Source organism: Lepidochelys olivacea, assembly GCF_965140295.1.
Source record: "Lepidochelys olivacea isolate rLepOli2 genome assembly, chromosome: 27".
NCBI classification, from domain to species: Eukaryota; Metazoa; Chordata; order Testudines; family Cheloniidae; genus Lepidochelys; species Lepidochelys olivacea.
In genome coordinates this window covers 17,295,193-17,358,716 of record NC_140437.1, presented here as the reverse complement: position 1 = coordinate 17,358,716, position 63,524 = coordinate 17,295,193, and the positions used below count along the sequence as shown (strand labels likewise).

Below are 63,524 nucleotides of genomic sequence, written 5' to 3'. Positions count from 1 at the left end.
GCCTGGCCTGGTGCTGAGCATGGCAGCTCTGCCTGGCCCAGATGCTGGCTGGGTGTGGGAGCAGGCCCACCACTGCTTCCCCTGCTCTGACCGCCCTATCGGTGGCCATGGGGCTGGGTGGAATGAGCATCTGCCTGCTCAGACTGAGTGGGGCCAGGCAGGTAGCCCGGCCTGGCAGCCGGGGCTGAGTGTGGCTCTGTTGGATGCGGGGCAGGGTGGAGGGATTGAAATCCTGCTGCTGAGCACAGCCCTGCAGGCCCTGGAGGAGACCCCCAGCCTGGCTGTGCCACAGGGCCGAGGCCTCGTTTCCTGTCTCATTACTTCCCAGGACCAGGAAAGTGCCAGACACCAGTAGGCTGCCTGGAGCATGAGTGGGAACAGGGGGGGAGCTAGGAGATCCCTGAGCCAAGAGCTTCTAGGGGGCGGCTGGCCAGGCCCTGGGCATGTGCACCCCCTGCTCTCCTCTCCCACCTGCAAGGAGACCCCAAAACTCCCAGCCCTGCTCTCACCACTGACCCTGGGTTTGTTACAGTTGCAGACAGTCAATGCTGCGCAGCCCCAGTCTCCACTGGGCTGGCTTAGGAAGCTGAGAGGCCAGGAGCCGGGCACATTGGAGGTTCCACCCACTGGGGGTTGCTGTAGGCAGGAGCAAGGCCCAGCTGGCACTGTTTCCCCCCAGGGTGAGAGGGGAGGGGAAGTAGCCGGGCAGGAGGGACCTGGCTGGGCTGAGGACTAAGGGAGAGGCAGGTTCTCTTGCTGGGGCTCCTCCTCTTGGCCGGTGCCAACATGCTCACCCTCTCTTGGCAGATCATGCTGGGGCATGTTGATGCCTGGCGTGGGGCTGGCACAACCCTGCCCTCCTCTGAGGCTGCGAGTACAGCGGGGAGATGCCATTGGCCAGACGTGCTATGCCGGGCAGTGCTAGCCAGGAGCTGCTGGAATTTGCACTGAATTTTCACAAGGCAGAGGCTTGGGGAGGGAGTTGCCAGGGCTGTTCCTGCACTGGCCACAGGGGCTCACTATAGAGCCTTGGCCAGGAGCCTGGGGTGCCTGCTCCCCCCCTACCTGCCCCCTGGAAACTGTAGTGGATTTATCAGCTCTGCTTCCCTCCTTGGCTTTGACCATCTCTGGCCTTTCACTGCCACCTCGTGGAGGTTTATGCAGCCCAGGCTCCGCCGTGCAAATGCGTTGCATGCAGCTGGCAGGAACCAGCCTGGGGTGGATTCTGCCCTGCTGGCCTGGCAGGTGCCAGCCTGTTCCGTGCCTGCGGAGGCCGGGTGGTCCAGAGCCGGCACTGGGCATAAGCAGCCTAACAATTGCTCAGGGCCCTGGGATGCTCAAGGGGGCCCCCATTCACCTTTTATTGTGTGTGTGTGGGGGGAGGGGACACAAAATATTCCTGCTTAGGGCCCCCAGTAGGCTAGCGCTGCCTCTGGGGTGGGCCCTGGTGTTACAGGACTTTAGGGCCTGGGGTTCAGTTCCCCTCTGTGCTACTGATGCCCGGTGTGACTATGGGTGATTCCCTTAGCCTCAGTTTCCCAGCTGTAGAGTGGGGATAACAGCCCTGCCCTACCTCCTGGGGGGGCTATGAGCATAAACTCTATAAACAGTGTAAGGTGCTTGGCCCCTATGGGGCTGGGGCCAGATCAGAACCCAAGACGGCCAGGGAGCTGGAGGCGGCTGGTGCTGCGGTCACAGCCCTGGAGAGTGTTTGTGGCATAAGCAGCACCAGGCGCGATTCCCCAAGGGCACCAGCCCCACCCCTGGCCTTACCTGGATCAGCCTCCTCCCGCACAGGTCAGGAGGAGGCACCTTGTGGCTCGCAGCCCCGTTTGCCACAGCTCCTGGCCACTCTGGGACCTTCCCAGCGAGGACCAATGCAGGGCAGTGAAACCCGGAGCCTCCCACATGCTGTCTGATTGCTGCTCTGTCCCCGCTGCTGGGCTTGCACGGGGGATAAGGAGCCAGGCCCCCCGTGCATTACTGAGGCTTGTCGGTAACAAGAGCATGCGTGGCTGGAGCCAGAACGTGCTGCGCCCCCTTAGCATCGCCTGACTGAATCTGGCTCTCCTCCAGGCAACAGGGAGTCTGTGCTAGCGAGTGACCCGGGCGTTCGCCCTGGGGGAGCCTGCCCGTCCCTGGGCACCAAGTGTCTGTAAGCGCTCGGAGCAGGGGCAGTTGGTGTCAGCCTAGCTGGGGCGTGAGCCCTGCTGGTGACAGGCACATGGTGCCTGGGGTGGTTTGCGGAGAGTGGAGGGATCCCAGGTGCTGCTCTGCTGGCTGGATCTTTGGATACTTTTATGAACCCCCCCCCCCCCCAGTCTTCACCACGTGACTCCATTTCAGCATCTGTTCACTGAGGGGCTCGAAGGGAGAAGAGGGTCTTGGGCCAAAGGAACCCGCTCAGCTCCCTCTCTTCCTCTATCCCTTCCCTCAACTCTGAGCTCCCGCCCTCCCCGCCCCAGGGACTCACCTGCCCCACCACCATCTCCTGCGTGGGCACTGCTGCCTGTCACCCCCTGTGTGATATTCTCCCTTCACTGGGTGGCTGCGGTCTCAGCCTGTGCAGACAGCAGAGAGAAGCCAGCCTAGCAAGGGACGGATGGATGGACAGGATCCCACACCTGGCTCCCTGTTCCTTTCAGGATCCAGCTCAGTATTGTCTTCAGCCCCCATTCCCCAAACTACCTCCCGGACCCTGTCTTTACTCCTTTCCCTGCTCCCTCTGCCTGCCCAGCTGGTCTCGGTCCTTTCACCTCACCCCACCCTCCTGGTGCGAGACCCTTCTCCGCCACAGCTCCTATCACCTGCAAACACCTCTCCGCATCTGCTCTTCATGCATCAGCTCTAGGCCAATCCCAGCTGACAGCTGCTCTCATCCCCTCTCTCCTCTCAGCACTGGGAGGGTTTTCGGGGCATGTGGATCCCTGGGGAGGGTTTTCCCTGACCAAGCGAGGCCATAGCTGGGATTCAGCGACGGGACAGGATGCTACACCAGAAGGAAGCAGCCAGGTCTCCCAATCCATGTATCCGAGAGCTCCCAGCTAGTCCCAGTTCAGAGTAGGTGAAACAATAATAAAAACAGCGAGAAGGGAATTAATCAGGGCATGAGCCAAGGACATGCTGTGTGTCTTTGTCATGTCTTTGCACTTGGGCCCTGTCTCAAGCCCCTCCCAGGGACAGCTGCCTGATGGCAGCTGGTTACATTTGATACAAGGAATCCCCAGGGCTGGAGCCCCGCTGGCTGAGCTGGGCTGAGAGCTGAGCGTGTTTTGCACATAAACGGAGACCTCTGTATTAACAGCCCCCGCCCCACACACTGCCCCTGTGGCCAGGCCCTTGCTGCTGGGTTCTGTCCCCAGCTACACAGGGTCAGGCCTTGGCCTGGCGTTGGGGGTCTGCCAAGGTGTGACTGACAGGAGCTCACTTCCCTCTAGGTCTGTGTTGGAGACTCCACCCGTCAGGTGTCTGTCTGGGGGAGGAGAGAGGCTTTCGCCTCCTTCCCCTTTGCTGTTTAAATTGGGTCTAGCTGAGTGTTTTACTTTCTGTAGGAGGAGAGATGAACAAGACTGTGACTTTCAGCTTGGAAAGGAGACGGCTAAGGGGAGATATGACTGAGGTCTATACAGTCATGACTGGTGTGGAGAAAGTACATAAGGAAGTGTTGTTTACTACTTCTCATAACACAAGAACTAGGGGTCACTCTATGAAATTAACAGGCAGCAGGTTTAAAACAAACACAAGGAAGTATTTCTACACACAACACACAGTCAACCCGTGGAACACTTTGCCAGAGGATGTTGTGAAGGCCAAGACTATAGCTGGGTTCAGAAAGAACTAGATAAATTCATGGAGGATCGGTCCATCAATGGCGATTAGCCAGGCTGGGCAGGGATGGTGTCCCTAGCCTCTGTTTGCCAGGAGCTGGGAATGGGCGACAGGGGATGGATCACTTGATGATTCCCTGTTCTGTTCATTCCCTCTGGGGCACCTGACACTGGCCATTGCCAGAAGACAGGACGCTGGGCTAGATGGACCCTTGGTCTGACCCAGTCTGGCTGCGCTTATGTTCTGCTTGCTGTCCCGCAGCGTTCCTGGGAGCTGCTACACACCTGCTGCAGCCTACCCAGAGACAGCTGCTTCCCAGCAATGGGCGAGCTCATTCCCCTGCCTATCTTGGGCTCCAGGATTCCTTATCCGTCTGGGGACTGTCAGTAACCATGGTCATTGGGTGCATCTGACGACGGTTCCCCTTCCAAAGGTGCGATCACATGGTCACAGCACAGCGGTGAGGATGCTGGAGGAGCACCATGCTCCGCGGTCTGTAATGCCCACGCAGGGACAGGATGCGCTGGGGAACGTTGCCGAGGATGGACTGGCACCTGGAGAGTCAGATCTCCGTCTCACCCAGGGCCTCGCTGGCCAGCGGCTTGCTCCGGGTGCCGGCGTGCGAAGGGAGGGCCGCGTGCTCGTGGATCGGGCTGGCTGCGTTTGGCCTTCTCTGGGCGCTGGTAGAAATGATGGCACAGGGGCCGACCTTTTTCCCAAGGGCTCAGCGCCCCCAGCGGGGGCCCAGTTCAGGGGGGCGGGAGGCCGGTTCTCAGGGGAATGTGGCTGTGTCCCGCTGCCGAGCACTGGGCAAACCTGCCCCGTAGGTGCCTAAACGGGGGGCTCCCTGGAAAACGGCCTAGCGTGCAGGGCCACACTGGATCCGGCCCTGCCAGGGCTTTGACGCCCACTTGGCACCGGTGTGAGGCCGGCCGGCGGCATGGGGAATGGGCCACTCTGCACCAAGGGTAGGTTTAGGAGGTTTTTCTCCAGTCCAAAGGGGGATCAAAGTCTTGGTCCGCCGGGGGAGGGATGGCACCGCCCATATCACCCCTGCCAGCTCCCAGCCCTGCTCTTCCTTGTCGCTCCCAGGCTGGGCGGCAAACTCCGGGCCCGTCCTCGGAGGCGCTGGGGCTGTGCGCCAAGGCGCCCTGGGAAATGGAGTCCCGCTTCCTCGCCAAAGAGCCTCCTGGAGCGGCAACTTTGGGGGACCCCTGGACTACAACTCCCAGCAGGCCCTGCGGTCCCCCCCACCTGCTGTAGGAGCGGCTCGGTAACAGATCAAGGGGGGGGGAGGCATGTGTAAGTTTCATTTGCTTCCTTGTTAAATGCAGCTTGGAGCCGCCGGCCGGTCCGCGGCAGGAGACAGAGTGAGTCCGACCCAGCCCCCTGCCCAGCCCCCCGCGAACCCCGCTGCGGCCCCCTGCCGAGCCCCCCCCGCTGCAGCCCCCTGCCCAGCCCCCGGCGAGCCCCGCTGCAGCCCCCTGCCCAGCCCCCCGCGAACCCCGCTGCGGCCCCCTGCCGAGGCCCCCGCTGCAGCCCCCTGCCCAGCCCCCGGCGAGCCCCGCTGCAGCCCCCTGCCCAGCCCCCCGCGAACCCCGCTGCGGCCCCCTGCCGAGCCCCCCGCTGCAGCCCCCTGCCCAGCCCCCGGCGAGCCCCGCTGCAGCCCCCTGCCCAGCCCCCCGCGAACCCCGCTGCGGCCCCCTGCCGAGCCCCCCGCTGCAGCCCCATGTAGAGCGCCCTGCAGAGCCCCCCCGCGAGCCCCGCTGCAGCCCCCTGCCCAGCCCCGCTGCAGCCCCCTGCAGAGCCCCCCCGAGCCCCGCTGCAGCCCCCTGCAGAGCCCCCCCGAGCCCCGCTGCGGGCAGGGCTGGGCTCCGGGCGCGCTGCGTCCGTGGAGACGCGAACCGCAGCGGTGGCGGCTGGGGGGTGGGAGGGACATTGAGCCCCCGGGGGGCTCCCCCAAGGCTCCCGGTTCTGCTCGCCGAGCCCGGCCAGCCCCCCGCGGTCTCCCCGGCTGCCCCGGTCCCGGGTCGGAGAAGCGGGGTCTGGGCTGCCAGGGGACCCCTCGCTGGCCCTGCGATTGTCCGCCCGGGGGGTCCCGCGGCTCTCCGCGGGAGCGGGGTCCCGGCCGGCTCGGGGACGTTGCGCTCCCTGCAGGGACCGGCCGGCGCGGATTAGCCGGCGGGATTTAATGGGTTTCGCGCTTCGCTGGCGCCGGGACACGAGCTGTGCCGGGGATGCGGGTTTGCCCGGGCTCCGCCGGAGCAGCGCCGCGGCGTTCCCGGCTGGGCTCCCCAAAGGCGCCCAAGGGAGTTGGGCGCCCGGGTCCCATTGGCTTGAAACCTCCCGTTGGCTGGCCCAGCGCGGAGGAACAGCAGCCCGGGAGCCATCCTGCAACGTGCCCCAGAGTTGCGGGGGCTGAGATCTGCGGCCTTTTGGGGGCTGCTGATGGGGGGTCTTGGCTGGCCCCCGATTGACTGAGCAGAGCTGGAGTGCGTGGGGGGAAGGGCAGCCCCTGGGCCCTCCAGACAAGACGCTCAGCAGGAGAAGCGGTGGCCCAAGGGGCTGGTGCGATGCTCGGGGGTGCAGACGGGGGAGGAGTGAGCGGATGTGGCCGCTCTGTCCCCCACGGGTGAGGCTATCCCCGATCCTGCGCCCAGTGCTGGGGTTCCCAAGGGCCTGACAAGGTGGAGAAAGGAGCTACAAGGGTTCCAGGGCTGAAGGAAATGCGGGGCAGAGAGACCTGCACAGCCATACACACCCGGCCTGGTGTACGGTGTAAGTACCTTCCTGGGCAGAAAATACCAGATCCAAAGGGCTTTGGAATCCAACATAGGGCCCAGCAGCGGGAAGGTGAAGTCAGAGAAATTAGAAACAAGGCTCATGTTAGAGGGGCCCAGGGTCTGGCAAATACCCTGGGCCCCTCAGGCTCATGTTGTGAGCAGGGCGGATGAGGAACCACTGGAACAAGCTCTCCAGGGCACTGATGGGTTCCCCATCTCCTGGGGTCTGCAGACCCAGACTGGCGACTTTCTGGAAGAGGGGGGCTTTAGCCAGAAACAAGTCACTGGGCTCAGTGCAGGGGGAACTGGCTGAAGTTTGAAGGCCTGGGATGTGCAGGTCAGACTAGCTGATCTAATGGTCCCTCCTGGCCTTATATGCTGTGAATCTATGAAAACCCGACATGCCCCCACACTCGGCTGGGCTGAGATAACTTTGTCCCCTTGTCGATTGCATCTTGGTGTGCAAGGCTGTGATCAGTCCTCAGCGTGTCACGAGCCGTGTCCTACGTGCCTCCCTCATCCCAGGACAGTCAGACTCCTGAGCAGAGGACAAAGAGGAACCAGGAAGGCAGAAGTTGCCAATCAGCTATTCTGAGGCCACTAGAAGAGCGGGTGGCAAGGTCTGGGTTTCCCTGTTGAAAAATAGTTTTGTTGCAATGGTGCAACAAAAATGGTGCAAAAAAATTTTTTTTGGGGGGGGATCAGAAATTAAACAAAATGAAAGTTTTCGCTTAGTCTCATTAATATTTTTGTTCTGTTTCTGTTCCTGATGTTCAGATATTTGCCCCCCCCATACTTTTTTTTACTGGGAAAAGGTGAAGAGTTGGTGAGGAAGGGGCTTTTCTCCTGCCCCTAGAATCTGAAATTGGAACCAAACCAAAAATCGCCCGGCGAGATGAAACTTTGTTTTGTTTAGATTTTGGGGGGGTTCAAACCCAGAGAATTTAGTTGAAGCATTTTTAATAAAAAAAATGGGTTTGAATGTTTTTGGCAGGAGACACTGTTGATTTGTGTGGCCCGCTCTCACGGTCAGGCAGGGAGCGGCGTATGGCCGGGGTGGGTCTGAGACTTGGTTTTGAAGCCCCGCGGCTTCCTGGTACCACAAGTGCCCATTCTCATCCTGCCTGGGCATTGAGATCCCTGAGGCTTTGCCTCAGCGTCTCCGCTCAAATTTGCAGTGACCCAGGGCGAAACCTGGACAGCTGAGCACTTGGCTTATCCATCCGTGCTCCAGACCACAGTGTACAGGGTGCGGGTTGGGTTATATCTACCCATGTGCCACTCTGCGCAGGCATCTGGCTTAGAGTGCCAGTGAAAGGTGAGTCACGGGGGGCGTGTGGGCCTGACCCCCAGCTCAGGTGGGTCAGAGGAGCAGGAGGGATGGGACATGATGTCCAGTGGGGGACTCGGGGAGTGTGGCGAGAAACCACTGCTGGGAAAAGCTTGGGGTCTGGGCTTCTCTGCCCGCGGGCACAGCCCTGCTGTGGCTAGTGAGCGTTAGCCGTTACTGTGGTGGTGGTGCCCAGGCACACAGCAGGGATGCAGACACCAGGCCTGCCCTGCCCACTGCGGGCTTGACTCATCCCTGCCCATGCAAATGCCCTGGCTCTGGCTGGTTTGGCTTCACCCACTTTACAGCCCCATAAGCCACTGCAGGAAGTACATTGCCAGGCGGGTTCCAAATATCCCCTTTGGCCTGGTGCCTCCCAGCTGTGCTGGGGGAAGATGGGAGGCGATGGCTGGGCCTGCCCTGAGTGACGTTCTGTACGTGGCCCAGCCATCACCTCGGCTTCTCCCCACGGGGCAGGTGGCGATGCCTGGAGTTGAGTGTGTAGCTTGCCCTGGGCCTGAGATTCCCCCGGTGAGCCGTGTGCGCTGGTGTCCATGCCAAGGCTCTGGATGGGTGTCTAGTAATGGCCCGTTTCCCATGCCCTGGAAGGAGGAGCAATGGGGCTGCCTGGCTTCAAACAGCAGCCCCAGGCCCAGTGTCCCCCATGGGGCTCAAGTGGGAGCATCTCCGCTCCCACCCTCCTAGCTGAGCTGGGCCGGATGAGGCTCCCCAGGGACCCCTCCTGCCGGTGCTGCCCCTTCACCAGCTAGAGGGGTCCCTGGGGTGCCCTGTGAGCCTCTTCCTGGCATCTGGGGGGCTCTTCTGGCCCCTGCGTCCAGGAGCGGCACCAATCTGCAGCTGTCCTGGCCCCATCAGCCCTGCCCTGGGGAGCTGGTGCCTCTCCTTGGCGCGTGGAGCTGGCTGCAGCCTGCCAGGACCTGCCGCTTGCGGCCCCACCCAGGCTCCAGCCACCTGTACAGTCCCCAGGAGTGAGGCAGCGTCTGGCTTGGGGAACGGGCGAGCCGGGGCCTGCCATCTCCTCAGCACGCTCTGCTCCTGTCCGGGCTCCTCTCGGCAATGGCCACTGCTCCTGGCTACCTGTACCCACTGCCGCCCTTCCGTTCTGCTTCCCCCACTCCCAGCGAGCCCAGCCTGTCCCCGGATCTCCTGCCCAGCCCCCTTCTGACACCATCAGATGTGGGCAGCTGCAAGCTGGCTGCCCCCAGCCCGCTCCCAGGGCGAGCCTCAGGCTCCAGCAGCAGCTGCGGGGAATAAATAGTCCAGCAGCCGCAGTCTGAAACAGCAGCCGGCGCCTTCCGAGGGGGCCCAAGCTGTCATGGCCCCTCCTAGCACGGCCATTCCCAGACCAGCAGGGGTGGCTGGGAGGAGCTGGGGTCAGACATGCCCCCAAGGCTCTGTCTGCCTGCTCCATCTTGCCTCCTGCTGGACACGTGCCATCGTTTGGGGCTCCTGGCTTGTGCCCCCCCGCCCCTGGTGGCCCATCTCTAGCCTGGTACGGCCTGGGACTCTCACACCGCTTTACAGGGAGCCTTGCAGCCCCCGCCGGTTGGGCAGCACCATCGCCTGATTTGACAGTCGGCAGGTAGAGGGAATGGGACTTGGCCAAGGTCAGACAGTGAGTCAGTGCTGGCTGGGAGTAGAACCCAGGAGTCCGGGCTCCCAGCCCCCCTACTCTAACCACCAGTCCCCACTCCCCTGCCAGACCCAGGGACAGAACCCTGGAGTCCTGACTCCCAGCCCCCCTGCTCTAACCATTAGACACCACTCCCCCCTCACACCCATGGATAGAACCCGGGAGTCCCCTGCCAGCTGCTGTAACCTCTGACCAAACAGGTATCCCAGTAAAGGGGACCCTCCCCGCAGGCCTCTGCACTCAGCCAGCGTTCACCCTCCTGCCCAGGCCGCTCTGTGGTGTGTTTGTTCTGGGCGTGGTTGGCTCTGAGCCAGGGAGTCACAGGGGCTGGCAAAGACAATGCCCATGTGAGGGCTGCTTGGCTCGGATCGCAGGGGTGCTAGGAAGTCATCTGGAGGAGAGAGAGGGCACGGCTGGAAGTGAATGTGGCACAGAGAGGACTGTACAAGAGACCCAGGTTCAATCCCCAAGGCCGGGCTATCGTGCCTGGGGCCAGCTGGGGCAGGGAGCACCCCGTGATCCTGCAGTACCCCCTGTGGTGGGTCTAGACATGCCCCATGCAGATCTCCGTGGCCCAGACTGCTCTCTGGAGGGGAGGGATGGAAGCACCAGAGCTGCCCTGCTTGGCCCCAGACACCCTGGGAGCCCCTATGGGTTGCACCCTCCGTGCCGAGGTGGCTGAGGGCTCGGGGCTCGATTGGAGCTGCTGTCAGTGCGTCAGAGCAGGGTCCCGTTCTCAGGCTGCGTTAATCTGTCTGCAGGAGCCAGGCCAAGGAGCTGTGAGCGTGCTGACTCACGAACCCGCTCCCCCTCCAGATCTGGCCGACCTGGGAGCCAGGACAGTGCCGCCAGCCGGACCCCGGAGCCGCCGGCCTCTGAACCGCACGGTCTGTCTCCACGGGAAACCAGGGTGGGAAGGCGGCTTCTGGGCTCACCCCTGGGAGAGAGAAAGGCGTGGGGGGAGGGCTGGTAGACGGATGGGTGATGCTCCGTCCCTGCAGCGTCTCCTTTCCCCTGGGGGCCTGAGCCCTGTGCCGCACTGGGATCCCCTGGGGCCTGGGCCAGAGCGTTAGCCCTGCCCTCCAAGTGGGCACTGTCTGAGCCTGCACCCAGCCCGTGTGCTTCAAGGGGGCATCATGCAGCGGCCCCCCTTGGCCCTGTGCCGGGGAAGCAGGAGGCTCCTGCCTAGCTCTGCAGCGGGCATGCGGTGCTTTGTGTGCAGCATCCCGCCAGCTCCTGGCCAACTTCCCCACCAGCCACTGGGCCCCGATGACACCACGGACTGGCTGGAGCAATGGGCCCCCACGGCAGTGGACCCAGCGAGGGCCAGGGGGAGTGGGCGCCCCGGAGGCAGCGAGGCCAAGAGGAGCCCACCATGGGAGGCAGTTTGCCCAGCTGCCAGGCCCAGGGCACTTCCTCCCGCCAAGGCAGTTGTCTCAGCGCCGTCATGATGGAGATGGACGTGCCCCAGAGACCGTCTAGTCCACCCAGGCCCTGGGCAGGGTCATACTCCTGTCCCGTCCCTCGCTGCCCCTCAGCATCGGGAAGTTCTTCCTCAGGAGCCCCGGGGACCCAGCTGGCTCAGGCCCTGACCCAGGGTAGCAACCACAGCCTGGAGCAGGCAGGAGCCGGGAGCCCCCACCCCAGCCAGCTTCCCAGTCCCGCTATTCTGGTGCCTTACCCGTCCCGCCAGCAGACCCCGGCGTAGCCTGGAAGTGTTACCGAGTGGGCTGGGGTCTGACGGGTTGGACAAAGATCTAAGTCAGGGTTTGATGGCAGCAGAAATCGCCGTCCCGAGAACCCCACCCCAGTGTCTCCTTCAGAATCCACTGCCAGGCCCTGGACCCGGAGCCAAGTTCAGGGTATCGGGCCGGCTTCTCAGGGGCCTGGGCAGCTGCTGTGGCCATTGCTGTGCTGAAATGGGGGGGTGCTCAGCATTCTGGGGTTCAGGGGCCCCCTCTGCAGGTTCCTCAGGGGGCGTGCCCGGTCCCAGGGCGCTCGCAGGCCCACAGCAGTGCGTCCGAGAGCAGCCAGGTTGCCAACCCGCCAGGGATGTGCTAGGGTCCCTTGGAAGGGAAGATGAAGCCGTGAGGAGAGCTGACGTCAGGGCAGCTCTGCCGGGAAGAGCCGGCCCGGTTCCCATGGCTCAGTCACAAGGCGCAGGGGAAGTCGCGGGCCGTTTATTACGCGGCAGTCGTGGGCTTGGCAAACGCACCGGCAGCTGGGCCAGGCGGACGTGCTGCAGGAGGAAATGCTTTACATCCCCTGCCACCGCTGGCCGTTCGCTGCTCCTGCCAGCGAACCCCGGTGCTCAGGTGAGGACAGATCGCACAGGCTCGCCCTGGAGGAGTTAGCTCAGTGGTGTCAGCAGGTGCAGGGCCGGGGGGCCAGGGGGGAGGCTAGGAATAGCTCCCGCCCCTCCCCCACTAGCCCCAGCTGTCGGGGATCCCGAAGCAGCTCGACCCCGCAGGGCTCCCAGAGGGATGGGCGCGTCTCCTGGACAGGCCCAGGAATCGCCCCCCACCCCCACCCCCTTTGGCTGGGAGTTTCCCAGGGGGCTCCCCTGTCCCCACCCACTGACCCCGCTCCCAGCCTGGGAAGCCAAGGCACGAGAAGGGAAGCAGATTTTACAGTGGCACGCAGTGGAGTCCTGGAGAATGAAACCCAGGAGTCCGGGTCGCCAAGGTGCCCCCACCCCCACTAGCCCCTGCTCCCCTCCCAGAGCCCAGGAGTCCTGCCTTCCACCCTGCCTTGCTCTAACCACTAGGCTTCTGTGCAGGATTTCTGAATGGGGGCTGGGGAGGGGATGGCCCCACGCTCTGAAATTGGCAGCCCCCCCTTAGCCATCCTGTGCTCCCCTCCCTCCTTGCCGGCTGTCCTTTTGTGCGAGGGGAGCTCCTCCGCTGACAGTCCCTGCTCAGGCCGTGTGGGCGCTGTGAAGGCAGCCGGTTCCGTGTGACTTGGCCCCGATTCCCTGGGCGGGGGGGACCCCAATCCTGACAGGTCCTGCGTGGCCTGCCCCTTGGTGGCCAGAAGTGGGTGAAGCTGCTGCAGAGCCTTGGGCAGGTCCCTGGCCCCGACGTGTGGAGCGGGTGTGGGGCAGCAGTGGGGCAGCAGTGGGGGCAGGCTCAGCCCGCTGCTCTGTGCCAGGGAGGCCTTGAGGGCGGGAGGCTGCGTGGTTTTACTGACCCTCCCGTGGTCCCTTTATGGCAGCAGATGGTGTGTTGGGGGAGCCGCCCTGCCTTGGCCCTGCGTGTCTCCCCGCGTGACCTGGCAGGTGCCCATCCTGAAGTGCCGGGAAAAGTACAGCCGGCTGGACTTTACTCCCGCTAGGGCGGGGCCCGGCTCTTCACAGCCATCCTTCCCCGGGATGCAGGGATAGAATCAGCGTTCCTTCAGGCAGTCGGGACTAGTGGGTAGAGCAAGAGGGAGCCTGGAGTCAGGGCTCCTGGGTTCTGTTCCCAGCTCTGGGAGAGGAGCAGCATCCAGCGGTAAGAACGGGGGTGGGGAAGTCAGGACTTCTGGGTTCTAGTCCCAGTTCTACCACTGACTGGCTGGTGGACTTTGAGAAGGGCATAGCCCCTCCCTGCCTCAGTTTCCCTGTGTGTAAATCAGGGCTCTCCTGGGAGAGGGATGCCTGAGGGCAGCACACGGGGCCTCACAGGGGATCTGGCCCCCTCGGGGCATTTCGCAGCCTGAGTGGGGAAGGCCAGACCGGGCTTGACCCGGACAAATGGAGCTGGTGAGAAACACACACCTGCAGCTGCAAATCCCAGGCTCCTTCCGGTCCCTGAAGAACCAACCCCCCTGCCTTGCCCACCAGAGTGAGACAAGTCCTAGCTCATGCAGCATCCTGGGAAAGGGGTTTGGAGCCTGGCAGCCCCACACCGCTGCCCCTTTGGTCCCAGAGCCCAGCTCAGCCCTGCAGGGCCCTTCCTGTGCCCAGGACGCTCCTGATGTGCAGCTGGGGCGGTGGGAGGAAATTGGGTCCCATTAACGCCTGCGAGGGGCTGGCTCTGCCAGCAGGTTCAGGTGCACCTAGGCTGTGGGGTAGCCCTGGGTGCTGTCTCAGGTCTAGCGCTTTGATGGGGAGGGAACCATTGTTCATCTGGGAAGTCCCTGTGTGCTGGGCTGGGAAACAGCAGGCAGCCCAGGCTGGGATCCCTGGGTTAGCAACAGCCTCCCGCTCCGTATGGACCTGGGTCCTTCAGCACCGCTGGAGCTAAAGGGGCAGCTCCTTTATCTGGGCAGCAGTAGTAGACTGTTACCCTCTATGCTGAACAGCCCATGAGGTGGATACAAGATGTGTTTTACAAACTCCTGCAGTAGGAGCTGGGCTCTGTCCTCCTTACTCCCGTTCGATGCTGGTGTCTCTCCAGATCTATGCTGCTGTAACAGGAGAATCAGGTTCTGTCTCTCAAGACTCTGGGCGGGGATTTATCAGGTTCTGATTAAATGAAGAGTGTGACGAAGTGGGAATGTTCTTAATGTTTCCTTTGAATAGTGTGGGGGTGCCTCAGTTTCCCCTATGCAGTTCTTAAATATCTAGTTGGTGGCGTAAGGGTGCATGATCATTGCAGAGCCCTAGAGGGCAGGTGTGTGCAGGGGTCTGGACACAGAGAGTGGCCAACACCCTGTTTCCTGGCAACTGATGGCCTGGGCCCTTCAAGGGTTGGAGAACAAAGGAATCAGGTGACCTCCTGGCCCGGGACAGGGACAAAGCCCAGAGGAGGGGGGGCTGGAGGGGGTTTCAGTTTGGGGCTGGCTGGGACATGGAGTGAAGTGCAGACGTGGTTGTCTGGCTCACCGCCCCCCAAAATGGACCCGGCTCAGGAGTCCTGTTCTCTGCACCTACAAGCTCTGTGTTAGACCATGTCCCTGTCGTCTAATAAACCTTCTGTTTTACTGGCTGGCTGAGAGTCCCGTCTGACTGCAGAGTTGGGGGCAGGACCCTCTGGCTTCCCCAGGACCCCACCTGGGCGGACTCACTGTGGGAAGCGCACGGAGGGGCAGAGGATGCTGAATGCTCCGAGGTCAGACCCAGGAAGGTGGAAGCCGGGTGAGCTGTGTGTCCTGCAGACAGGCTGCTCCCAGAAAGGAGACTTCTCCAGAGTCCTGCCTGGCTTCATGGGGAGCAGTTCCAGAGCATCGCCCGGGGACTCCGTGACACCTGGTGGTAGGGGTGGGATGTACTGCACCCCATGGATGGCGCTTTCTCAGTAAGTGACTGGGGAGCAGTAAAACGAAGGAGGACTGACGAGGAGCAGGCATGCTGAAGGCTCAGAGAGGAGCGGTTTCGGGGGGCGGTTAACCCCTGGGAGTGTGTGACCAGCAAGAAGGACTGTGCAGTAACAGGGTTCCCCTGGGGATTGCAGTGAGCGGTCCCAGGGGCGGAGGAGTCTGCAGCTCGACCCTGGCAAAGAGGTGGTGACCTTGAGAAGGGCTGGCACACTAGGGGTTCTCCCTGGAAACCGTGGGGAGCTGAGAACACACGGGCCTGTGAGTCCACAACAACTTGGGAAGAGCGGAGTGACGGCCTGTCACCGTCTCCTTAAGAAGCACATTGTAACCCTGTGCAGAAAGAGAGGGTTACACATTGGGAAGTTCACCAAAGCACAGTTAACCGTGCAGCTGGAGGAGGATGACCGCTCTAAGGAACAGATTCCTGACCCCAAATGGGGCTATAGCAGGATCTGGGAGCAGCTGGAATAGTAGCCAGGCATCCCCAAGACTCCTGTCCCCGACCAGACGAGGGTCTTCACAATCGGGTTCCCCATCCGGGGATCGGAGACGGACGGGATTGGAGCTGAGTCCGAGAGAGCAAGAGGACTGTGAGAGACAGCGAGAGCCGGAGAAAGAGCTGCAGAAGCAGCAGCAGCATGAGCTGGCGGTGGGGGAGTGGAGAGGCCTAGGGGACCCCCCAGGGGTGAGTGGGGATCGACCCCGGGGGGCCAGTTCTACAGGGAACTTTGAGACTAAATTGCTGCCCCTGGTTAAGGAGGTGGGGGATGTGGATGCCACCTCACTGCCTTTGAGCAGGCTGGAGATTTGAACCAGGGGGACCTGCGGAAAAGCCCCGGTGTCTAGCTCCGTTGCTGGGTCCCAAGGCCACAGACTCCGTCAGCCAGATGGGTGGGGAGGTGGACAGGCTCCCACTCCTGGTCCCAACCTATATGTCTGTGTGGAGTTTCCTGGGGCCAGGCCCTTGGACCCCCAGTGGGAGCGGAAGGTGACGGTCAATGGGGAGACATTCCTGGGGTGGCGAGATCCTGGGACGGAGAGAACTGTTGTCAGACCCTGGGTGGTGCAGCCTCAGATGCTGAGGGGCTGGGTGAGGGTCCCAGGGACGAACCCCCTCGCCCTGCCTATGGCCCAGATCCCTGTGCAGACCCAGGAGGGGTCAGGCTGGCTGGTCGTTGGGGTTCTCCAGGATACCAGCTGCAAAACCCTGTTGTGGGGTGACTGTGTCTCTTTGGGACAGGATCCAGGCCCTGCTCCGGTAACTGCCAAGGGTTTGAATTTGAATCCAGGGAACCAATCGGCGGAGAGGGAAATGGTCAGTGAAAATGCAGATGACCTGGCTGGCAGCAGGGAGGAGCTGCTGGGCTCAGGCTACCTGCCTGCCTGTAACCAGACCCCTGGGGCTCCCCGCCCCCTTGCAAACCGGAGAGGGGGCTCACGCTGGCTCTGATGCAGTGAGGAAAGCAGGGAGCTCGCTGCCTACCCCCACTGGGACAGCAAGGGCAGCGCTGAGCACAGTGGGAGTTGAGACCCAAGCTGAGTGGGGGGGAGACACAGGCAGGGCAGGGGATCTGTGGGGAGTGGCAAGGTGCTGGGTAAGGAAAGTCTGGATGAACCTAGGCAGCCTTGTGAGCTGATGGCTGTGTCTAGTCAGCAGTGTGGGAAGGCGAGGAGAGTGGAAGATGAGTGTCCCTGGACCTTACCTGTTAGCTGGGTGGAGAACTGTGACAGGGAAGGAAATGTGCCCATGTCTGTCAGGGGTATTGACTTGCCTATGGAGGGAACTACCCTGATCTCCAAGCAGTTGTCTGTGACCAGCCTTGTGTGCTGGGACAAGGGGAAAGAGATCCCAAGCTGTGTGTCTGGGAAAGGAGAAAGTGTGTCTGGCTCCTCTTGGTCTGTGAAGCAGACAGAAGGGGCCTTTCAGGCTGTGATGGTTGTGGGTCGTGCAGTTGTCCCAGAGCTGGTTCTGGATTCAGCTAAAGCCCAGGAAGGGAAGGGTCCTAAGTTTGGGTCTGCTCGGGAGAATGGCCCTGTAACTAGGTTGCATCCCGTTTGTGTCTATGTAAAATCCCAGAGACCAGACAATTCTGGTGCTTGTATTTTGCCTGTTGCTAGGGTGTTGTTGGGAAAGGGTGGAGCAACTCTGTCTAATCAGGGTGAGATCCTAGCCAGGGCACAAGGAGAGCATGAAGGTGATGTGATTGTGTTACCTACTGAGGGTGTGGAAACCTGTAGCAAGGAGGAAAAGATTCCTGAACTTTTGTGTGGCAAAGAGAAGGAGAATGCTTCTGACCTTTTATCTAGGAAGTCTGTGAGTTTGCCTGAAAGGGGATTGTGTAGGAATCCACTGGATGGGCCAGAGGTAATTCTGGATGTAAGGGAGACCCAGAAAGAGTCTGTTGTTGCTCAGGAAAGTGTTCCTCTAGAGCAAGCCCTAGGTAAAGAGGGTAAGAGCAGAATTTCTGTGAGGGGTGAATTGTTGCATAGAAAAGCCCTAGGGAAAGGAATCCTCATGGAGTCTTTGCAAGCAGTTTACTGCAACTGAAGGGTGTGAAAGTGATTTAATCAAGAAAGTTTCAGTTCCTTACAGCCAGGAATTTTCTGTGGTGAATGGATCCGCTGACTTTCCTGTTGAAACATCCAGTGTGGATAGCTTTGAGAAGGTCTCAGATGAAGTGAAAGCTGTTAAGAAAGTTAAACAGTCCTATGACCAAGTGGCTGTGTTTGGCCAGCTTGTTGGGGAGAAGACCCAATCCCAGTTTGACCCCCTGGGGTTTTGGGGTGGCCAAAGGGCACGGACTGCATAAACCTTCCCACATGCGGCCTGCGAGTGCTATCGACCACCCCCGACCTAAGGGAGGGCGTGAAACTGGAAGGGCCTGGTGTAACTCCTACCAAGGAACGGGAGAGATGCTGGGGCATCCATGGGAACGTTGGTGGCTTCGAACTTCCCCAGGTCACTGGCTAAAGTGATCCCGCTCAGTTCGATCTCGAAGGGGGGAGAGATGTGACGAAGTGGGACTGTTCTTAATGGTTCCTCTGAATAGTGTGGGGGTGCCTCAGTTTCCCCTATGCAGTTCTTAAGTCTCTAGGGGGTGGGGTAAGGGTGTATGATCATTGCAGAGCCCTAGAGGGCAGGTGTGTGCAGGGGTCTGGACACAGAGAATGGTGGACACCCTGTTTCCTGGCAACTGATGGCCTGGCCCTTCCCCCCTGCAAGGTGAGAGCTAAAGGGCTGGAGAACAAAGGAATCAGGTGACCTCCTGGCCCGGGAAAGGGACAAAGCCCAGAGGAGCGGGGGCTGGAGAGAGTTTCAGTTGGGGGCTGGCTGGAGACATGGAGTGAAGGGCAGACGGGGTTGTCTGGCTCACTGCCCCCCCAAAATGGACCCAGCTGAGGGGTCCCGTTCTCTGCACCTACAAGCTCTGTGTTAGACCATGTTCCTGTCGTCTAATAAACCTCTGTTTTACTGTCTGGCTGAGAGTCCCGTCTGACTGCGGAGTTGGGGGGCAGGACCCTCTGGCTTCCCCAGGACCCTGCCTGGGTGGACTCGCTGGGGAAAGCGCACGGAGGGGCAGAGGATGCTGAATGCTCCGAGGTCAGACCCAGGAAGGTGGAAGCCGGGTGAGCCGTGTGTCCTGCAGACAGGCTGCTCCCAGAGAGGAGACTCCCCCAGAGTCCTGCCTGGCTTCATGGGGAGCAGTTCCAGAGCATCGTCCGGGGACTCCGTGACAAAGAGACTTTAATGCAAATTGAAATTTGCCCCCCATCCCCCTGACTGCTCCCCTCCCAACACCCCTCTTGAATGGGGTTTGTGTTTGGAGTCAGATATTCTCAGCTCCAGCAACCCAGCCCCAGCTGGCTCCAGGCAGCAGGATCCCAATGACACCCCCCCCCCCCCCGCCCCTTCCCAGAGTTAAATAATAACCCAGGGCAGCAGGCAAAGCACGTCCTGCCTGAGCCCTGGGCCCTGCGTTCCTGGCTCCGTTGCTAGGATCTGGGCTGAGGTAGTTTAACGATTTGAATAACCGTGAGGGTTAATTTAACCCCTTCGGGGCCTCCTAGGCAGCTGTGTGGCTGCACATGGCCTCCCTAGATCCTGTCAAGCGAGGAGACGGGCTTCCAGATGAGACCTTAGGTGTGGTGTGAGTCCAGGACCTGTTATCCTGGCTCTGCCACAAGTCCTGGCCCCAGGTCATACCTCAGTTTCCCTGTCTGTATCCCGGGGATAATGAGACGGGTCCATCCCTGGGGGGATGAGTTTGTCGACGGAAAGTGCTGTATAAGCAATAAAAGATCCCGCAGCATCTTGGAGCTGACTTGGCTTCTGCCCCAGCAGCCTTGGCCTAAGTGGCCCCTCCCCGTGCAGTGTTTCTCTGCCTGACTGCTCCACCCCACCCCAGAGGTGGCTGCTTTTCGGTGCTACTGTGTGTATGGAGGTGCAGGAGCTGCGGAGCATCATTGAAAGTGGGGGGTACGGATTTGCCCCCTGAACCTCCTCTTCCCCTCTCAGCCCCCCTCCCGCACCAGCAACCTGACCGTCCCCCAGCCCAGGAGCCCCTACACCCACTCCCCCAAGTGTGAGTGGCAGTGTGACCTGGCACACGGGGTCACAGTGCTGCTCAGGTTTGACCAGGCCAGAAAGTGGTGGGTGAGGATCATGGCCCGGGTGGCCCCCCTGGCTCCGCAGCCCATGTGGGGTGGCAGGGCACTTGGGAGACATCCACCCTCTGGATGTGATGGGGTGAAAAAACACCAAAGGTTATTGTGATGAACAAGAATGGGAACACTCGCACGAGGATGGGAAATGAGAGGTTTCTGCAGAGCTGTGACCCCATATGGGGGGAGAGCGCAGGGCTGGGAGAGCAGGGGCTGTGGGTCGGGAGTGAGGAGCACTGGGGGGGCTGTGGGTCAGGAGTGAGGGGCACTGGGGGGGCTGCGGGTTGGGAGTGAGGGGCACTGGGGGGGCTGCGGGTTGGGAGTGAGGGGCACTGGCAGAGCCAGGAGGGAGCTGTCACGGAGTCCCCGGGCGATGCTCTGGAACTGCTCCCCATAAAGCCAGGCAGGACTCTGGGGAAGTCTCCTTCCTGTGAGCAGCCTGTCTGCAGGACACACAGCTCACCCGGCTTCCCCCTTCCTTGGTCTGACCTCGGAGCATTCAGCATCCTCTGCCCCTCCGTGCATTTCCCACAGCCAGTCGGCCCAGGCGGGGTCCTGGAGAAGCCAGAGGGTCCTGCCCCCCCAACTCCGCAGTCAGACCTGACTCTCAGCCAGCCAGTAAAACAGAAGGTTTATGAGATGACAGGAACATGGTCTAACTCAGAGCTTGTAAGTGCAGAGAACAGGATCCCTCAGGTGGGTCCATTCTGGGGGGCAGTGAGCCAGACAACCCCGTCTGCCCTTCACTCCGTGTCCCAGCCAGCCCCAAACTGAAACTCTCTCCAGACCCTTCTGCTCTGGGCTTTGTCCCTTTCCCGGGCCAGGAGGTCACCGGATTCCTTTGTTCTCCAACCCTTTAGCTCTCACCTTGCAGGGGGGAAGGGCCTAGGCCATCAGTTGCCAGGAGACAGAGTGTAGGGGTGCCTCAGTTTCCCCTATGCAGTTCTTAAGTCTCTAGGTGGTGGGATAACGGGGTGTAATTGTTGCAAAGCAAAGGGTCAGTGTACATAAATGGCCGACACTCTGTCTTCTGGCAACTAATGGCCTGGGCAAGGGGCTGCGGTTCGGGAGTGAGGGGCACCTGCAGGGCTGGGGGGAGCCCAGGGCTGGGGTAGCAGGGGGCTGCGGGTCGGGAGTGAGGGGCACTGGCGGAGCCGGGGGGAGCCCAGGGCTGGGGTAGCAGAGGGCTGCGGGTCGGGAGTGAGGGGCACCGGCGGAGCTGGGGGGAGCCCAGGGCTGGGGTAGCAGAGGGCTGCGGGTCGGGAGTGAGGGGCACCGGCGGCGCTGGGGGGAGCCCAGGGCTGGGGTAGCAGAGGGCTGCGGGTCGGGAGTGAGGGGCACCGGCAGGGCTGGGGGGCCCAGGGCTGGGCTAGCAGGGGCTGTGGGTCGGGAGTGAGGGGCACCGGCAGAGCCGAGGGGAGCCCAGGGCTGGGGTAGCAGAGGGCTGTGGGTCGGGAGTGAGGGGCACCGGCAGGGCCAGGGGGCCCAGGGCTGGGCTAGCAGGGGGCTGCGGGCTGGGGGTTACCAAGGCGACACGCAGGCTGCACCCTGGTATCTAACCCGGCTCCTCGCTCCGGCTCTTCAAACCACCTGCTCTGCCCCCCTCGCTGAGCCTGCAGCCCCTGGCGCCCTCTGGTGGCCAATCCATCTCCTCACTGCCATTCTACCAGTGCCATGGGGGGCATGGCCCCCCAGCGCCATCTCCCCTCACCTCCAGATGAAACCGTCTCTGATCCCCCCAGACTGATGACGAGGCTGCCCGGGCCGCCCTGTAAGGCCCCCGCCAGCCCCACCCTCAGCCTCTGCCAGATCCCAGTGGGAACCTTGGCCCGGTGCCCAGGCGGGAAAGGCGGCCGTGCCCAGAGGCAGCTCCCAGGGTGTGCAGGAGCCCTGGGCCCTGGCTCTGGAGGGGGGCGTCACTCCTGGGGCATGCCCGGCTCGTGGGTTTCCAGCTGCCTGGCCCAATGCTGCCCGTCTGGGGATGCCAGGGCTGTGGGAGCAACACAGAGACACGTGTGTCCCAAGCTGGTGGCCAGGACGTGGGTTCCACTCCCTGCCCCCCATGGCTCGCCCTAATGCCCAGCGCTTTCTCCCTAGGTGTGGGACGGAGACGGGACCTTGGGACTGGCCCAGTCCCTGTCGCTGCTTCCTGAAGCAGGGGGTGGTGCCACGCTCCCCACATGGCAGCTGGGTGCCCCCCATAAGGCCGGTCAAACTGGACGCCTCGGGCCCACGTGAGACACCCTCAGGCCAAAGCCCACCCGCCCGCCACTCCCACCTCAGCTGGGACTCACCAGCAGCCACCCTGCACCATGCCGGCCAGGGGCCGAAGGGATCGGCTGTGGGCAGATACCACGATGCCACCACCATCACCGGTGGGTACAGCTGGGACCTGGGGTAACCATCCAGGGGTTGGCCTATCGGGGGGCTGAGCGGGGGTGGGTCCAAGGGCTGCAGAGTTCACAGTGGGGACCCCACCCTCCAGGGCACTGAGGGGCCTTCTGCCTGTGGGGGACCCTGTCCGGCGTGCCTCACGGGAAGGACCCGAGCGCCACTGGCCACCCCTGCTGCCATCCCAGGCCCAGCAGCCTGTCAGGGAGATGGGCACCCAGGGGCAGGTGACCCCAGAGCATGCCCTGGGCCTGGCCAGGCTGCTGTCCTGCCTCTCACCCCCACACTTCCCCTTGGAGATTTTCTTCGCTGCCCGGGCTGTGGCCAGCAGGTGGCGGCAGGACCTTTCCCAGAGCGGCAGGGCTGTGACTCGGGAACGTGGGGTCCGGGGAGTCTGGGGCTCAGTCCTGACACGCTCCGCGCCCGGCCTCCAGGGGCCGCTCGTCCTGTGCGCCCACAGCCAAAGAAAGGCAGAAGCCAGATGGACTCAGGGCAGTCGGGCAATTGAGGGGGCACCGGCTCCCATCTGCCTCAGGACGGGGGACTGCCTGGCTCTGGGGGGACCCAGGACCTGTCCCCTGTAGGGGTCGCAGGCTCCCATCTGCCCCAGGACGGGGGACTGCCTGGCTCTGGGGGGCGGGGATGGGGACCCAGGACCTGTCCCCTCTAGGGGTTGCGGGCTCTGATCTCGCCCTGGGCGGGAACTGGAAGTCGTTGTCCTCAGCTGGTCAGAGGCCCCATGTGAACTGAGCCAGCGGGCTGAGAAGAAACACAATGAATCCCCGAATGACAGCGACACTGACGCGGTGGGAACCAGCCCTCGGGGGGGACCCGAGCAAAGAGACAGGAGGTGGAAGGGTCTTGTGGTCCCCGAACACGGACTGTTGCTCTCCGAGCGGGTGCCTGCGCCCTGGGGCCTGACCGGGGCCTCTGGCTGCTGCCGGAATATAAATGGTTAATCACAGTGACCTGGGCCCCTCTGGGTCAACAACTCCCTCTGGGACTTGGGGAAGTCACCTCAACTCTCTGTGCGGCCCCTGCTAGCCCAGCCCTGCCGGTGCCCCTCACTCCCGACCCGCAGCCCCTGCTAGCCCAGCCCCGGGTACCCCCCGCAGCTCCGCCGGTGCCCCTCACTCCCGACCCGCAGCCCCTGCTAGCCCAGCCCTGGGCCCCCCAGCCCTGCCGGTGCCCCTCACTCCCGACCCGCAGCCCCTGCTAGCCCAGCCCCGGGTACCCCCCGCAGCTCCGCCGGTGCCCCTCACTCCCGACCTGCAGCCCCTGCTAGCCCAGCCCTGGGCCCCCCAGCCCTGCCGGTGCCCCTCACTCCCGACCCGCAGCCCCTGCTAGCCCAGCCCCGGGTACCCCCCGCAGCTCCGCCGGTGCCCCTCACTCCTGACCTGCAGCCCCTGCTAGCCCAGCCCTGGGCCCCCCAGCCCTGCCGGTGCCCCTCACTCCCGACCCGCAGCCCCTGCTAGCCCAGCCCCGGGTACCCCCCGCAGCTCCGCCGGTGCCCCTCACTCCCGACCCGCAGCCCCGCCGGTGCCCCTCACTCCCGACCCGCAGCCCCTGCTAGCCCAGCCCCGGGTACCCCCCGCAGCTCCGCAGGTGCCCCTCACTCCCGACCCGCAGCCCCTGCTAGCCCAGCCCTGGGCTCCCCCCAAGCTTTGAGAACCCCCCACCCCACAGATCTGCCTGTGCTTCCCACTCCCACAGCTGCCTGCTATCCCAGTCCTGGGCTCCCTGCGCCCCACAGCCCTGCCAGTGCCTCTGAATTCACCCCATGGCTGTCCCTCCTTCTAGCCCAGTCCTCCCACCCAGCTCCCCTCCCCGCCTCACTGAGCCCCGTTCCTCTCCCCCCAGACCTGTGTAGCTGTGGCAACGTCCCCGAGGTGGAGATCATCAGCCTGCTGGGGGAGCAGCTGCCCCATTACACCCTGCGGGCTGACACCCTCTTCGGGTACGAACACGACGACTGGCTGCGCACGCCCCTGCTGGCCCCCGAGGCGCCCACCCCCCTGACGCCCCAGCAGATTGAGGAGACCCTGAAGTACTTCCGTGAGTGTCGTGGGGCGCCCCTGGGGGCCAGCGAGGGGACGTGGGGGGAGCTGGGTACTGGGGTCCCATTGGGGGTGCAGGGGGAAGGGGCTAGGGGCCCTGAGCCAGGGCAAGGAGCAGGGCTGGGGGGGGCTAGCTGGTGCCCCTTCCTGGGCCAGCCCCCCGCAGGGCTATGGGGCAGCTCCCCCCCCCCCCCCCCTGTGTCCAGGAGACAAGAGCAGAGCGGGAGTTAATTGCAGCTAATTAGGTTGCATGGGTGCAGTGCGGGGATTTCCAGGCTGCAGCCTCCGTCCTCTCTCAGGGACCCCTGCGCTGCCGGATGGGATCAGGGGGCTAGTGAGGGGGGTTTACAGTGAGGGGCTCCTCGGGAGGGGACAGCAAGGACGGTTTGGAGGAGCCTCTGGGGTGCACCCCCAGCTCCCTCTGCCCCCCGTTAGGCAGGGGCTGGTGGCCTTTCCCTCTAGGATCAGGCCTCCCCATGGGACCCAGGCCATTACCAGCTGGTGTCAAATGTGTCTTGCCCCTCATGGGGCGCCTGGCTGCTGTGCGGGCCCCACACCCTGCACCCACTCCAGTGACATTCTGGGCGCAGGTTCAGGGGCCTGGTTCCCCACCCAGTGTCGCTGCCCCATGGGCTGAGCCAGTGGGAGCTGGACCAAGCCGCTAGGTGTGTGCTGTCCCACCCCCGCTGCCCGCAGGGGGACCCCCAGCTCTGCCGCCTTCAGGGGGGTCCTCCAGCTCCGCAGCTCTCTGGGGGACCCCCAGCTCCACTTCCTGCAGGGGGACCCCCCAGCTCTGCCACCTTCAGGGGGGTCCTCCAGCTCCGCAGTCTCTGGGGGACCCCCAGCTCCACTTCCTGCAGGGGGACCCCCCAGCTCTGCCGCCTTCAGGGGGGTCCTCCAGCTCCGCAGTCTCTGGGGGACCCCCAGCTCCACTTCCTGCAGGGGGACCCCCCAGCTCTGCCGCCTTCAGGGGGGTCCTCCAGCTCTGCAGCTCTCTGGGGGACCCCCAGCTCCACTTCCTGCAGGGGGACCCCCCAGCTCTGCTGCCTTCGAGGGGACCCCCAGCTGCTGGAGTCCTGGAGCAGCCCACGCATAGAGGAGCTGGAACCCGGGGACCAGGACGCATGTTCACAGAGCCCCCATTCTGGGGGCGGGGGGGAGACTTGTGCCCTTTGACCCCTTGGGACTGGTGAAGCTGGGGGGGCCAGGAAGGGAAGCACCATGGGGCCAGGTGGCTCCCCCTCTCTGGGGGCTTTGGGGTCAGAGGTTCGGTGTGGGGCACAGACAGGATTAGTTCTGATTCGTTTGTGATTATTGTCCATGTGTTGTGAGAGCAAGAGGGGAGGGGGCAGATTAGAGCAGGGGGGGGGGTCCTGACAGGGAGGGAGTTATGGGGGCAGGGCAGGGACTGTAGATGGGAGAGGGGAGGAGGTCTAGGTGTGGGGTGGGGAGGGCGTATAAATGGGCCACTGAGAATTTAGCCAAATTTGCCCAGTCCCACTGGGCCAGCTCCGGGAAGGGACCTTGGGCAGATGGCAGCAGTCCCTCCCCTCTGGGACACCCCAGACCAAGGGGCATGGCTGCCCGCGTGTCTCTGACTCCCCCACCCCGGTCAGTCCATGTGTGCTGGGCGGGGCATGCTGGCTCCTCTCCTTGATCCCACGTCCTGGCCCATTAAGCTGCCATCGGAAGGAGACCCATGTAATCTGATTGTGGGACCTAAACCGGGGAGCAAATCCCCAGGTGGGGGATTAGGCAGAGGCCGCGTCTCCTGCTCTGCTGCAAGGAGCCTCAGCCCAGCTGCCCCTGGCCATGAACACAAACCCGCTGGGCATTTGGCTGTGGATCCGCCCTGGGGGGCTCCCTGCACCCTGGTGGGGGGAAGGGGTCTGGCTGTTTGGTCTGTGCCCAGCAGGGAGGCTCACTCCTGGAAAAGGGCTTCACAGACACTCACTGAACCTAGCAAGTCCCGTGATGGTCTGATGGTTGGAGCAAAGGAGCTGTGAGCCAGGATGCCTGGGTTCTATTTCTGGCTGGGGGAGGGGAGTTGGGGCTAGGGGTTGCAGGGGTGGGCTAGAAGTCCTAGGTTCCCTTGGTGGCCAAGTCACTTTGCTAGGTTGCCTTGTGCCTCGGTTTCTCTTGGGTTCAGAGCATTAATTCTTGAAGTGGCGGGACTCTGCCAAAGAACAGCTGGGGGCGAAGGGCAGGAATCAATCCAGCATCGTCGCTGGGTGGGTTCCTAGGGCCCGTTTCCCTGAACTGAGAGTCAGGATGAGGGAATGCTGGCAGGGTGGAAGGGTCTGTGTGTCCGGCTCTGGGCTGGGCGCTGACCCATTGTTCATTGTCCCATGGGGATTTGCTTGCGTCTGCCAGTCAGATCTGCCCCATGGGACCCTCCCGTTGTGCTTGCGTCCCCCTGCCCGTGAAGGTTCCCACGTGCACCGGCAAATGCTCGTCCATTATTAAAGCACCAGCATAAATTATTCAAGTCTTCCCCTGCATGGGCCTCCTTGCTACCTTCACCCAACCGTGTTTATGGCAGAGCTGGGAAGGGAGCCAGACCGGTCGCAGCTGCCAGCCAGCCCGGGGACGTAGGGCACCGTGGGCACGGACAGAGAGCAGCCTGGGTCCCTGCATATGGGACTCTCCATGCCGGCTGGAGAAGCCCCTACGGGGCTCACAACTCCCCAGCCATGAGCATTGTGGCGAGCAGACCCCAGATCCCGCCCCAGGAGACAGCACCTCCCTCAGCACCAAGGGGCGTCTCAGAAGGAAGGAAATTCCCACCCAGAAAACTTGGCTCTGCCTGAGCTGGGGCTGGGAGCCGAGGGCTCGTTTGTAGCATCGCTGCTCTGGGACCGGCGCTCGTGAGACGGGCCCGGATTCAAACCCATGCTGCTGAGAGGAACCTGAGTGGTGGGAAATCTGGGACTTGTCTGGGCTGGGTCACAGGACCCCCCCCCCCCCTGCCAGGAAAACACACCCCGCGCATGTACCCCCCACATTCGGGGAAAGATCGGAGCTCCTCCCATTGCCTCTCGGCATGAGCCGGAGGCTGGAACCCTCCCCTGCTACCCTCCTCGTGTGGCCCCTGCTACCCTCAGCCCACCACCCACCATGGACTAGAGAGCCCCCCACCCACCGCCCTTCGTGGGGAGAGACCCCCAGGCTCCAAGTACAGGCTGGAGACTGGCATTTTCCATGTGCACCCTGAATCCACAGGCCCCAGATCCCCCCAGCACCTTCCGCCCTCACAGGCTTCCCCGTCCCTCCTCCTGGCTGCAGGTTTGGGCAGGTGGGGAGCTCCGCTCCCCGTGTGCAGCCAACGCGGCAGGGGGGCTGTGAATCAGCCCCGAGCGCCCCAGTTCATTAGCTGCGCTTGAGGCAGGGAGGGGGGGGCTCCTGTCATGCAGCCCCAGGTGGCGAGGGGGCGAGGGGCAGCAGGACTGTCTGTCCCACAGGGCCACATTCCCTCTTTCAGACACCAGCCATCAGATTTTGCCTTTGTCGCGCCGAACCAACGGCTTGGGGCCCCGCACCTGCACAGGGATCCACCTGCAGGGTCCGGCCCGGGATTCCCCCTCCTCTCCCCTGGGGTCTGGGCGCAGAGAATACTATTGATTAGACACCCCTGAGCACTGGGGAACGATCCAGGGAGCAGGACCCCCCTCCGCCACAGAGCCCCCGGTCCCTCCTATGAGCCAGGAGAGGGGTCAGGTCAGGGTCAGATTTTCAAACAGCTCCGGCCGATCCCTCCATCTGCGGAGCCCTCCCGGCTGGGGACCGTTCGCACCCTGGCCTGGGGGGGCAGCCCCTGTCCCCTCGGCCCGGCTCCCGGCACTGGCCTCCGGGGGCTGGCTCTGCAGCAGGGGCTTCTCCGTCTGCAGGAGGGTGTGGGGCCAGCCCCAGCCTCGCCCGCTGCAGGGGGCGGCTCTGAGCCAGGTGCCCCTGCAGAAGGATGCAGCTGCAGAGCGACGGGCTTCTGTCAGAGCCGATCCATTCTGCAGGGAAGGGGGGGGAGCTCTTACTGACCCCCCAGAGCCACTCCCACAGATGCAGGCTTAACCCCAGCACTGCCCCCTGCCCCCAGGAGCCCTTTATCCCCAGCATGGCCTGCGCCTCTCGAAACAGGGCACCCTCGCTTTCCAAGGAGATGGTCTAGTCTGTGCCACTCTCCTCTGCCCCCCCCCCGCCTGCTTGAATGGGATGTGCCCAGCCAGGTGCAGAGACAAGGGAGACCCTATAAATAGGGGTTGCAGCGGTGGGGCCCCATCACCAGGGGAGGGAGCTGGGCTGGCTGGCTGGACACCCCCCGAGCCGCATCTTCCCTTTGCTCCGGGAGCTGGGGCTTGGCTGCATGTTTCCCCCCGAGCTGTGCGAGGTGGGGGGGCTCTGTGGGCCCCGGGCCATGGAGTTCTGGAGCAGCCCCGCAGCCTACGAGGAGGTGCATGGGAGCGTAGCTCTGGCCGGCCCCCCGGATCTGATCGCTAACGAGCTGGAGGAAGGTGAGCGCTGGGGCGAGGGGTGAGCCGGGGTGTGGGGGGTGCATTGACCCTGTGTGCTCTGGGAAACTGACCTTTAACTGAGTCCTACTGTATATTAACCCCCCCCCCCCCGACACACACACGGCTAATGTTAAATCCCCCAGGCCCTCTCCCTGGGGCTGTGCCATGTGTTCTGCCCCAGCTGGGGTGGCCGCTCCTCTGGCACGGCGGGACCCGCCTGGGCATTGGCGCTGGGGCAGGCTCGCGGTCGTGCTGCGGGGCTGGCTTGTCTGGTGCCTGGTTTTCGCCCGCCGTGGGTTTGCGGTGGCCCTGGAGCGCCGGGCCCCACAGGTATTGTGTGTTCGTGGGGTGGCTGCCCGCTGCCGAGCTAGCTGCCCCCTGAGCCGGCCCTGCCGCGGTTGGCTTCCAGCCCCCGCCCGGGGGGAAGGGCCCGGTGGCTCCGCTGTGCCGTGCCGGAGCCCCTTGGGGCAGGGTGCCCCTGTCGCTCTCCCCTCGGGGGGCGGCTTCCTGGCCCGGAGCAGTCTGTTGCAGAGCGGGTGCTGCAGACGTGGGGTGGGTCTCAGAGCCCCTTGACTGCCCTGGGGGTCTGCCCTCCCCAGGCAGGGGCAGGAGCCCACTCGAGTTCGGTTGTGGCCTTACCTTCTGGTAGGGGAGGGCGGCAAACGGGGTCTGCACGGCCTGGCTGCCGGTTCCCCAAGGGTTTGGGCTGGCGGCATTGCCCCCTGCGTCTGTCCAGGGCTGCTGGCGGCAGTCAGGGGTGGGCGCCGGGTTGTCTGGGGCGAGGGGTGTGTGGCACCGACTTGTGCTAGAGAGTAGCAGGGGCTGCGGGCTCCCCTCCTGCAGAAGGTTTTCCTGGACCCCCTCAGCAGAGCTGGGGGCCCCTTCCCGGGGCTGGCATTGGCAGCCAGATGGAAATGTTGGGGGGATGAGGGAGGCACCCACGTTCCCATTCCAGCCACTCGGCAGGGAGGCTGGCGTCACATGGGGCCCAGTCGCGGCCCTGGTCCCCCCTCTGGCTCACTGCAGGGTGCCCGTTGAGGGGAGACGGGGCCTGCGGCTGGAAGGCCCAGGGGTGCTGAGGGGCTCTGGGGGCCAGAGGCCCAATGTGCTGTCAGGATGGTGCGGCGAATACAGAGCTCTGAGCTGGCGCCCTAGACCCCTGGCTGGGGGGCTTTGGTGGCGTCCCAGTGACCCCGAGAGGGAAGATTCTTTCCCCCAAAAGCGCAGGGCCAGGGGCTCCTTGGGGGTGGGGGCTGGCTGAGAGCTGGAGGAGCAGTGCGGGATTGGGGAGGGCGGGGGGCAGGGCACAGCCAGGGGATGGGGCTCAGTGTCCGTGTCTCTGCATCCCCAAGCCTGACGGTTTTCTCTCCCCAAACAATGGCTGCCAAGCGAATCTACCCCCGGGGCTGGGTTCTGTGGGGCCCCCACTGCTGGGGCAGGCACCCACCCTATGCCTGGCCCGTTCCCGGTCTAATGGGGGGGCGGGGTCTGTATCTCGCCGCGCGGCCTGCAGACCCCAGCAGCCGCCTGGCGCCCGTCACTCACTCACGCCTTAACGAAGCTCACGCTCTAATTATTTCCAATTATGGTCCGGCAGCCTGATGAGGTGCTGGGGAGGTCCCCTGCGGAGACCGAGGGCCTGCTGGGGGAGGGGGCCGACCTCTCGGATCCTGCCCCCGCCCGCCATGCGGACGTGCCAGCCCGCACGCGGGCTGGGTGTCGGGAGCAGGGCGTGGCGCCCGAGGGGGTGGGGGTGCCGGGGGCGCCGGGGCGGGATTAGCCGGGTTGTTGACAAGACAGCAGCTGGGCAGAACGGGACAGACTGTTCCCAGGCCTGGCGGGGCTGGGCATCGCCATGGCAATGCATCGCCAATACGTCACCGCTGACCGGGGCAACGTAATGAGATTTGTGGGATCTCTGAGCTTCTCCTGCTAACCCACTTTACAGGCACCCTGGGCCCCGTGTCAGCCAGGCTTAGTGCTCTGGGTGGGGAGATAGCTTGCTGATCCTCTCACTCTTCCCAGGCAGAGAGTCCCTGCTCCTCAGGTGGGGAAACTGAGGCACACAGCTGGGATGCTTTGTGCCCAGTGCCTGCTTGGCAAGTCAGTGATAACGTTGCAAATGGAACCCAGGCGTCCTGGCTCTCGGTGCCCCTCCTGTAACCCCTAGACCCCACGCCCCTTGGTGGAGCTCCTCCTGCTGTTTCTCTAGCTTGTCCCTGAGGTAGGAGCCCAAAGTGCGCCCTGGCAGGTTTTCCTGGCGCGGTCAGTAAAGTCAGAGCCCCGGCCCCACCGCCAAGGTGCAGGCCCCTTCTGCTTCCCTTCCTCCCTGGGGCGTCTCTCCCCTGCGCTCAGCTGTGTCCAGCCTCCCTGCTGCTGCTTAGGAAGGGCCCGAGGACACGCTGGTGCCGCTTAGTGTCCGCACGGCAGGCAGCTGGCTGTTGCTTAGGCAACCTGCCCACGTCTGCCTGGGCCCGTGGCAGCTTGCAGGGCTGGTGCTTGGCTGGCACCTCTCTGCTCTGCAGCGGCGTGGGGGGTCGCCCCACGCAGGAGGGGAGCTGGGCAGGGGGCTCAGTGCAGCAGGTGCCAGAAAGGGGCAGATCGGCCCTGGCTGGCTCGTGCGGAGACCCAGCAGGGTGTAGCCGAGGGGGTGTCTCATGGGGGGGTTATGCCAGGGGTCGGTCGGTCTGCCTGCCTGTGGGAGTGGGCCGTTCTGTGGTGCAGCAGGATAGGGAGAGGTGGGTCTCTGGGTAGTGGGGGTGGGGAGAGCTGGGGACTGGGAGCCAGGACTCCTGGGTTCAACTCCTGGCCACTGACTCTGTGTTCCCTTGGGCAAGTCCAGTTCCCTGTTCGGTGCCTCAGTTTCTCCATGTGCAGAGCAGGGCCAATCCTGACCCAGCCTCCAGGGAGTGGAGCCTCCCGAACTCCTTGCGAGGGCTGGGAGACCCCCACCACGGCTGACGCTGGAACAGAACGGGGAGGCGCTTGCTGGGGAACGGTCTGTGCCCCATGTGGCTGAGGGGAGGCTATGGAGCCTGCTCCCTGCCTCAGTTACCCTTTGGCCTCTGCTCCAGCCCCTCTGTGAGCCTGGTGCTCCCTCGAGAGCTGAGACCCTCTGGAGGCCAGGCAGTGGGAGCCTTGTGAGCAGCTGGACGCATAGTCCTGCCTGGTGTTCCCGGCTTGTCTGGCAGAGCAGGCCGGGTGACAGCCCATGGGGCTGGCACAGACCCACGAGCATCCCTCTCCAGCTGCAGGGGCCCTCTGGGGTGGGGGAGCTGGGCTGTGGGCTGGGAACTGGCCGTCTGTGTCCATTGCACCCGTCCCACTTGTCCTGAGCGGAGACGGGCAACGGAGTTGAACTTAACCCTGCAGGAGCTGGGCTGGGACCTGCCAAAGCTCATTGCACTAGTGAGCTGAGCCAGGTTGGAACCCGGGTGAAGTCTCCTGGCTGCCCCTGCCCACAGCTCTGGGGGGAAACACGGGCAACTGATCTCCTGGGGGAGGTGGGAGATTGGAAGTGACGTGGCCTGGCGAGCCTGGCTGGTGGAGCCGAGCAGTTTCCAGCTTGGCCCTGTGCTGGGATCTCGCTTCCAATCCTGTCTCCACGGCCTGGATTTTTCCATTCCCTCCGTCCCCACGGAGCTCAGTCGGAGCGGTGTCCCGCAGAGGCACGGGGCTGGGGGTCAGCGTGGCTGATGGGGAAGGGGCTGAGCGCAGTATCTGGATTGTGTGGTCACCAGTGAAGTGTGTGTGGGGGGAGAACATTAAGGGTGGGCTGGGAGGTTCTGTTTAACTTTGGGCTTTGCTGAGGCCTTGGCAGGTGGCTCCTGCCATGACCCCTCTGCTCACTACCTGCCTGTCGGGGACCCATCTCCTTGCCCCCCGGAGTCAGCGGCCCCAGGGTGTGAGGGGTTAGATCTTTGTACAAGGATCTATGTCTGAACCTGACAAGGTGGTTCCCAGTAGCCATGTCTAAAGTGTATTCCCTGCCAAGCTCTTGGCCTTGATGCTGCCTTGTAGCAGTGAGTTCCACAGACAAACAGTGCGTTGCACAAATAACGCGCTCCCTCTCTTCAGTTACAAATGTGCTCTCTGTCTAAGGCACTTGTCTGGGCCCCGTTCCCATGGTGTCTGAGCACAGCGCAATCTTCATTGCATTTATCCTCGCAGCCCCTGCCCTGGCAGGCAGGGCACCGGGCCGTTCTCTCCATTGGACAGATGGGGAACTGAGGCACAGAGAGGTTAAGTGTCTGGACCAAGGTGTCACAGGACTCTGTGGCAGAGCAGGTCCCCCAATCAGTGCTCTAACTACTGCACCACCCTTCCTCCCTGTCAGCTCCACTGAATGCCCCTTGCTTCTAGAGTGCTGTAGGCGAGCACTGGCTTCCCTTTCCTTGTTCCAGCATGCACCCCAGGGATCAACTTCCTGCCTCTCTGGGCACTCCTGCTCCTGCACGTCCTGTCCTACAGCTGTAGTCTGCAGCGGCGGGGCAGCTGATGGCTTGACCCCAGAGGTGGCTGCATTTCAGTGGCAGGTGAAGCCGCCCACCAGGGGAGCTAGGAGGCTCGGCAGTCCTTGGATGAAGAGGGCTGGTGGAGCTGATGTGACGGGGCAGGGAACCAACCCTCTTTATAGATTCATAGATTCATAGATATTTAGGTCAGAAGGGACCATTATGATCATCTAGTCTGACCTCCTGCACAATGCAGGCCACAGAATTTCACCCACCACTCCTAAAAAAGACTTCACACCTATATCTGTGCTATTGAAGTCCTCAAATTGTAGTTTGAAGACCTCAAGGAGCAGAGAATCCTCCAGCAAGTGACCCGTGCCCCATGCTACAGAGGAAGGTGAAAAACCTCCAGGGCCTTCCAATCTGCCCTGGAGGAAAATTCCTTCCCGACCCCAAATATGGCGATCAGCTAAACCCTGAGCATATGGGCAAGATTCATCAGCCAGATACTACAGAAAATTCTTTCCCGGGTAACTTGGATCTTACCCCATCTAAAAATCTTTCTTTCTTGCTCTTGCAGTCCTCTGTTCCGAGCGGGTCGGCAGGATCACAAAGACCTACCATGATCTTGACGCGGTGACCAACCTGCTGGAGGAGGTAGGTGGAGCTGCTTCCCCCTCCTTGCCTGAGGTCTCTGCTCCTCCCCAGAGGTGGTGGCAAACTCACAGTGCCATGCTGTGTCAGAAATGCCACAAGAGGCTCCTGGCTTGGGATAAGAGGGCCCTGGGCATGGGGCAGCAGTTCTGGGAAGGTGGGCTGGCGACTGGTCAAATCTGGGTGGGGAGGGAGGAAGTGTGTAAGGGGGCGAGGGGCCAGTCTGGGGTGGGCGGGGGTGCCTGCCCCAGTTGACAGCAGCCTGTCTCCCCTCCGCAGAAGGAACGGGACCTGGAGCTCGCAGCCCGGATCGGGCAGTCCCTGCTGAAGCAGAACCGGAGCCTGACGGAGCGCAATGAGCTCCTGGAGGACCAGCTGGAGCTGGCCAAGGAGGAGGTAAAGGCCCCCCCATGGGCTCGGGTGGGAAGCCGGGCCCCCATGGCTCTACGTACTGGCCTTTGAGCCAGCTCCCCCTGCGAGCCTGTCCCAGCCCTGCCCCCACATGGGCAAGAGGCGCTCGGTCCCTCGGGCCCATCCCATCTGCAGTGCCCACAGTGAGGGGGCAACTGTCTGTGATGGGGGGGCCCTTGCACTGAGCCCCTCTAAACTCCCCCATGTATTGGTAGCACCCTGGGCTGAAGTCAGGCTGGAGACCTGGCCCAGCTGCTTCCCCCACATGAGTGGGAGCCCTCTGGGGACCCTGCCCAGCCTGCCTCACCCCCGGTTGTGCCCAGTTTCCCCTCTTGTCCCCCCCAGATTGCCCAGCTGCGGCACGAAGTCTCCATGCGGGATGACCTGCTCCATCTCTACACCAACACCGTGGAAGACAGTGAGCCGGCCACAGCCACTGCCACGCCGTGAGTGACCCGGGGGGCTCTGCTCCCATCGCTGGGGGGAGACTCTGCCCTCGGCTGGCTCGGGCCTCGCTTGCTCCACAGAGCCACGTCCTGCCCGGGCCGGAGCTGGGCCCCCAGATTTGGTGACTGAGCGTTAAAGCCTCCGGTCCTGGAGCTGCCCTCAGCTGGGACCTGCTCTCTGAGGGGCAGCTCCTGGGACCAGGGTGGCTCTGCCCCCTTCTCCCCTGAGGTGAGTGCAGGAAGGGCCTTGGGTCCCTTTTCCTCCTGCCTGGTGGATGGGGCCTGGCCCGTCTCCGGGTGGTGCTGGGGGTTTATGGGCCCCTCTCTCTAGGAGGCCCAGGGAAAGCTGCATCCTCCCAGGGGCGGGAGTTTTGGAGGGGTACGGGCTGCCGCCCTGCCCACCGGCGATGCTTGGGAGGGGCTGGGCGGCTGCTCCCTGCCCCAGTGGCAGAGGGTGCCGGGTGCCTGGGCTGCGGCTCTCACGGCCCCTCTGCCCCACAGGCTGCGACGGAACGAGTCCTCGCTGTCCCTGCAGCAGTGCGTCCAGTACGACACCCTGCAGCAGAAACTCAGGGGCCTGGAGGAGGAGAACCAGAAGCTGCGCTTGGAGGTGAGAGCTGGGGGCAGCCCGCTCTGTGCCAGGCTGGGCTGGCGGGGGGGGGCAGCCTGCTCTGTGCCAGGCAGCCAGTGACCTGGCTGGAGGGGGGGATTCTTGGCCTGAGGGATCTCTGTCCTAGCCGCTCTCCCTGCCCGCCCTGGCTGGCCGCTGGGGGCCCCTTTGCTCCTGCCCTGGTGCTGGGGGCGAGCAGGGGGCTGTTCCTGATCGAAAGCCCTGCAGAGTCGGGCCATGTTGTGGAGCCGTCGTGGGGGTGCGGGTGGGGGGTCTGGTCACCCCGTGGCTAATGCTCCTTCTCTCTTTCCCAGGCCACCAGCATCGCCTCGGAAACCTTCCAGTACGAGGACCAGGAGCAGCAGCTGATGCTGGACTGCGTGGAACAGTTCTGTACGTCGGCTCTGGGCTCCTCCCCTCCCGGGCCCTGCCTGGGCCCGGCCTGTGGGGGGGCAGGGGGCTCTGTGGGGAGGGGGCTGCAGTGGCCTCCCTTTGGGTGCCAGTCCCCGCACGGCAGTGAGCTCTCTCCAGTTCAGACACCGGAGACTGTGGGCGCCGGGCACGGGACCCAGGTCTCCATGGGGCACGGGACCCAGGTCTCCATGGGGCACGGGACCCAGGTCTCCATGGGGCACGGGACCCAGGTCTCCATGGGGCACGGGACCCAGGTCTCCATGGGGCACGGGACCCAGGTCTCCATGGGGCACGGGACCCAGGTCTCCATGGGGCACGGGACCCAGGTCTCCATGGGGCACGGGACCCAGGTCTCCATGGGGCACGGGACCCAGGTCTCCATGGGGCACGGGACCCAGGTCTCCATGGGGCACGGGACCCAGGTCTCCATGGGGCACGGGACCCAGGTCTCCATGGGGCACGGCTGGGCTGGGTGGGCGCCCCCCCCCGGGCCTGGCTCCCTGCGTGGGGCTAACCTCCTGCCCCTTCCCCCAGCTGAAGCCAGCCGGCAGGTGGTTTCTCTCTCCGAGGAGCTGGCCCGCAAGACTGAGGACACGGCCCGGCAGCAGGAGGAGATCAGCCAGCTCCTGGCCCAGATCGTGGACCTGCAGCAGAAGTGCCGCATGGTGAGTGCTGGGCCCGGGGAGCGCCCTGCGTCTGGCTGGCGGCCAGGCCTCTCCCTGGAGGGGGGCAGCCCAGCTGGAGCAGCCGGGGAGGTGGGTTGGCGCCGAGGGAGGGGGCGACTGCAGCTCTGACCCGCCGTGTCTCCCCAGTACGGCGTGGAGGTGGAAGAGCTGCAGCAGCATCTGGCCACGACGAAGGAGGCTCAGCAGAAGCTGCGCACTGAGGTGAGCCCCTGGGGGGCGGGGGGGGGGTGCTGGGCCCCCGGCGCTCAGCCGCTGCTGCTCCATCCACTGGCCTGATCCCTGGCACCCACGGGCCCAGACTCGCTCTCTGCCGCGCCGCCCTCAGGGAGTGCAGAGCATGGGACGTGGGTGCAGCTGCCATGCTGAGGGCAGTGGGGTGCCAGGCCCGGCTCCCCGTGCCCTGCCCTGACCCCCGTCCTGTGCCCGGGTAGCTGCAGGACCTGCAGGAGAAATACGCCGAGTGCGAGGGCATGCTGCACGAGGCCCAGGAGGAGATCAAAACCCTGCGCACCCGGAACCTCCCCAACAGCACCCTCAGCCGGTACAGCCTGCTGCCCGTGGTGAGTACGGCCCCGGAGCACCCGGCTGCGGCGCGGGGGGGAGGCTCCCTTCCTGGGCACTGCCACTGTCCCCATGCGTGGGTCCGGCGGTGCTGGGCGTGTTGGAGCTGCGCTCCTGGGTGCTGCCACCCAGGGCGAGCTGGGCATCGTGCCACGTTCGTGAATGGGCTGCCTGGGCCCATTGCACCAGCCCCGGGGGAAGCCGGCATGGCCCTGCCTTGCAGGGAGACGGAGGGATGCGTGAGCTGTGGCATGTTGAGTGCGTCTGTGCTGAGCTCTGGGCACTGGTGCCCATGGGGTGCCTGGCTCCAGGCTGCTGGTGTTTCCCCTCGCTGGCCCCACTGAGACACCACGTGCTTTCTGCCTGCAGGACTCGCTGGCCGCGGAGATCAAAGGGATCATGAGGAAAGGAGCTGACAGCTCACCCTCCTCAGAGTACAAGTGAGTCTCCCCCTTGCTGTGGGGCTGGGGCAGGGGAGCCGGCTGGCTGCCAGGGCGCGGTCTTAGCTACAACTCATGGGACCCAGCGAGCCTGCTGTGTCCGGGGGTGGGGGCCCTGAGTGGACCCATATAATGGATGGGGGTTGAGGGGGTGTCCCCTGGGTGCAGATGAGGGCTGGGGTGGCCAACCCCCCAATGATGCTGTCTGGGGGAGGGGTGGCCGGGCAGGCGGGCCCCCGGGGGAGGGGAGCCCGCTGACGGGTGCTGTCCCCGCCCAGGAGCTACAAGCGGGTCTTCGAGACAGTGAAGGTCGTGAACCAGGCAGTCAAAGCCAAGTCGCGTGCGGAGTCACCCCAGAACCTGCCCGGCTCCAAGCCGTCCTCGGCCCTCCCCTCGGCAGGGTGCAGCCGGGTCAGCACGCCCCGCACCAGCTACTACGGGTCAGACAGCGCCAGCCTGGCACTGGAGAGCCTGGAGAGCGCCCTGTAAGTGCCCCTACCCCACACTCGGTGGCTGGGAAGGCGGGTGCCATGCATTAGTGGGGTACGGTCAGTCGGGGCTTCCACCCTTCCCCCTCCCAAAAGATCTGTGCTGGGGAGGGACACCGGGGGGCTGCAAACAGCCACACTCAGCCCATACCTGATCTCCGCTGGACTCTGCAGAGAGATGCTCTCCTGGGGAGGTTTATGTAGGGTCTCCTTGATGATGATGATCATACTGGTGTGTGAGGTCCAGAGCAGGACCCCCGACGGGGGATTGGAGCAGCGTGGCTGGGAACATGGGTGGGGCCAGCCATGGCCCGGTGGGATGTAGCTGGTGTGTGAGATCAGTGCAGGTGGCCCCCTTGGCTATGGTGCCAGGACCCAACCCAGCAAGGGGCTAATGGAGATGAAGGGTCTATCCCATAGATGACTGTGCCCTAGTCCTCTGAGCCAGCTTCTCACCTCTGTGGGGCACAGCCCTGGCACAGTGCCCCTTGCTCTGGGGTGGTGCTCAGGAGGCATGGTGTGACCCTCCTCAGGGCACACCCAGCTGCAGGGCTGAGCTTCCAGGGCCGTCCTAACTCTATCTCCTGCTTCCCCGTGGCAGAGGCGAGGAGAAGCTGCGAGGCACTCCGGGCACCCCGGGCAGGCACGACCTGGAGGCCGCGCTGCAGCGTCTGTCCGCCCGCCAGGAGAGCCATGCCTCGGAGCGCTCCTTCTTCGAGACGGAGCGCGAGCAGAAGCTGAACCAACTGGCCAGGGACGTGGAGAGCTCCAGTGGGTTCCTCACGCCCAACGACAGCATCCTGTCCACCAGCACCAATTACTCTGGCAGCTCGGAGCACACCGGGGCCTCCGGCTTCTCCCTCAGCTCCCTCTCCTACCTGCCGGACAAGCTGCAGATCGTCAAGCCCCTGGAAGGTGAGTGAGGGGAACAAGCAGGCCTGGGGCATCTCGCACAGAGGGTGGCCCCAGGGCAGGAGGTGAGGAACAGGCCAGGTTTGGGCTCAGGCCCAAGGGGAGCCGCTTGGAGGAGCCGCCTGCGTCAGCCTTGGGAGTTAAGTGTTGTATTAACTGAAATGGACTAACTGGGCCAACGGTGTTGCATAAGCCAGTCACTGGACAGCGTTAAACAGCCATGAATGAGGTCCAGGGCTGGGCATCCGGAGTCCGCAGCCTGCGACGCACACGGGATCTCTTTTGGGGAAAAGGCAATATGCCACATTTATTGGGAAAACAACAATTCACACACCCACACCACACACCCACACCACACACCCACATGTCGATGTTATAGTTACCAGTTTGGATCCATCTAGTGGCCAGCTCGGTTGATCACAGGTAGGGAGGAGCTGGGTTCTGTCTGTCGCAACAAAATGCTTTGGGGAAGTGGCAGGACAAACCCAAAGTTTTATGGCAAGGCACCTCGTGTTTTTTTAGTGATTTTTTTTTTTTTAATTTTTTTTAAATTGGGACTAATGAGTTTTGCATCATTATGCTGTAATTGTTTGAAGAGTACTTGGTTTGGTTTTTTTAATTTTTATTTTTCAAGTTTTTTAGGGAGTTATCCTATGCTGGTTTTGATTACAGATCTTTTGTCCCCATTGATAGGTGCCTGTTTTATTTTTAGAGTCATTAATTTGCTGCCATCTGACATTTCAATAGGGGTGTGTTGCAATCTCCTGGCACCCTTACGCTTGTCCTCCGTTCCTCCCTAGAACATCTGGTCCAATGATGGCCTTCACACTTATCTTCTAACACACACATTCCTCACTCTCTCTCACAACAGAATAGATTTACACAGAACATTTGAACAGGAACATCAAATTGCAATGCAAGAGAAAACAATCACTGCATTCTTTTACTTATTTCAAAATGCTAAACCTACAACAAAGTGGTGACCCTAAAAGGTCTGTTACTGCCTCAAAATCAGCTCAGAGACCGATTCTGGCTGATGCATCTCTACCAATGGCCCATTAGGCCATTTCTTCCTGCTTTCAGAAAGGGGGGCTGGCAGGATATGGTCAAATCTTACATCAATACATTGAATACATGCTACATTCTTCTTTATCCTTCATTCTAAAGTATACAAAATACAAACCTAAAAATCCTCCTACTACAGGAGAAGACAAACCGGTTAAAGCCTCTGACGTGGAAGGGGTCAGTGAGGTGTTCAGTGGAACACGTTTTGTTCTCTCCCTTTAGCTGGGGAGTTCTAGCAGGAAACCCCCCTAGTGTGGCAGGGTCTCGCTGGTTAATGCCTGTCCCGCGAGGGAGGAAGGCAGCAGCCAGGAGCTGGAGCTTTCCTTGTGGCTGCTGTGAAAGTCCAACCCCGTTTCATCCCAGGAGGTGCAGGATTCAGCTGGAGCCGGGAGAGGTGGCGATGTCTCTGCCCAGTCTGCTCAGGGGGTCTCTGCATTAGGATGCAGATGGCCCAGGGTCCCTGGAGAGGGGGGGTGTGTGTGGGGGGGGGGACATGTAGCAGCCGTAATGGTGAAGCTTGCATCAGGAGACCCTCTGCTCTCTTGTCTGTCTTTGAGGCCCCAAAGAGCATTTGGGGCGGGGGGGGAGAACAGCCTGTCCCCTTATTTGTCCCATACTTAGGCCTAATACCCAGCACCCCAATTTTGGGTCCTTAATTTCCAGTTCCACCATCTTGTTTTTACCAAGCCCAGTTTCAACAGTCCTTGAGGTCTGGCCTCAGGCCAGTCTGTCTCCATGCCCTGCCCCCCCGGCCTTTTCCCATCACCATTCAGCCATTCGGTTATTGTGACCCTTTATGAACGGTCACTCCCTCCTCCCAGCTGAGCTCACCATTTGAGTCCATTTTAAGACCCGATTCTCCCACCAGTGTGTCTGCCCCCCCCGCCCCAGGAGCCAGCTGGGGTGATGCTTGGCACTGTGAGTGCTGCTGCCCTCCAGGGGCTGGGCAGAGCCGCATCGCCACTGCTGGGGTCCCCTGCATGGCAAACATGGGACATTCCCCCGCTGCAGCAGGTGGCTTGGCGGGCTAGAGCCCTAGCGATGTCCGTCAGCAGCTCTGGGCACTGGGGCCCCTGGCAGCATGGGACGGAGCGAAGGGCTGGAGATCTGCATGGTTGGGGTCTCTGTCCCCAGGCTCGGTGACTCTCCACCACTGGCAGCAGCTGGCAAAGCCCAACCTGGGCGGGATCCTGGACCCCCGGCCTGGTGTGCTCACCAAAGACTTCCGGCAGCTGGACGTAGACCTGGAGGAGGTCTACAACCTGAATGACCTTGAGGAGGATGACGTGGACCTGAGTGTGTTCCCGGCACTTGCTGCGTCCACGCCTTCCAAAGCCAACGGCTGCTCCAGTGGTGAGCCGGGGCCGGGGGGTGGGTGGGGGTGTGTGTGTGTGTGGGGGGGGGGTTAAGCCTGCCCTGACGGGACCCTGAGCCAGCAGCAGGCAGGTGTCAGCCTGGCCCTGCCTGGCTAGCGGGACTCTCCATGCCCCATGCTGGGGTGCAACAAGGCTGGCGTCCTTTGCTCCAACCCATCCAGGTGCTCCCAGGACCCCTGCCGCCATGTCTCCTTCCCATGTCTGTCTGCATGTCCATCTTGTCTCGGTCATCTGTGTGTGGACGCTCTGTGTCTGGCTTTCTCTCCAGTCTCTTGCTGGGCAGCCCAGGGCCCGAGAGACTTTCTTGCCACCGTCCCTGTGAGGCGCTCCAGCCGCCCAGGGAGCTGCTCTTGTTCAGCCTGGTGTGTACAAAGGGGCCCTTGGTCTGCTGTGCGGAAACATCAGCCTTGGTCCTCAAATCTGCCCCCGGCTGGGGTCCCCCGGGAGCCCTACAGAGCCCACCGGGGTCTCCCTGCGCCCGTTCCCTGCTGACTCACTGGGGGCCTGTGTCGTGCTGTAGCCAGAGCCCTGGGCCCTGGGTTTTGTCTCTGGTGCCCAGGTCGGTCGGTCTGTCCATCCCCCACCCATACATTAATCCCGTGTCTCCTGTCCGTGCCAGTGTTCCGCTCCTCCATTAACAACCTCCCCCAGACTCCATCCACCTTCACCATCACCACCTGCCGCATCCTGCACCCCAGCAAGGAGATCACCATGGTGACGCCCAGGTAAGGCAGCCAGGGCCCTGCCCTCCATCCCCATCGTCTCCCTGTGAGCCAATCATCCCCTCTAACCTGTCTCCTTTTCTCCCCCCGCCCCCCGGGCTGCTTTACTGGCTCCTGGTTCTAGGCAGCGACACTCCTGGGGCAGGCGCCTCTGCAGCCCCTGACGCTCTGAGGGGCTCGGTGCGAACGTAAGAGTCCCCGTATCACGCTGGCAGAGCCGGGCACGGCAGCCCCACAGACACTGAGCGCGGGGGGCGTGTGCTGCAGGAAGGATCCCTCCAGCTGCCTGTCTGGCAGGATCCTGGGGGCTTACAGAGCAGGGAGCAGCTGTTGGGAGGTGACGAGGGGGCTCTCGCCAGCTGGCCCCTGCTCTGGGTCAGGACTACACCGTCCCCCAAGTCTGCCCCCCTGCAGGCTGCGAGGTGTGAGTGGGGTTACCGCTGGACTGCAGAGGCTGGCCCAGGCTGCTCTTCCCTACGTACCCCACTGCATCCCCCACAGCTGTGGGGGGGATTCGTGCCTGGCTTGATTCCCAGCTGCGCTTGGGAACTGGCAAACCCGGGCATCCCTGCCGTGCCGGCTTCTTGCTAAGAATCCCCACTCCCTAATGAACCAGTGGGTGGCTGCTCCTGGTGGGCTGACAAGCCCGGCAGAGCTGGGCCCGGCACTGGAGCAAGAGGGAACGGGCACCTGTTGCCTCCCATCAGATGAAGGGGTTTCTGTGCAGCCCAGATGCTGCTTTAGGAGTCAGATCTCTGCAGAGACCTGGCACTGACTGACATGAATGAGCAATTGGACATCAGGAGCCAGACCCCCCTGAGCTGAGATTCCCAACTTGCCCGGTGCCCTGGCACTGCCATGCTCCATGTGTGTAGGTCGAGCCCCTTCTGCACGTGGAGGGAGCAGCCTGGGTCCAGCCTCTGCCTCTGGGGAGCACCAACTAACCCACTAACCAGTAGCTGCCTGGGACACAGGATGTGCCATTAACCCCCCTCCCTTTTCTCTCTAGGCCTAAAGAGACTAACGTGGCTGCACCAGGCGGGAGGTGCTGCCCTACCCTGGGCAAGGGGGGTCCTAAACTTGCTGTGGGCTCGCAGCACCTTGTGTGACTTGGCTAAGGGGGGGTGTTGGCTGCCACAGGTTAATGGTAAAGGATTCGTTAAGTAAACGAGCTAACTGGACCAGTGCCTGGAAAGAGGAAGCTCCTTGCCCTAGGGCCGAGCCAGGGACTCTCCAAACAGACCCAGTCACTCCGTCAGTTCTCTCCTGGGGCTGCACCGGGGGCAAATCCCTTCAGTGCTGGCAATGGGCTGGCACTGGGTGGAGCTTGGCTGGGTCAAACTGTTCACACTGTGCTGGGCAGGGACCCCGTGGCACCTGGACAGTCAGGGCCCCTGGGGGCTCAAGATGACTCAAGGTCCCAGAGCAAGTCAGGGACAGAGCCAGGAGTAGAACCCAGGAGTCCGGAGCTTGGCCCAAAGCAGAGCTTTGGGGTGGGGGCATGCCAGAGGTCAGGGCACTGGGGGGGAAGCTCAGCCCAGAGTGAGAGCTCCTCTTTCCTAGGCCAGGCCAGGCCGGGCCTGTGGGCTTGCCACCTCCTTGTACTGACCAGCTTTCTCCCCTCTCTCCTCCCCCAGTCTTTATAATACAGTCGTGCCCTCTTGTGGACCCTTTGAGAGGCTGAGTGCCACTGGCCCCCTGCCCCAGGCTCCGGATCCTGGCCCCAGGCCGCTGGCTGCACCGCTCAGGCTCGTCACTCTGTTGCTGGAGCACGGCATCTCCGCCTCGGTGCGAGCGAGCAACGCCCTGGCTGCGCTCCGGGCGCCGGAGCCCCCCTCCTGGCTTTCCCCCTTGAGGGAGCAGTGGGACAGCCTGGGGGGAAGGTCTCTGGGCAGCTCAGGCTTGGCTCAGCCTTTCCCTAGGGCTGCCGGGCTGGAGGACAGCGGGGCCCCTGGGCCTAGCGGATCCCAGAATAAGAGCAACATCTTCAGCTGGAACCTGGTGGAGAAGCTGAAGAGACTCAGGCTGGACAACGTGGTGGCCAGAGGAGAGGCCTCCTTCCGCGGTGCAGAAGAGGCCAGGCAGCCCGCTGGGACACCGGCCGCCACCACCACACGGCCGTGAGCTGGTTCTTGGGACTCTGCTGCTAAGGGGAGCCCGTGAGCCTCCTGGTTGGGACATGACCCCTGCAGAGCAACGTGGGCCTCCCCATCACCCCCTCCCCAGAGCCCTTTCCAGCCAGGAGCCAGCTGTGGGGGGGAGATGATCCCTCCAGGTCTTGGCTGCTGGCAGGAGCTGGACTCTGCAGAGGGATCTGCTCTGTTGTCTCTTAACTTATTTCCAGGCACTTAGTGGGTCCCCTGGGTAGGGGCCCCCCACAGGTGATGCGGGTGGGGTGACCGTTTTCTGAGTGGCAGTGACGACCAGTGCATCAGTGGCTGCCGTTTAATAGGCATCTTGGCTCTCTGCCACTGACCTGGGCATAGGGGACGTGTCCCCAGGGTGGCTCAGGCTGCCCCATGACAAGCCCCCCGTCCCTCCCTCGCCCAGGTGCAGCAGGTCTCCCGTGTGCCCCATGCCAAGGGGGTGAGGCCAGGGACACTCTGCTGAGCTGGAGCTTAGCTTTGGGCTGGGAGGTTGGCTCTGGTCTCTTCAGAGCAGGTGCATGGCTGGGGGAGCACTGAGTGCACATGGGGGCTGGGGGACTCCTGGGGGGCTGCGGGGCAGCTTGTGCTGCCTGTCAATCTTGCAATGATCCACTGTCCTGTCCTTCTCCAGACACCCCCCCTCCCCCCAGGATGGCAGCATCTCTGCCTCCGCTGCTCCGGGGGCGTCGTGTCAGGATCACAAAACTAGGTCTGGAAGCTCGGGGGCCGAGGGGCAGCAGCTCTGGGGAGGGAAGCTGGCACAACCCCTGCTCCTAGGGGCTCTAGCTCCCTCCCTGAGCCCTGAACGTGTCTTCAGCCGCGGCAGGCGGGCACAGCTGGGCGTGGGGGGTGTCTGCCCCTGGAACCGCGGGCAGGGAAGGGGCTCAGGTCTATGGTTTACATGTAGGTGGTGGGGGTGGCTCCCACCGCTGCCTGGTCTCCCCCCTACACCCACATTCACTCTTAGCCGAGCGCAGCGGTGGGGAAGGCCAGGTCCCGTGGCTGTCAATGGGGTTGGGGGGGCTTAGGATCTCGATGAGGAACAGGCAATATTGTTCCAGCCAGGGAGGGGGCAGTGACTCTTATGGACAGGCCAGGCCCTCCTCTCCCAACAGCCTGAGGCCTAGGCCCTGGGGGCAGAGGAAATCTGCTGTCCTGAAGGGGCCGGGGTCAATGCAGGATGTTCTGGGCTGTCCTATGGGCCCTGCTGTACTGTTAATATTGTACAATAGCAAATGCCCAGCCCTGCTGAAGCAATTCTGGCCCGAGTCCCTGGAACTGGGCTGTACTCGACCCCAGCGGCGCATGGCCCCGGGCCGACCTGTCTTTTTAAAATACTGAGATTTTTCAACAGCTATTTTGTCTTGTATCAATAAACTAAGCTAGGGCGTGAAGGCCCCGCCCCTTCCCAGCAGGGGGCGGGGCCTGCATGCTGCTGGGGGTGTGGCTATTCCATGCACAGCTGCTGCTGCAAGTCCTGCTGTTTTCGATAAGTCTCTGCACTACCTGGAGTTTGTGCCCCTTCCCCCCCCGACTCCCCAGCTGTGTCGTTCTGGTGAAATAAACGTGATGTAATCAGAACCGGCTCTGGCCTGGTGTTCGTGGCGCCATCTGAGCGGGACGGGGGCTTGTGTGACCTGACCCCTCAAGCGACGGCTGGGCCTGCCCATGACCAGATCCCGGCAGTGGGGAGGTCTCTGAAGCTGCCCCCATGGGCTCAGCGAAGCAGGCGTGAGGTGGGGCACGTGGGGGTCAGCTGTTTGGCTGCAGCCATTCAAAGGTGGTGCCCCATGGGGCAGGAGCCAGGCGTGTAGGCACCAGCCCGGGTGAACGCTGCAGGGACCTGCCGGGGGAGGGATAGTGCTGCCATGTCACCCCCAGGGGACTGGACTAAAGCAGCTCCCCCTGCACTGAGGGTGGCTGAGAGCTGCTTGGAGGGATTGATTGAAATACCCCTGCAAGCATGATCCCCTGCGCCCTGCCCCCTGCAATTAGCTGGCCAGGACTGGCCCAGCAGCTGAGCTCTGGCATCCTCCACCCTGTCTAGGGCCAGGGGCCAGTGCTGGCAATTTTACTACAAGTCTTGCAATTGTTTTCCTTCAGCCCCAGCTCCTGGAGTCACGGGATTGTCGGGCTTTCTCACCACTCATTCTGCTCTTTGGAAGAACTTCTCCTGCATCAGGCCTTGACTAGGGAGCCCTGAACATGCAGGGCTAGTGGGCAAGAAAAGTGATGGGGCAGAGGAGAGGGCAGCTGCTGGTGGGGACGAGCCCTATCCTGGGGCGGGGTAGGGGGGAAGCATCCCTCCCTCCCTCCCCACATCTGGCCTTGCTGTCCCAGGCTGGCCAGGGAGCTGCAGCATGACCAGACCTCACCCCCACATTGGCTCCGCCCGCTGCTGCTCTCACCCCTGCCCCCCTTGGGGCTGGGACCTCTGATGCCCCTCAGCTTCCCTACCCCATCTTCACCTGGCCCCTAGGGCACCAGCTCATCCCTTTGCAGGCTGCCCCCCTGTGCCCATAGAGGGGCCTGGAGCCCCAGGCTGGACCCCCGCCTGCCCTCCACCCCCAAGCTCGCATCAGCCTGGCTCGGGCCCCAAGGCGGTGCAGCTGTGCACACCCACGGCAGCGCTTAGTTTGCTGTGGCCTCTGCCAAGGAGGCGAGGTGGCCTAGGGCGCTTGCAGTTGCCTGCCCGGAGCGAGCTGAGCCCAGCAAACACCCGCTGTCCCCCGTTGCCTCCTCGCTCCACCCTGATCCTGGGGGGGCAGAGCTGCCCATCCCCATCCCCTCCCAGGAGCAAAGCAGGGCGGGGAGTCTCTGGGTGGAAGCCAGTTCTTGGTCCCAGCGCCCCCATGAGTTGGGTCCGGCTCAGAGGGAGAGCAAAACCCCCCGGGGCACCCAGGTGGGGCTGACGGCCTAGACATCAGCTGCCCTGCCTGGGGTGTGTGGGAACGCTGCCCGAACAGCCGCCGGCTGCCTTTTACAGCTGTGTCCTCAGCCCCTAAAGCCGCTCGTCCAGCCCTGGGAGGGGACGTGGCAGAACCCAGGTGTCCTGCTGTGGCCTAATCGCATCTGAGAACAGTCACCGCATGGGCTACATGGAGCAGATTTTATTGGGGAGCAGCAGCCAAAGGCTTTCAAGACAAGATCAAGGGCGAGATGCTTCAAACTCTGTAACAGGGCGGAGCCTGCTGTGTTGGCCCCGCCCCCTCTGGCAGGGCGGAGCCAGGCCACCTAGGTTGCTGCTCCTCTAGGCGGCCTCATTGGAAGCAGGCAGGCTCCTGCGCCCGAAGTCCATCCAGCCGGGATAATCGCGGTCGTGCAGGGGGCCCAGGGTGTTGTCCTTGTACCAGTGGCCCTCCCGGTTTGCCAGCTCTGCCGGGAGCGGGAACAGAGACCCCGGTTAACCCCCCTGCCCAGAGCCAGCTGGCTTCACCCCTTAACCTGCACTAAAGTGCCCTGGGGGGGGCCTGGCAGGGGCAACCCCGTCAGCTGTTTAGCCCCCCGGTGACCTGAAGACAGCAGTGAGGGAATGGCCAAGCGTGGGCAATGCTCTCCTGAGCTGAACCGCAGCCCAGCAGCATCGGGGTGGGGCAGCCAACCTGCCTCCTCCCCGCAGTGGGGTGGAATCCTCCATGTCCTGCCCTAAACTATCACAGGGTGTGTAAACAGCAGCCGTGTCCCACCCCAGAGGTGGCTGCCCAGCAGTGGAGGCTCCAGGGGCCCCTGTGTGTGGGGCGAGTGATACAAGAGGGTTTAACAACCAGGAGGAGGAGGGGGTCAGGCATGCAATTACAAAAGGGCTTTAAGGGCCAGGATTGGCATGTGCCTGGCCCCCACTGCAGCTCCTACCTGCATAGATGTGGGGCAGGAATTTGGCCATGAGGTGCTTCTGGTCTTGAGACAGGGCCCCGAGCAAGTCTCTCCGGACAGGGTCAGGCCCGCTGCTGCTCCGGGCCAGCTCCTCAGGGCCCGGCGCGCTGCCCAGCTGGCGGGCGTCTGGCCTGGCGAGGCCGGGGGTCGCAAGGACGGCAAGCAGCAGGCACAGCTCCACCTTCATGGCTGCAAGGGAGGAGACGGGGCTGCTGGGGGCTGGTGCTGGGACAGTGTCGTGCCGCAGCAGCCTCCCCGAGAGCGGTGAGGGGTGGCTGCAGGGCTGGGGCTCACCAGCCCAGGTCAGGCTGCCCAGCTGAGGGCGCGCTCAGCTCTTGCTTCAGGACCCAAGGCAGGGTGCCCACAGGTGGCTGGGCTGGGGGGTGCTGGCACTTTGGGCCCAGCCCAAAGCTCGTCCCCGGCCTGCGCTTTGTGCCTCACACTTGGCAACGCCCTAAGATGGCCCCATAACCTGCTCCCCCACGGCCAGGGCGGACAGAGGCCCCCCCCCACCTCCCCTCCCAGTGACACACACACTTGGTGATGTGTGGGTCAAATACAGCAGGGTATCAGGCACGCCTGATGGGCAGAGTGGGGGTGAGTTTGCCCCAGGCATAGAGCCCCTCCCTGGCTGATCCAGGCAGAGTCAGGGCAGGGTCCCCCCAATCAGTGCCAGGAGCTTTCAGAGCAAGCCCAGACGCCATGGTGTGAGGAGTGACACGTGCAGTCCCACTGGGTCTGTGCCCCCGTCCCAGCCCACTTCACACACTAGCAGCGGGGGTGTTGGTGCCCGCAGCTGACCAGCTCACACCAAGCCAGGGCCAGGGCAGCACCAGGCAAAGGGAGCTCGAGGCAACTGTAGGCTGCAGCAGAGGGAGGAGCTGGCCAGCGGGCTGTGGCCAGCCGTAGGGAGGAGCTGGGAGCCCCAGCACACGAGAGGGGCCCTGCAGGGGCCAAGCGTGCCCTGGTCCCTGGAGAATGAGCTGCCAGGCCTGGCCCATCTCTGCCTTTGCAGCTAATGGCTTATGCCTGGTCCGTTTTCACCCTCACCAAGGCACGGGCCAGTTGCCAGGTTGTGGGCTAAGCAGCCAGCCCCTGGCAAGCTGACACATGGGGTCGGGGGAGGGGAGGGGGAGCTCAGCACCTCCCTTTGCCCCATCAGCAGGATTTTGCACCTGCCTTGAACCAGCCAGAGACCTAGGGAACTGGCCAGTTGCCAGTGACACAAGTAGCTGGGGTGGGGAAGCAGGGCAGCACACATGGGCCGGGAGCTAAAGGAGCCCCGAGAGGCAGCGTGCGGCACAAAGGTGCCCAACAGCACGAGTGCCCCAAGGCCATGAGACCCCCCCCAAGCGTGCACTGGGCGCCCGAGCGCTCTCACCTGCTGGAGTCGGGCGGCAGCGAGCAGACGAAGGAATCAGGTGTCACCTCTGGGTAGATTTTCACCTCTGTCAAGCCAGGGGACAAGCCCCTGCTTTTTAAAGGTGGTGCAGGGGGCTAGGCTCCACCCCCATGGGAGGAAGCCCCGCCTTTGGACTCCCCAACTCCGCCCCCCCCCCCCCCCCCGGCTGTGCAGAGGGAGTCACAGGCCATGTGCCGCGCTGCGTGGGGAAGGGGGCGTCACGCAGCTCGGCTGGTCCATCCCGAAAGGCCCGTCAGGCTGTGGCCAGGCAGGGGCCATTAGAGTGGGGCCCAAGTGCTCCCCTCCCAGTGAGATGAGTGGGGGAGGGGAATTGTGCTGGATGCTTCCCTCTCACCCCCCCCAAATCGCCAAGCCAGGGCTGAGAAAAGAGGCTGTGAGAGCTGCCAAAGGCCACCCCGCCAGCAGGGGCCAAGCCAGAAGCGCCCCTAGGTGGCCTGATGGCTAATCCCAGGTACCCACTGAGCCACACTGCCTTCTTTCCCGGCAAAGGGGGCCCCATGGCAGGTTAACTCCCCCCCCTCCCCCCGCAACAGGGAACCACCCCAGCTCCCTGTCCCCACCCAGCTGAGCCAGGCCACGTCTTCAGGGCGCAGGGCGGGGCCCTCAGCAGGGGCGGCAGGACGCCCATCCGCGGGGGTCCATGGCTGTGTGGGTCAGCTGAGCCATAAGGCCTGGCTCAGCTGGGTGCAGTAACATGTCCCTGCAGTGGCACGGACCCAGGTGTCCTGGGCAAAGGCAAAAGCAGGGGGCACCTGCTCCAAGCCGCTGAGCAGTGCCATGCGCCGGCTCGTGGCCAACCCCCGCACGCCACTCGCAGCCAGGCAGCGCTTCTGCGGCCACTGAGCTCCGGCCACCCCCCCGGCGAAATAGGGCACCATGGCTCAAGTGCCTGGCGTGTCCCAGAGCCGGCGAGGCGAAGCCACCCACCGGGCACTGTGGGGAGCAGTGGGTAAGGGGTGGGGACCAGGCATTGGACCAGAACCCTTGTGCAAACCCCCGCCTGCCCCCCACCCCCAAGCTCGCGTCAGCCTGGCTCGGGCCCCAAGGCGGTGCGGCTGTGCACACCCACGGCAGCGTTTAGTTTGCTGTGCCCTGTGGCAGGCTGGCTGCTTCCTGGCGTGTGCAGGGTGAGCCGGGGGGGGGGGGGCTGGGCTAGGTGCCCTGGGCCCACAAAGAGGGGGGTTTATGCCAAGCACCATTAGGGCGGGAATGGAAGCATGTGCCCCTCGAGCACAGGGGGTGGCTCACATGTGTCCCTGGTCACTTGGCTGCCTGGGAACAAAGTGGGTTTGTTACTGCAGCCCCCCCAACCCGGTACGTTGTCCGGGGGCTCCAGTGGTGGGTCCCGCCGGCGTCCACGCTCCATGAGGGGGGCGGTGGGGGCTATGGGGGGGGGCGCTAGTGAGCACTAGGGTGCCGAGCAGGCTGCCACTAGGAAAGTGTTTTCTAGCGTGACAAACCCACCTGCCCCCGGTGATTTCAGTCCACGCCGGGCATGAAACGCCCACACCAGAGCCCCTCCGTCAGCCCAGCACCACACAGGGCAGCCGGCGAGGAGCCTGCAGGGCGGGGCACCCTGCGAAGCAGAGCAGCCTTTGGGAGCTGATGGGGTGGTGGGCTCAGCCCTAGATGAGCTTTTAATTCCCCAGCGACCTTTTCAAATGGTCGTTTTTAAGGACTCAAGGCAGCCGGGGGCCTGTTGACTCTGGCAATCAATGGGTGAGCCACACACTTACAGCCACGCGACTGTTTAGAGAATCGACGCGGAGCGAAGCCCCTGGAGCTGCTCCCAGGTGGGTGCTAGGAGCCCACAAACCGCAGAGCACCCACCGGTCGGTGCACCGCCGCCAGCCGTGCACTTAATCACCACGGGAGCGGGGGCGGGGGGGCAGAGGGTGGGGGGGAAGGGCCCCAGTGTGAGCAGCCAGCGTGTGACGTGTGTTTCCCCAGCTCCCTTCCTCCCTCTGGTTCTGGAGTGAGCGCAGCTGTTGTACCAATAAAATAAAAACCAGCAGGATCTTATTAAAGGGAAAAAGGCAAAATACCACATTTATTGTGAATACAGAAAGAATCATAGTAAGCAGTTAGTTATAGCTATAACATTCCATTCAATCTCATATTTAGTCACACATTCATTCATACAAATACAGGTTCTGCAAGGTTGTTATCATAGTTACCAGCCTTAGAGTTGCTCATGCCAAGCCACTGGCCAGGTGGCCTGGACATGAGGAGGGAGCAGGGCCTTGTCAGATGCTCATCTGATGCTCCTGGAAGTTGGTTTGCAGAATCAGACCCCAAAGTTCTCACTTTTTAGAGTCTATTTTTATAGGAATTTCTTCCTATGCCAGTCTATGGGAATTGCTTCATCATGCTGTTGCTGAATCAATCAGCAGATAGCACATTCCTGACGGCTCCAAGATGTTATCTTGTTCTTTGGTTCTCCCATCCTTGAGGCTGTTGGGTGGATTCCAGTCTGCCCTCGGGGGGGGGGTCCTCTGGTTATTTCCACTTGACGCCTTCTTCAGCCGATGGACACTGGATTCTTAGGCTGGCACCTCCCTGATCATTCAGTTATTATCCACACCAAGCATCCATCCACATACATCCTCTATCTCTATTTTAATCACAATTGTTAATACAACAAAAGGGCGGGGAGTCTCTGGGTGCTGTTTCTGTTGTTACAGAGTATTGCTTTGAGTCTCTCTCTCTGTGAATTGCTTTGAGAACAGACTCTGCTTTGAATGTACTAACACAGTTAGCAGCTTGCAAGTTTCACACATAGAGGGAGAGAAACAGCACCAAAAACCAAGAGACCTCTTAATTAGTAATACCCTGGAATTGAAACTCTGGGGAATCAAACTCATTTGTGATTTTAATACAGAACTTCTTTAATATGATCCAACACAGCCTCTAGGACCCCATCCCTCCTCCGCCTCTCTGCAGAGGCTGCCGGGAAAGTGGGGGCAGTAGGCTGTGGGCACCGGCCCCATGAGACAACTGCCTGCAATTGCCACACCCCCATGTCACACGCTGGACACCAACGGGGTGTCGGCTGGGCCTGCATTGTGCCCAGTCAGTGGTACAAGCCCGCCCTGCTCACATGCAGGACAAACCCGCCTCCGAACGCAGGGAATCGCTTGCTGCCCAGCTGCCCTGACGCAACCCGCTAAAGGACACAGCCAGGGGTTTGCAAAGCTGCCCCGTGCTCACCTGTGCCCAGCGAGCCGGCTGCTCACTAGCGCCCCCATGGCCACACCCGCCACGGTGAGGAACGGCCCCCCCAGGCCTTTGGGCCACCCTGGTCTGCCGCACACTCGCTGCTCCCATGGGTCAGGGACCAAGGCAAGATTCCAGCCAGCTGCTTGTCCTGCCACTCATTTGGCGCGGGTGTAAGGAGACGCTGAGCCCTCGAAGGAAGCAGTGATGGAGAGCGGGGGTGGGCCGTTCACTCGCCAAGCCTGGAGCCACTCAGCGCAAAGCCCCTTTGAAGTCGGTGGGGGCAGGATTTCACCCACAGCTGTGCCACCAGAGAGGGATTTTGTTTTTTTGCTACAACCATTGTTTAGCCTGAATTCCTCCCCCGTCCTCTGCGGAGACCCATCCTTCAGCCCCCACCACCACCAGATGCCAGCTGCGGCTGAAGGCGCCATTAAGGGAAGTGCCAGGCCTCGTGGCTCATTCCCAGCCTGACGGCCAGGGCCGCGCAGCTCGTTGCTTTGCAATCCTCCAGCCTCTCTTCAGCTCCAGGCTCATCCCCTCAAGGCGTGTGCTGTGTTTGCACACTGCCCTAAGTGAGGTACTTCGCTGGGACAGGGCCTCTCACTGGAGCACACGTGAGGAAGAAAAATAGTGGCCTGGTTTTGCCTGTTTAGCCCTCACGATCGACGCTACGCTGTTTGAGGGCCTCCTCCCCGCTTTTAAGGGACCTGGCCAAAGAGACAAAGGCTTGCCTGGGATTCTGGAGAAGTTACAGACCACGGGGTCGCAGGTGGCAGGGCTGCCCACGTGCATTAACTTGTGTCCTTCCCCACACGGATATTAGAGGCTTGGCAATTGGATCGGGTGGAGGGGTGAGGAGGTGTTAACTTGGGGGGGATTAGGGAGAAAAGCTCCAGGCAGACTCAGGACATGGGAGGCAATAGTCTGAATGGGCATCTGTCTTGGTGCACGTCTCTGCTCTGCTCCCAGGACTGGTATGTTACCAATTCTCAGAGCAGTTTCCCCATTTCCATGGTGTTTGCAAGGCATGACACTAACCTGGACTGCTAACGAGCGTGTCCGCAGCAGCTGGATTTGGAGCTCATTTAAACTAAAGACTGGAGACAGATCCGGCTGCGGTGCTAGACACACAGCTGGGTGCAGCCAAAGCCAGGTGCTGTGAAAAGGGATCGGGCTAAGACGAGAGATGTCACCAGCCCCTCTGAGGTGGGGCAGTATCACTATCCTCACAGAACAGCATAGGGAGATGAAGCCTCTTTTCCAGGGTGAGACAAAGACCCAGGAACAGAAGATGGGCTCCCAGCCTCTGGCTCTGCCTGTGCATTAAGATATGAGCTGACCCACAGCTAAGGTCAGGAAGAAAAGCCCGCTGACGTGCCAAGCTAAAGCAGGTATCGCTGGGTAGCTAATGGCCAAGGATACTGCCACTGGCTTGGGTGCATCCTGGGAGGTTCATAGCTTGCCCCCTAACTCATCTGGAGGTGGCCTCATTCAGAACAGGCTCCGAGCAGCGCAAACATTCTTTAAACAAATCCCTTCCCGTTTGGCTCCCAGGGCAAACAGGATCTACCTGGCGGGGAAGGTATCAAGTGCTAATGCTTCGCCCCAATCGATGGCTTGCTCCCTGGAGCGTTTCCTACAGGCAACAAACAAATTGTTCTGCAATTAGCGGCCCCTAATGCTGCTGATCTGGGCTAAATGAGCCTTTCCGCTGATCTTGAGTCAAGTGCTGCTGTCACCCTCTGTCAATTTTCGCTGGAAAGTCCCTGTGATACTGGATGCATCTGAGGAGTGACACTTATTTCCCCTTGGTTCATCAGCAGGGAAGTAAATATTTGGCCACCTGCACTGTCCCCATTTGGTGAGTTCCCAGAGGCCCTCGGTAGCAAAAGCAGCCAGCCTGGTCCCTCTCCCCAGACAGGTTGACAGAGCACAGACCCAGGTGTAGGGGATCAGAGTGGACATGAAAATCAAGTCCCAGAATTCCTCTCTTCCGGTGTGCAAGTGGCTCCCTCTTGTGTTGGAACAGTGGCACTGGAGCCCATGTCTAAGGCCTTGTCTAAAGGGGAAACTTGCTGTCACTTGGAAAAGGGTTCAAACGAAACCCCCCCCAGAAAGCCCCTTATACAGGAATAAGAGCGTCTACATAGGAGTTAGACCAGTGTAGCTCTATCAGTTTAATTATACCGGTATAACTGGACTCCTTTTCCCATGGAGCTAAGCCCTAACTGACGTATCTGATTTTTGCAGCAGGGAAGCTCGGCAGCAGAAGCAGGATCAGCATTGCCAGAAGGGATCATGGCTCGGGCTTCACAGTGAGGAGAACAGGCTTTTATGAGCACTGAGTCCCATTGACTTAAATGAAGCCAGACTCTGAGGTAGAGTTTTAAACAGTCAAGCTTAAGATCACTTCTCTCCACCTCATGAAAGACCTGAATTTCTAAAGGTGAAAAGCCCTTAACGAAGACCTTCTGTGCTTTCTTTATAGATCAGAAAGCAGTGTCAACAAGAGCCCCAGCCCAGTGGTTTTTCCCTGGAAGAGGTTATTAGTAACAGTGAGCCATTTCCCTGAAGTTCATGTCTGGCAGCCATACGTTACTCTTACATGAAAACCTCGCATTTGGGGGGGGGCACACATGTCACTGGGAGACCTGATTTCACACTTGTGCAGTCAAGTTACCACCACAGGGTGCATCTCATTTCCCAACCCCAGGAAAACTGCACCCACCATTTGTACTTAGCAGGGATCAAACACCCAATGGAGACAGAGCCTTACAGCCCCCCTAGGCAGGTCTCCTCCTCCCCCAAGCAGGGCCCCCAAGGGAGGAAGGTTAAAATATGCACTGTTGTAGCCACAAAAAGGAGTACTTGTGGCACCTTAGAGACTAACCAATTTGAGCATGAGCTTTCGTGAGCTACAGCTCACTTCATCGGATGCACAGTACTCCTTTTCTTTTTGCGAATACAGACTAACACGGCTGTTACTCTGAAACCTGTTGTAGCCATGTTAGTCCAAGAGAAATCATATCTTTTGTTGGACCAACTTCCATTGGTGAGACAAGCTACTGAGCTTACACCAAGCTGTTCCCTTCAGACTACACGTGACTGTCTGAGCTCGAAGAGGGAAGGGGACCAGGGCTATACTCATCATTCCGCCAAACTCCCAGCTGCAGCTTAACACTGGTGATGGTGCTAGATATATTTTAATACATAAAAGTTACTTGAACTTGACAAGTGTCCTTATCCCAGACTCCAGGAGGCCTTTAGCCTCTCAGTGCTTGCTGGGCTCTCTGCATTGCAGGGATCTCACAAGGATGGATAAGTAAAGCTACCAGATGTCAGTGGGGCAAGGACTGAGCAATCACCATGCTCAGTCGCATGACAGGTGCTCTAGAAATAAGTAATTTACCCCATAAAAGCTCATTTGCATAGTAGCTACCCTGTGTTAAGACTAGTTCTTGCCACTTCAAACTCTCCCAACCCGTTCGCTTTAGCATGAGAATATTTTTCTTCTGTTCCATCAATTAAAGCACAGGGCACAGAGGTGGCTATTGCATCAGTGATTTTGTGCACAGGTGCAGCTGAGTGAAGACCATCCCAGCCCTTCAACCAAATGAATTATGAACATCTCCTGCCCTATTTCAATCCTGGCCCAAGCACACACCCTTTATAGTCATTCCCCCTAGGAACAGAAAGTCATTGTTCTAACTCACTGCTTTTGTAAGATTCCCTGCTGCTTTGCGTAACTGTGACCAAGTCTCTCAGGAGAGGTTTGTAAAGCAGGCAGAGCACCCCACTGGAAAACAGGCCTGAGATCAAAGGGCTGTTTAAGGAAAGCCAGTCAGACATGGGTGTAATTTAAACAAGTCAGGCAAAACGTGGACAGCTCCTAGTTCTGCCTTAGATTGTACCTGTTCCAGGTAAGTAGAGCTGACTCTGTGCCACCCCCAACACAACCTCCATCTTTCTCTCTCCCCTTTAGGGTTAAACATCCCTCCTCGGTGGTGTGAGGCAACTGCCAGGCTGAGCCAGGAGCCTGGCAGTTGAAGTGATGAAGTGAGCTGTAGCTCACGAAAGCTTATGCTCTAATAAATTGGTTAGTCTCTAAGGTGCCACAAGTCCTCCTTTTCTTTTAACTTTTCATAGAAATCCCATCCGAGCAACTCACCAGGAAAGGTTGTCCAGATGTTTGCACAGCAATGGCTGATGCAACAAAGGAAGCCACCTAGACTTTGGTAAGTCACATCTGTCATTTTCCACCCTCAGCCCCAGTAGAGCAAGCCAATTGGCTGACTAGCATAAGTTATACATGGCCCCAAACTTAGAACAGCAGCAACTAGAGCCCCTCTGGCTCAAACAGGAAATTGAATCCACCAGGCAGGTGTTTTTGAAAACCATTTTTATTTAAATAAGGGTTTAAATACATTACATACAACATTAAAACTGAAACGAAGAATCTGTTGCTTCACAGGGCATTGGGCAGCAGTTACTAGTAACATGTAAGCTCTGCAGCTCTATCTACAATGATCCAAAAATTGATCCCTTGTCAAAAGTTTAACCCAAGGTAATGTTTCCTTTGATCACTCTACCCTGTATCTTTGGGTTTAATGATACCAACAGCTGACTTGGCCTGAGGTCGAGACATTCAGCCTTGGAGAAGCCAATCTTCCAGGTATCTCCTAAGGCAGATTTCTTCAGTTACTCTTCTTGGTCAGTCAGTTTGTGCCTAGACCACACCACCTCCAGAAGCAAGCCCTGCCTACAGGATGCTATTTCCCCATTCAGTGTCACAGCTCATGTTTGGTGCCTCATGCGTTTAGGCACCTCAAGTATTAAAGTCCATTTAAATGGAAAGGAAGCTGGACTGAAGAGAGATTCAGACAGAGTCTCTGGACAGACTTGTTGAGTCCCTGGACTTAACACAAACTTCTGGTTATTTTTAGCTTCAGGCTGGACACTGCCTGATTTACCTCGGTTTAAATGAGGGACAGCAAGACGAGACAGCATGGCTCTTGCCAGTTTATTACATCGCTGAGTTACACTAGTCCAGACTAAAACAGCAGGCTTCAGATGGTTACATTACACAATCCAGCTGGCTTTAAACTTATGACAAGGGACAGAAGGGGATTTTACTCATCGCAAGGCAGTCCTCTCACTTAAAGCGTCAGAGACCCACTGGCACTTAAAACCCATGGACCTTCAGCTGGTCGTCTTTAGCCAAACCAATCTGTGAAAAAAAAAAAGACATGAACATGCCTTACAGAACACTAACCTGGTGAACCTCTGACATTCAGATACTGGCTAAATTTCCAAAGCTCCTGTCACCAAGGAAGCACAAAGCTACGACATCAAGAACTAGACTGAGTCCCTAGAAATGGAGGATTGGGCCAAAAGAAATCTGATGAGGTTCAATAAGGATAAGTGCAGGGTCCTGCACTTGGGACGGAAGAACCCAATGCACAGCTACAGACTAGGGACCGAATGGCTAGGCAGCAGTTCTGCGGAAAAGGACCTGGGGTGACAGTGGACGAGAAGCTGGATATGAGTCAGCAGTGTGCCCTTGTTGCCAAGAAGGCCAATGGCATTTTGGGATGTATAAGTAGGGGCATAGCCAGCAGATCGAGGGACATGATCGTTCCCCTCTATTCAACATTGGTGAGGCCTCATCTGGAGTACTGTGTTCAGTTTTGGGCCCCACACTACAAGAAGGATGTGGATAAATTGGAGAGAGTCCAGCGAAGGGCAACAAAAATGATTAGGGGTCTGGAACACATGACTTATGAGGAGAGGCTGAGGGAGCTGGGATTGTTTAGCCTGCAGAAGAGAAGAATGAGGGGGGATTTGATAGCTGCTTTCAACTACCTGAAAGGGGGTTCCAAAGAGGATGGCTCTAGACTGTTCTCAATGGTAGCAGATGACAGAACGAGGAGTAATGGTCTCAAGTTGCAGTGGGGGAGGTTTAGATTGGATATTAGGAAAAACTTTTTCACTAAGAGGGTGGTGAAACACTGGAATGCGTTACCTAAGGAGGTGGTAGAATCTCCTTCCTTAGAGGTTTTTAAGGTCAAGCTTGACAAAGCCCTGGCTGGGATGATTTAACTGGGAATTGGTCCTGCTTCGAGCAGGGGGTTGGACTAGATGACCTTCTGGGGTCCCTTCCAACCCTGATATTCTATGATTCTATGAAATGCATGAACATTATAAGCAATACACAGTTTGAGAAAAATGCAGGCAATTTTTTGAATACCTCTCCACATTTCTGATTCTTATTCTACCTTTTGGTATCAGGAAATATCAGATCCAAAACTAACACCTCATTAAACCACAGCAAATGGAGGCATCTCTTTAATTGTAAAGAAATTATACTAAGGTTGATAAAGTTACAGTGAATACCATCTGTTAAGTGCTGGAGCACAAATTCTAGAAAGGAACGTCATACCTCTATGAGGAACTGGCATATGTTCTTGCGCTGGTCACCTTGCAGCTGAATCACTTCTCCATATTCAGGGTGTTCAATCACAGTACCATTGCAAGCAAATTTCTATGAGTAGAGAAACCATATTTTGGCAAAAATGCAGTGCAGGCCAGATATCGGCCTGTCCCATAATGCAGGCACCCGCCATACAGGGTCATCTTTCCACATGGAAACATAAGAAATCTATGGACTTTGACCAGTTCCTGGAACTTAGTTTTTTTTTTTTTTTTTAATATCAAAGCTTTGCAACTATTAGCCTCAGAGGCTTGAGACTTCAGTTTGACAGCAGCTCTACAGACCAGTTTTCATCCTCATGTGCCCCTGCCAGTCAGCTCATCCACGCACTTTCAAGCCCCCCCATTAGTTTGGTAGCATTCCAGCTTCACCACCCCCTGCAAGGCAGCAACCCCCCTCCCCACCCCCCCGGCAGGCCCCCTCCACCCCACTGCTCATTAAAACCCTCCCCTCCCCCTCTGCCCAGTAAACCCACCCCCCCCAGGAGCCTCCCCCTCCCCCACTGCCCGATAAACCCCCCGCCCCGCTCCCCATGGGAGCCCCCCCAGTTAACCCCCCCTTCCCCCCCGCCCCGCTCCCCATGGGAGCCCCCCCCAGTTAACCCCCCCTTCCCCCCCGCCCCGCCCCCCATGGGAGCCTCCCCCTCCCCCACTGCCCAGTAAACCCCCCCGCCCCCCATGGGAGCCCCCTTCCCCCCCGCCCGATAAACCCCCCCCCCCGGGCCAGCCCCCACCTTCTTGAAGGCCTTCACCAGTTTCTTTTTATCGTAATCATCCGCGATGCCCTGGACAGTGGTGAGGGTTTTGCGGCCGTTGCGCTGCTGGATCCTTATATGGATGTAGTCCTCAGTGCCGCCGGGGAGCAAGTCATCACCCTTACTTGCATCAGCAAAGGGGTCTGGGGGGAGAGCGCGCGTGAGCCCCGCTGACCCCCCCCGCCGCGCGGGGGCCGGGCTCGTGACGTCACCGGCGAGTCACGGGGCCGTGACATCAGAGGGGGGGGGAGAGAAACGGAGCCCGCAGGCCCCGCCCTTCCCCGGGGATTGCGCCAGTCCTGCCCCGCCCGAAAAAGAAAAAAAAACAAAAAACCCCGACGCCATCGAAACAGCGCTCGCCATTGGACGGCGGCTGCGTCGGTCACGGCAGAGCCCGCCCCCCCCGCTGACGCAGCGATCCGGGGACTAGAAACTGCGCCACCGCGAGGCCCCGCCCCCAACCACCCGCGAGCGCCAGCGGCCGGGCCCCCGCCCCCCCCGCGCGCCGGCCCCGCCCCCTCACCGAAGGAGTGGAGGTTCTGGATAGCGGACATACGATACGCTTCCCTTCCCTCGGTGGAGGCGGCGGCGGGAGCGGGCGGGCGGCGGCCGGGCGGCGAGGGCGGCAGCGGCTCGAGCGGGTCTCTCTCGGGAGGGTGATGCTCTCGCTGTGGCGGCTCGAGACCGTGTCAGGGGGGCGGGACCGGCGCCGCCGGCTTATATAGCCGCCCCTTGTGACGCCAGCGCGCACGGGAAGCGAGGGCTGCGATTGGCCTGGGGCGGGACACGTCACCGCGCACGGAGGGGGAGCCGCGGCCTGACTGGCAGGGGTGGGGCCGGGCGCGTGCGCACTGGGGCCCGGGACGGCGCTTGGCGCCTGCGCGTTGAGGGGTGCGGCCTGGAGCATGCGCAATGGGACGGGAGTGGCCTTAGTGGGACAGGGCCGCAGGGTGGGGGAGGGGAGCCGGGGCCTTGTCTCCCTTCCCGAGCCCCGCAGCGACCCCCAGCCCCTCCCCCACCCTCTCCGTCCCCCCCCCCGAGCCCCTCCCCCTCCCCCTCCCGCCATCGCCCCCCAGCCCCCCGCCCGCAGGGGCCTGGAGTCGCCAGGAGTGAACGGGAACCTCGTGCGAGGAAACCGCCAGGAATGAACCCAAGGGACCCCCCCGGCCCCCCTTAGTGCCCCCCCCGGCAGCTCTGGGAAGTGCCCTGCCCCCGCCCCCCAGCCCCACTCCCGAGGGCACGGCCACAGCTGCCAGCTTCCTCGCGGTCAAGGAGCCCCTGGGCTTTCCCCATCAGCCCCCCGGTGACTAGCCCCCCCCGGCGTGCAGTCTGGGGCTGGGGGGGCCCGCTGTGCACCCCCGGCTCCCCCCGGCCCTGCCGATCACACAGAGGAAGCAACAAGCTACTAGCCAACGAGCAACTCACAAGCCAATTAAGTCACAAACAAGCCCCCTTTCTGCGTGTTTTTGGCGGGTTTGGCATGTCTGGAGGCGTGTGGGGCCCCCCCCGGCCTGCCCGGCGCATGCCGCGCCGCGTGTCCATCTGCACCAGAGAGCAGCACGAGGGAAACATGCTGAGCCACCCGGCGGAGGGGCTGGAGGGGACTGAAGGTCGTGGGTAAAACCAGGGTTTTGTGGGAGCTGTTTATTGTTATCATCACAGATAATTTTGAGGCTCCCAGAAGCAGCTGAGAGACAAGGCGGGTGAGGTAATATCGTTTTCTGGACCAACGCCTGTTGATGAAAGATGCACGCTTTTGAGCTTACAGAGTTCTTCCTCTTTCACGAACAGACCTTGGTCCAATAAAAGAGGAAGAACTCTGTAAGCTCAAAAGTGTGTATCTTTCATCGACAGACGTTGGTCCAGAAAACGATATCACCTTACCCGCCTTGTTTCTCTAATATCCTAGGGACCTACATGGCTCCATCAACGCTGCGGGAAGCGCAGAGGAAGGTATCATCCTGCACCAAGAATCTCAACCAATCATGTTTTGACCAACTTAAATTCCCCCTGGCATTTCAACTGCCTACAGTAGAACTTCAGAGTTACAAACACCAGAGTTATGAACCGATTGGTCAACCACACACTTTAATTGGAGCCAGAAGTACACACTCAGACAGCAGCAGAGACAAAAAAGTATATACAGGGCAGTACTGTGTTAAATGTAAACTAAAAAATAAAGGGAAAGTTTTAAAAAGGAAGATTTGACAAGGTAAGGAAACTTTCTGTGCTTGTTTCATTTAAATTAAGATGGTCGAACGAAGCATTTTTCTTCTGCATTGTAAAGTTTCAAAGCTGAATTAAGTCAATGTTCAACTGGAAACATTTGAAAGAACAATTATAACATTGTTCAGAGTTACGAACAACTTCCATTCCCGAGGTGTTCATAACTTGAGTTTCTACTGTAAATCACTCCACTTCCTGTCCTAAACTGTTGTGTAGCATTGCGGGTACAGAGCAGCTGCCCCATTCCACTTAAGAGGTAGCTGTGTGAGTGGTGGGTGAATTGATTGCTACATACATGCTCAGTTGAAATACCACAAAGCAGCAGCTTTCTGAGCACCTTGCCAGGCACTCATGACACCCTGGACAACACATCTCACCCAGCATCCAGTCTGCTCAAGCTGTGACACCAGAAGTGGCTCCTTATAAACTGTAATTACAGTCAGCGTAAATAGACTACTGCCCTCCAAACTGCAGCTTGGCATTGCTGAAAACAACTCACTGGGTGGGATCTTATGACCAGCAGAGGCTTATGCTCTGGTCATTCCATCCATTAATCCAGCCCCCTCTGCCTGCGGCCCTTGGAAATGAGAGAAGGGCCGTGGGGGTGAATCTATCACCTTGGGTTTGTAAGAATCTGCTAAGCCCCAATCACTTGTCAGCAGGAATTAGTTGTCTCAGATCAAATCCTTTCCCCAAACCTTGTGTGGATGGGCCTGTAGCTGAACGCAATTCAAAAAGAGAAGCATGTAACCCTGTTTCCAAGTCCTTCTAATCCAGTGGCTAAGAGGCTGGATCTCAGCAGTCTGTGCTAGCTACAGTTATCAAAAGACGATGTATAGCTTTCCCGCTGTCCCGTGGTAGCCAAAACCCCCATTCCCAGACTGGCTGGGAAGTGTCTCCCCACGGTGCATCCACTTCCCAGACTGGCTGGGAAGTGTCTCCCCACGGTGCATCCACCATACGGAGTAAAACTGGATTGGAGTTTAATTGTGGGTTCTTCTTTGCAACTGAACTTGACATCCAGCTCCTGGTGTTTTATTTTTTTTTAAAATACACTAAAAATTCAAATAAAGTAATAGAAACAAAACCCGTAGAGATCCACAGGAATGAGACACCTGCCTCTGTGGAGCGGTTACCTCTGGGGAAACTGACTGACACCCCTCTCCCTCGCCGCCCAGCCCTCCTGGAGACATTTGGGGCTACTGCATTGTATTTACTGCACTGAGGTTTGTTGAACCTACAGTTCATCCATCCCGCCCACATCTCTGGAGCCCTCAGCTTTCATGAGGTTGCTGGTTTTCGGTTCAGCTCTGGGAGGAATTCACTGAGAGACCATTTTGCTACCAGCTGTGATGCCACCTTGTGGCACCTGTGAGCAACGACGTTATTTAGGGATTGCAAAAAGAACAGGAGGACTTGTGACACCTTGGAGACTAACCAATTTATTTGAGCATAAGCTTTCGTGAGCCACAGCTCACTTCATCGGATGCATTCAGCTCTTGAAAGCTCATGCTCAAATAAATTGGTTAGTCTCTAAGGTGCCACAAGTCCTCCTGTTCTTTTTGCGGATACAGACTAACACGGCTGTTACTCTGAAACCTGTCTTTAGGGATTGCGTCATCCTTGGTAGTTCTATTGATTTATAAATAATAGATTTTAAGGTCAAAAGAACAGGAGGACTTGTGGCACCATAGAGACTAAC

The 63,524-nt window shown here is 61.0% G+C and overlaps 3 protein-coding genes across 4 annotated transcripts; 1 reads left to right on the top strand and 2 right to left on the bottom strand.

Moving 5' to 3' along the window:
• Window positions 1-4,919: 4,919 nt before the first annotated feature.
• On the top strand, window positions 4,920-45,409 carry HAP1 (huntingtin associated protein 1). Of its 2 annotated transcripts, XM_084615447.1 has the most exons (18): window positions 4,920-5,198; window positions 10,357-10,505; window positions 21,596-21,873; window positions 23,750-23,944; window positions 33,486-33,562; window positions 33,839-33,955; window positions 34,316-34,416; window positions 34,918-35,026; window positions 35,341-35,419; window positions 35,975-36,105; window positions 36,253-36,327; window positions 36,558-36,686; window positions 37,057-37,127; window positions 37,406-37,612; window positions 38,217-38,530; window positions 40,727-40,945; window positions 41,588-41,693; window positions 43,328-45,409. In XM_084615447.1, the coding sequence occupies exons 1-18, from the start codon at window positions 5,157-5,159 to the stop codon at window positions 43,812-43,814; spliced, it is 2,886 nt and encodes a 961-aa protein (XP_084471573.1). In that variant the 5' UTR covers window positions 4,920-5,156; the 3' UTR covers window positions 43,815-45,409. The 2 variants fall into 2 exon arrangements, with proteins under 2 accessions (XP_084471573.1, XP_084471574.1); XM_084615448.1 differs by lacking the exons at window positions 4,920-5,198; window positions 10,357-10,505; window positions 21,596-21,873; window positions 23,750-23,944 and adding an exon at window positions 28,218-28,451.
• Window positions 45,410-46,927: 1,518 nt separating this feature from the next.
• On the bottom strand, window positions 46,928-49,207 carry LOC311513555 (gastrin/cholecystokinin-like peptide). The gene is made up of 3 exons (XM_084615470.1): window positions 49,092-49,207; window positions 47,690-47,899; window positions 46,928-47,212 (listed from the first exon to the last, which is right to left on the bottom strand). Exons 2-3 carry the CDS (start codon window positions 47,895-47,897, stop codon window positions 47,088-47,090), a joined length of 333 nt encoding a protein of 110 aa, XP_084471596.1. The 5' UTR covers window positions 47,898-47,899; window positions 49,092-49,207; the 3' UTR covers window positions 46,928-47,087.
• An 8,151-nt stretch (window positions 49,208-57,358) lies between these two features.
• Window positions 57,359-60,301, bottom strand: EIF1 (eukaryotic translation initiation factor 1). Its single transcript, XM_084615469.1, has 4 exons — window positions 60,120-60,301; window positions 59,576-59,739; window positions 58,792-58,893; window positions 57,359-57,579 (listed from the first exon to the last, which is right to left on the bottom strand). The coding sequence occupies exons 1-4, from the start codon at window positions 60,148-60,150 to the stop codon at window positions 57,535-57,537; spliced, it is 342 nt and encodes a 113-aa protein (XP_084471595.1). The 5' UTR covers window positions 60,151-60,301; the 3' UTR covers window positions 57,359-57,534.
• Between the last annotated feature and the right edge of the window lie 3,223 nt (window positions 60,302-63,524).

Bases quoted from the DNA above. Each gene is read 5' to 3' on its own strand.
- LOC311513555 (XM_084615470.1), bottom strand. From the start codon at position 47,897: ATGAAGGTGGAGCTGTGCCTGCTGCTTGCCGTCCTTGCGACCCCCGGC. The intron at 47,213-47,689 runs GTAGGAGCTGCA...CGCTCCCGGCAG, and splicing joins CCTGCCCCACATCTATGCAG to AGCTGGCAAACCGGGAGGGC.
- EIF1 (XM_084615469.1), bottom strand. From the start codon at position 60,150: ATGTCCGCTATCCAGAACCTCCACTCCTTCG. The intron at 58,894-59,575 runs GTGGGGGCTGGC...CTCTACTCATAG, and splicing joins TGGTGAAGGCCTTCAAGAAG to AAATTTGCTTGCAATGGTAC. The intron at 57,580-58,791 runs GTATGACGTTCC...TTTTTTTCACAG, and splicing joins TATGCCAGTTCCTCATAGAG to ATTGGTTTGGCTAAAGACGA.
- HAP1 (XM_084615447.1), top strand. From the start codon at position 5,157: ATGCAGCTTGGAGCCGCCGGCCGGTCCGCGGCAGGAGACAGA. The intron at 10,506-21,595 runs GTGGGAAGGCGG...CTTTCTCCCTAG, and splicing joins TGTCTCCACGGGAAACCAGG to GTGTGGGACGGAGACGGGAC. The intron at 40,946-41,587 runs GTGAGCCGGGGC...TGTCCGTGCCAG, and splicing joins AGCCAACGGCTGCTCCAGTG to TGTTCCGCTCCTCCATTAAC.